Genomic DNA, 69,410 nt, shown 5'->3' on the forward strand with positions numbered 1-69,410 from the left:
AAGGACATAGAGCTCTGGACCAGGTCAGGACTTGTGGTCTTGGAGACTCTCACAGTTAAAACACCTCGTGCATGGGGTGCCTCGGAACCCCCACAAGAAAGAAGTTTGATGTCAACAGCGCAGAGGTGTATGTCCCACCAGAGGACTCGGAGCAAGGACAGGAGCCAGTCCAAAAACTATCTGGGGTAGATGCGGCCGCTAATTCTTTTGCGAGCCAGCTGGGACAGAGTCTGTCCATCACGCCGCCCTTCGCTGCTCTATGCTGCCAGATAGCCTTGCCATCGCCCCTTTAAGAAGGGGTCCCACGCCCCCTCTCCCCGGCCGCTTGAAGCCCCTAAGGCTTCTAGGACTCGGGATGTTTAAGTGTGGAGACAGACGCGGCGCAGCTGTTATGCAGAGCGGGAAAGATAGGGGGAGGGCGGGGTCTGACGAGCCGGTGGGCAGGGGCGGGATCTAAAAAAGGAGGGGGCGGCCAGGGCTGGGGTCTGCTAGGCTTCCCCGAGGCAAGCTAGGGCGGGATCTGTAAGCTGGAAGGAGGCGGTGTCTTCAGGGCCCAGCGGGCGGGGTGGTGGTGGATTAGGGGGTGGACAGAAGCTTTCGCCCGCGGCGGACTGTGGCCCACTCTGGCTGCAAAGGCTCTCGCAGCGTGAATACCATGGGCTCTTGCTCCGGCCGCTGCACGCTTCTTGCGCTCTGTGCTCTGCAGCTGGTGAGTCCGGGTGTCCTGAGTGGCTCTCCGGACCCGCAACAGCCTCAGGAGGCTTCTGGGATGACGGCTTAGACCTATTTGCTGTGGGGCTTGGACCTAGTTGCTGTGGCCGATTTTTCCGGCTGCCAGGCGAGCGAGGGGAGCTGCCACCGTGCGGGATCCCGGCTGTGTCCTGCTGCGTTTGCTCGGGGAGTGGCATCCTGGTTGGCAGGGACAGGTGCTGGGGAGCGTCTGGGCACCCCCCCCCCCGCCCCCGGCCCCAAGGAACAAAAGCCTTCGGGCGGGGCTGCCCCTGGAGTTGCGCTCAGGTCCAGAGTGCCTGGACAATGCTGCATATGATACCCACACGCTCCGAAGGCGCCTGTGGCCGGGAGAAGCAAGCGTGCGTGTCTTACCGCGGCGGCACGAGGGGCTGAGCCGGCCGGCAGCAAAGTTCATGTCTGAGTGTGAACATTAGAGTCGGATGTGCTGGAGAGTGTGATCGCCTGACGCACCTAGCTTGCGTGCAGGCACTGTCGACCTTGGTCTCCCAATCTCCCTGGCCTGTGGAGGGAAGAGGCTCTCAGGCAAGAATGTCTAGGGTTGAGCCCCCAGTCCCCACGTTGAAGAGCCTTGGTCAGAGAACTTGGAAGACACCGAGCAACTTTGCAGCTCTCCTTGAGCTTAGAGTCTGGAATGCGGGGATCTAGGACCCTTGGAGGAAGGGGCTAAAACAAAGGTCGCTGGGGAAACTCTTTTGCGTAGATGCTAATGAGCCCTGGCTATCTGGTCTTAAAAAGGAAATGTAGCTTTGTTGTCTCTGGGCTGGGTGTGGACCTGGGCCCAGCTAGACTGGCTGCCTCCTCCGCTGGTTGACGCTGGAGTTCACTGAGGAAGAAGTTGTTTCAAAGACGCTTTAAGGCAGTTTGGTGTCTTGTACACAGGTAGTGTCTTGTATCTCCAGGAGCTGTCAGGCATAATGTGAGGTTGCAGGGAGGTCCATGGTCCAAGCCTTCACTGGTCTGCAGGGTTTCTACTGGGCAGGTCAGACTTGAGAGGGCTGCCTCCGTCCTTTGAGCAGTGTGGAGTCTCTTTCTGTGAGCGACTCCCTCAAGGGGCTCCTGGAAAGAGAGAGAAAAGTCCTGCAGAATGACCAGGTAAAATACAGGGATGAACTCGCTGACTGAGGTTTGGAGTCTGCCCGATGTGGGAGCAGCGGCTTAGGGGGAGGGGAATGATTGGTTTCCTTGCACTGGGTTTGGTAGGAGAGCGTTCTCTGACCTGTGGCTGAGAAAAGCAGGTGCTTCTGCCACCTCCGGTTTCAGGGACTCGGTTTCAGGGACATGGTCCTGGGATACAAGAGGATAAGGTCAGCGCCTGTCCCTTCTTGTTTGACTTCTCCTGGATACTGGTGTAAGTTTGGGACAGACCTTTGGAAATTTGGATGCAAGTAAGAGGAGAGAGGTTTTGGGTTGTAAAGCTTCCCTGGACAGTGCTTCTCAAAGACTCAGTGTCAGCCAAGACAAGCCCAAGGACTTTGTGAAGCTGCACTGAGCCCTGTATCCTTGCTTTGTCCAGCAGGCCCCAGGGAGTTGTCAAGAGTCTTTTGTCCTGTACTGGCTGGCAGTTGGGGGCGGGCCACCCTCTTCAGCCTCTGGAAAGAACAGGCCCAATGCCACCCACTGCTCTGGTCTCTGAATTTGAGTAGGGAGCAGAGGAAGCTGGGAGTAGCATGGGGGTCCCAAGGCTTTCCCTTTTTTGACAAGCGTGAGAGTTTTCTTGTTACCAAGTTACTGGACAAAGGACCTAAACAACTCTCCCTGAAGAACAGCAGGAACTTTGCCGGCTCTGAGCCAGCACTATGCTGAGACTGTTCCCAGTTCTTGCCTTGCTGTGATGACAAGACAGAGGATCGGGGGGGCCAATGAAGGAGTCTGCAACTAGATTCCGCAGGGCCACTAGCTTTAACTTGCCTGTCTCCATGCAATGGGAGACGTATGTGTGGCCATAGAGCTTCTGGGCATGTTAGCTTGAAAATGAGAGAATGCAACAGTACTCTCACCTCTTACTTGGTTTTCATTCCTGAGGCAACCAGGACCTGGCTACTCTTCAGACTGAGGTCCTGTAGCCGCCTCCAGTTGGGGCCTCACAGGACAGTGCCTGGGGTTTCTTAGTGGACTAATAGGGCCATCTTCACCTCCCCTTCCTTTTTCTCCCTGGGAGGGATAAAGACCGGTTAGACCCAATCATTTATAAAGAGTCAGGCCTCTGTCCTCCTGTGCTGGTTTGTTTGTTTTTAGTTTGCCACAAATTTGTAATTTTATGTGTAGGTCTTCTCCAGGAACTAGAGGGCTGCTGGGATGGGGATATCTGGGCTCTGATACTTGATATCCATTCTGGATCATTTTCATGTCATGCGTACAAAGACTGTGGGTTCGGTCAGTGCCTCTAACAGCTGAATGGAACAAGCAAGCACATAGACCCCTGTGTGACTCCCTAGGGCAAGTTCATTGTGGGGGAGAGGAAATGCCTGGGCCCAGGGTTGGAGCTGCAAGTTGCCTCTGAGCATGCAGGGGTGTAGACCCTGAGTCCTGCTTAAAGGAGAGATGTTCCCATTCCAGAAGAGGAGAGGGCACACCGGTGTCTTAGCTGGTGAGTGGAGGCAGCAGGCAGGGGTGAAGGTGAAAGATCCCCTGAGTGAGAAGCTTGGTCCTCAAAGGCTGTGCACTGTTAGAGCAGTCTGTGGCTGGGGCTCCATCAACAGTCTCTGTCTTGAACATTCAAACAGGCCTCTGCTGTCATCCATTTTATGTCAACCATCTGGTGCCTCTCACTGTTAGTAGGGGTTCTGTAGGAGCAGTTCTGGTGAATAGAGATCAGTAGTAGAGGAAGTACCCATCCTGGGCTTGTCATGGCAGATCTGATGGTACTAAGAGCCCTGAGTGCCTTCCCAACAGCTATGTGCTCAGTTTCACTAGGAATTCAGCAGTGAGCTAGGGCTGCAGCTTAGTGGTCCAGCGAGTGCTTAGCATGTGCAAGGTCCTGGGCTTGATTCCAACTCTGGACACACACATGCATGTGCATACGCATGCATGCTCATGAACACACACACACACACACACACACACACACACACACACACACAGTTTGGAAGAGTTGGAAACATTCCATTCCTTACATCTCTTGACCATACTGACACTCAGAAACTGTCAGAGCTGTGTCACAGATGTGTGCTGCTTTCTGTGACCTTCTAGGAAGTTAAGGGTGTGCAAAATGAGAGCCTGCAATTCCCAGGCCATTTCTTACCCATAGAAATGTCCCAGGGTATCCTCTCCAAATCTAGACATGCCTTGGGACACAGCTCCAGAACCTAACAACTCTGGGGAACTCTGACAGAGGAAGTGGGGAGAGGTAGAAATTTCCAAAGTGGTGGAGAGTCAGACACCAGAGGTCTCCATAGGATTGCTAGAGTTGTTGATTTTCCAAGGTCACAGCAGCAATATAAGCTCCCTTGTGGTATAAGGTACTGGCTAGACAGCAGGCAGACAGCATATGTGAGGGCTAGCATGGTTGTGCTGGCAGGCATCAGTCATTCTGCAAGTTTATTGTGGCCTCAGTGTGCTGTGCTTGACTGTTATGCTTGGCTTGTGCTCCACCTCCAGACATTGTAGGGAGGGTCAGCAGGGGTTGGGCATGTGATAGAAAGGAGTTGTGATCTAGATGGCCAGCGAGAAGGATATTAATGAATTCTCAGATCAAACAAAAGGGAAGGGGGCCTGTCTGCCAGGCCAACTTTGGTTGGAAGACTTGGAGAAACAGGCAGTTGGGGTCAAGGCCATCCTAGCAGGATACTGGGTCAGGGCAACATGTCATCACCGGGAGAGTAAGTGCTAGTCTTAGATAACAAGGGAGAAGCTGGTAAAGGCTTAAGTGTGGCTGAGAATCCAGGTGGGTAATACAGGGTTTACTGGGCACAGGAGTTTCAGAGGTATGGGGTACAGATTTGCCTCCAACCATGGGCTCTGAGGCCTTAGACTCAACTGACCCATCTTGATGATGAGAGCCCATCTTGATGGCGGCAGGGCAGGCCTGAGTCTCTATCCTGGAGGCTTGAGCTACCCCCTGGGAAGGGCCTACAGTGTTTATTCTCCTACTGAGGGCAGGAGAATGGCATGCTGGGTAACTCCCCTCTTGAATACCCCTCCTCACTCCCTGCTCATGGAGCAGGCTGAGACTGACAGTCCTGGTATTGCCAAACACCCCGCCCCCTAGCCTGGATCAAGCTCACTGAGTCTCAGTGACCCCACATTCCAGGCCCAGAGCCATCAGGGTGCGTCTGAGCTGGAGGAGGGGCAGGTCCTGAAGGAATTTGACAAATCATAAAAAAGAATCTCCCTTTAAAGAAAAAGTTATAAAATCATCCCCACAGGACAGCAAGTCTGGAAATAGCAGGGCAGAAAGTGCCATGGGCTTTTGGTACTGACCGGGTCTGTCATTTGGCTTCTGCTGCACAATACACGTGTGTACACACAGACATGCAGTTATGTGTGTACACACACCTGTATGTGGACATGGGTACACACGACTCTGTATTTTATTTAGATATGGAACCCATGTGTGGCCCAACCTGCCTGCATCCCAGGCATTCTCTAGTTACTTCTGGGACTGGAGTATCTTTGAACAAATGGCCTGGACTGGAGCCTCAGAATCCAGAGATCTATTGAAATGGCTGTGGAGGGACTGCTTCTGCCATGTGTTACAAGTCCAGGCAGCCTGGGGAGATGGGGCCTCTTCCTTTCTATCTGCTGTGTATAGCTGTAGGCCTGACCATCCACTTGTCCTTACAGAGCATACCTTCTATGGGAGAAGAGGGGCTATGGACCCTTTGGGCAGCCACAGAGATTCTCCTAGATCCGAACTGGGAACAGAAGAAGCCTGGACCATCTCTAGAAGGGAAACAGAGGGCACAATCTCCACTCAAGGCCTCTGTAGTTGTGCAGCCAACCACAATGAGGTGTTCAAGGCCTGGCCAGGGTAGCTGCCACCACAGCTATAACTCCCTCCCCCCTGCCATTCAAATATGGTGCTCAGTGACTATTGGCAATTATTGACCCATGAGCTCCAACAGCTTTAGGGAAGTCAGTGTGGCTGTCCTGAGACTCTTCTTATTGGATTGTGTGCTACAATACTTTCTACTCTGGGCCTTACTGCTTAGTCAGGACCCATCTGTAGCTGATTCTCCTAGAAAAAGTCTTCTGGGCTGGTCGTGCCTTCTCTGTTGTTTCTCTGGTGGCCATGGGGTATACACTGGCTCTGGTGGCCCAAGGTATCTTGGGAAGATACAAGTATCCTGGGCAGTATGACCTCTTTAGATCTTTTCACCTTCTGCTCAAGTGGAATTAGTTTATGTTTGAAAGAGGTGTTTGGGGTGTTGCTCGTTTATTCTTTGGAGGGGACAGAAGCCCCACTTGCTTCTTCTGCCTGCCACTCCACTCCCTTATATTAGTGAGGGTTTCAGGAAGGATGCAGGCAGTTTGATTAGGAGGCTAGACCGTGGAGGGGCAGGCCAGGCCAGGCCTACCTTGATATGAGTCACTTTCCTAATTGCTGTGACTAAACACTTGACATGAACAACCTCAGGGAAGAAGAGCTTTATTTTAGTTCCCGGCTTCAGAGTTCCGTTCATAGCTGGTAAGTTACGGCACTCGAGTGGCTCCCCTTGGTGGTGAGAGCGTGTCACGGTGGCTGTTCATGTGGAAACAAAACACAGGTGGGAACCAGGGATGAGCACAGCCTTCAAAGACCTGCCACTGTTGACTCATTTGTACCAGTTAGGCCTGACTTCCTGAGGACATTCAGGGGGAGAGCCTTAAGAACACTGACTGCTAAAACTGTCACCGACTGGGGAGCAAACATTATAACATAAGCCTGTAAGGGATTTTCAGATTCATCCCTAGCACCTAGTTCACTGGATGTCTCTACTTGTGTTGATTTTCTGAATCATTTGAAAGTCACACAATTGGGTTTCTTTCACACCCCATCGTTCATTTCTCTGTATAGTCCCTGCACTGTTTCAACATTAAGACTGTCTTAAGCCTTACCACATGAGAAGGTGGATGCTCCTGAGCTGTCCTCTTGTCTTTGGCTGCTAACTGGCTACAGCATCTGACAAGCCTATGTGGGCACCTGCTGTACACACTGCATAGTTCAAGTAGCATCTGGCACCACTGTGGGTGTGGAAAACCCCCAGCTTATATTCATGGTCAGGAAAGGAAAAACCCCCAGCTTATATTCATGCTGTCCTCACCTCAGACAAAACCGTCAGAGAACCTGGAACCAGCCATCTTTATATCACCCCAACACTGGCCCATGCTTGCTGCCTGCAGGCAGAGCAGACTCTTAAACAACCCTGGAAGGATTCTTGGCATATTCCAATGAGAAGAGTGTCCTGACTGAGACACCGACTCCCAATTCCTTAGAGATGATGTAGCTAGAAGGCAGACAAATGATTCCTTGTAAAAATAAGCAAAGCTTTTGCAGAGCTCTCCAGTGATCCCTCCATGCATGGCTTCCATGTGAATGAAGAGGTGGGAGCAATTGGCTAGATCAGCTATGTCTGCCCATGGAGAGCTGGTGCTGGCCAATCCTCTTCCTTAGTGCAAACAGCCTGTCAGGCCTAACCAGGAGTCAAAGATTTGGTCAAGCATCCCTCTGGCCACACTGTGAAAGGACAGAGCTGAGAGCTGATCCTTGAGAACTGACCGATGTGAAATTTGCCCATAAGGAACTGCTCCAGTGTCCATGTGCGTCATTGAGGAGTTTACTCATGTATAGAGAGACACATTTCCAGGGGGCTAGCTTTAGGAAGGTTCTTTGGAGGTGGGAACTTGGTGAGCAGAACTTGGCTCATCAACAGCTGCAATCATGAGACATGGTACAGACCCACTAGGAGCCAGCAGGTCCGAGTGCTTTGTGACATGAGAGAAGACAGTATGTGTTAACACTTTGACAGAAAAGGGGCACTGAGTGTGAGTATTCTGTGACAGGAAGGGGGAACAGTGGGATCTGTGACATAAGAGGGATTTTTTTTTTTAGCATAAGTGTTCTGTGACAGGAGTAGGGGCAGTGGGCATAAACACTCTGACAGGAGTGGGGACAACTGGTGTGAGCACTCTGATAGAAGATGGGGCAGAGGGTATGAGCTCTCTGCATAGGAGGAGCGGATGGCTTTGGGAACTCTGTGATTGGTTGGGGGGAAGTGAATGTGAGCACTTTGTGGCTTTTGTGGGGCCCATCTTAAACTGATTCTGTTGGGCCATTCTTGGTGTTGATAGAAGGTCTGCCTTTACCTCTCCACTTAGCAGCCCAAGTCAGCCATCACCCAGAGAAACCTAGACTCCTGTAGAGCATGCTTGTTAACAGTCTTCTTTTGAGACTTCTTTGGACTACTCACCACTCCGGTCCACTCACAGCAGCCAGGGCAATGCCAAAGCATGCCCAATTGCAGATGTTTCCTGGATGTTGTCAGCAGACTTTGGGATCCGGTCCCATCATACAGACCCCAAGCAGCAGGGAGGAACCGGTACTTTCACTGAAGTCAGTGTCTCTGGCCGACCAACCTAGTGACCAAATTACTGAACTCAGACTTGACACATGGCATGAGGTCATGTGAGGATGGAGGTAGTTTTTACCCCCAGGCCAGGCCAGTCCAGTCAGCATTGCCTTTCTCTTGATCTTGGCTTATCCGGCCTTGGAGAGGGCCTTCACCACTGTGAGGAGTCTTGCCTTTGGGTTTCTATTGTTGATAGAACACCATGACTATAAACAACTTGCAGAGAAAAGAGTTTATTTCATATTACAACTCTCAGGTCACACTCTATCACTGAGGGAAGTCGGAGCAAGAAAGGAACCTGGAGGCCAGAGCAGGGGCAGAGGCCATGGAGGATTGTGGCTTACTAGCTTACTCCCCATGGCTTACTCACCCTGCTTTCTTACAGCTCCCAGAATGACCACCTACAATGAGCTAGGCCCTCTCACACCAATCATTAATTGAGAAAATGCACCACAGGCTTGCCCACAGGTCAATGTGGTGAAGTTGTTTCTTCTCAATAGACTCTGGCTTATGTCAAGTTGACATAAAACTAGCTAGCATGGATTTGTTTCTCACTCTCATACTAGAAGCCACTTTTTGTTTTGTTTTTCAAGACAGAGTCTCTCTATGTAGTCCTGGAACTCTGTAGACAAGGCTAGCCTTGAACTCAGAGATCTGCCTGCCTCTGCCTCCCGAGTGCTTGGGATTAAAGGCGTGTGCCACCATCAACCAGCCAAGAAGCCACTCTTGGTCAGCATTTCCAGTGCTGTCCTGGTTGCTGATACACGGGGGCCCAGTGAATGTCACAGGCTCAGATCCCCTGTGCTGCCCCTTTAACATTGCTTTTCTTCCAGAATGTAGCCCATCCGTTTTAGTCCTTCCTGGGCAAACTTTTGTCACCTTCAACACAGTGACTCCAGAGAAGGTATTAGAAAATAGTGGATTTAGCCCTACTTTCTCTCCTTCACCTATATCTGCACATGCAATGAAGCCCATTGAAGGCTGGATGGTGTCAAAAGAAGGATAGAGAGGTGGAGAAATAGATGGAAGCAGGAAGGAATGTGTAGGCAGATGAAGAAATGGGTAGATAGATGGATGACGGGTAAATGGATGGATGACAGATGATGAATGTACAGATAGTTAGGTGGGCGGATGCTTTAGAGTCTTGATTCTTCTTGTCATGAGTCTATTTTCCCTAAGTATAAAACACATTCCTTTATATCAGTTGTTCTTTCCCATTGATCTCTCTGCCTACCTGCATGGAGGACAGTGTCTTCAGAGCTACGGCATCTAATGAGTGTCCCCAGAAGAGAAATGTAGCCAGCTTGTGAGGATAAGAGCCATCATCTTATCCACAACTGGCCTCAGGAAAACCACAGAAAGATCACTTACCAGGAGACAGTGGATTCTCTGGGCTCTGTGTTCAGTACCCTGTGCAGACTCAGGTCTCATCTGCCACCAAAGCAGCTAGGCACTTGAGGATCTGTGCTTCTTGTTTATGTCCCCTCATCACCCCCAATTAAAACAGCCTTGGGTATGTGCCAGGCAGATGGTGCATGATCTTAGTCAGAGCACTTTGCGGGCAGAGGCAGGTGGATCTCTGTCATTGCAAGGCTAGTCTGGTCTACATGAGTTCTGAATGAAAAATAAATAAATAAAAAGGAAAGGACATGACTGGTCTAGGTATGGTGGAGGAAAAGTTTTATTGCAGATAAAGGGAAAGAATTGCCAGAGGCAGGGACATCTGGGAGAGTCCAGAATGGACATGACCCTGAGTCATGTGAGGAGAAGGGGGAGGAAAGAGGGGAGAGCCAGACCAAGAGGCCAGGTGGGTAAAGGGCAGACAAAAACACCAGGAAACCAAAATGGCTGGATTATATAAGGACTTCCAGATGAGGGAGGGTAGCCCAGCCCCTGGGCTGGATAGTTCAGGGTAGGGGTCAGAGTATGGTAGCCAGGAGGGCCTGTAACAGGTAGGGACTGAAGGATGCTGGGAGAACCTGTCTGATATGTTAATTAGGCACCTCGGCCAATTGTCAAGATTGAGGCCTAACACAGTCCAGGATAGCCAGGACTGTGTAGAGAGATTCTGTCTCAAACAAAAACAAAAGAGAGAGAAAAAAAAAAACAAACCTCTGGTGTTTTGGGTCTCCAGATGAGGGCCTGGGGACAAGGGAGCAGCCCAGCTCAAGGGAGGAAGGAACACTCTAGGGGTGACATTTGGGCTTGTCAGACTTGATGATTTTTGCTCGAAAGGCCACGTCACAGGCACACAATTCTGCTCATGGTTATGGCTAAGGAGGAGGTTGTGGCCCACTTAGTACAGATGTTAAGATAGATGTGAGGGGTACTTAGGAGGGAGGCAAATCTGGAGGTGGCCCATTAAGGTCCATTGCTCTTCATGGGCCACTTGTTCTTAGGTCACTGCTCTGGAACGGCAGGTGTTTGACTTCCTGGGCTACCAGTGGGCACCCATCCTTGCCAACTTCGTCCACATCGTCGTGGTCATCTTGGGACTCTTTGGCACCATTCAGTATCGGCCACGCTACATTGTGGTGGTAAGTCCACTGTGCTTGGCTGCCTCTATGCAAGGCGTAGGAGCCCCCACCACCCTTGGTAGCAGCTTGGGCAGAATGTCTTAGATTACCACCTGGCCAAGGTGGGTTTAGGGAGGCCTTTCCAAGCTCGGCATTGGGAAGGTCAGACTTAGGGAGTCCCGACTTTGCTGCAAGTTCAAGGGCTTTCTTCCAGGGGGTTGGAGAGAATCTGATATCCCCTCTCTGAAGCTGCTGGGTTCAACTTCTGCCCTGTCCTTTCTGGCCTCCCTAGTATGCTGTATGGGCAGCTGTCTGGGTTACCTGGAACGTCTTCATTATCTGCTTCTACCTGGAAGTGGGGGGCCTCTCAAAGGTGAGTAAAAATAGGAAGGGGTTCAGCCACTGGGTTTTGGCCAGATCACCATGTGACGCTCGATTCAACTCGTTGCATGTTTCTTAATGGTGGTGGGAACTTGAAATACAGTGCTGACGGCAGCACCAAGACTACTTTGGCTGTGATCAGTGCTGTAGTATTTTGGGAAGACTGGTTTGTGGGTGGTAACGTTTTTGGTAAGGCATCGTGGGTGTCAGTGGGCCAGGGCCTCAGGCTGTGTAGTACAGAGGGTGGGTCTCTTGGAAAAGGGTCTTGGAACCAGGCACTACCAGGGAGGAGTTGTTGGGAATGAGTAGACATCTGGCAGAGGTGTGTAGGTGTGTCCTTCTCAAAGAATGATGGGATTGGGGCACAAGCAGAGACCTTCCTTTTGTGGCCACATGAAGAATTCTGCCCTGGCCAACTGCCATGTGATGTCTGAGGAAGCTCTGGGATTGTGCATATTTGTTCTCCTAGTCTAGAGAGACACATAGTGGTGTGGGGGACTGAGTTAGCCCTGACTGGGGTTATGCCAGTCCCCAAAAGGAAATAACTGACATGAGACCCAAGACCCACTGTGGCAGCTTCAGCCAGGGACATGAATGAGGGTTTTGAGGAAACTGGATTCAATAATAGTGAGGCCTGAGGTCTTCCCCAGGCAGGGGACCTTCCTGTAGGAAGGGGTGTGAAGGCTGAGGGCCAAGAAAATCAGGCTTTCCTGTTGAGGAACAGTTTGGGAACATTTGTTCCTGTTTGATGCAGCTAAAGCCTAAGAGGAAAGGGTGGAGACTGGCTCCTTCATCTTTCCCTACGCCAAGCTGTGGTAGGTAGAGGCTGGCTGCCTCCTGATACTAACTTTTCCTGTTTCTTTGTCCCCAGGACAGTGATTTCTTGACCTTCAAGCTCTCCCGGCATCGCTCCTGGTGGGAAGAGCATGGGCCAGGCTGTCTTCATGAACAGGCAGCCACAGCTGGCCTAGGGACACTACATGGCCAGTCCTTGGTGATGGGTGCTGGCTGTGCCATGGCGCACACCTATGTGGAAGCTCTACACAGCGGCCTACAGATCCTGCTGGCGGTGAGTGTGGGGACACGTACCTAGGCTTGGGGCTTGTTCTACCTGGGGCAGAGTTGGAGCTTTTCTCTCACATAAGGGCACCAGCTTTCCTCCTTGTTAAGCGGGATTGCCTCCATATCCTGCAAGAAATAAAATCACACGTGGGCTTCTAACCTCAAGCCTATCTTAGTCACTGTTCTATGTTGTGAAGAGACACCATGACCAATGCAACTCATATGAAGAAAGCGCTGAATTGGAGATTTGTCCACATTTTCAGAGGTTTAGTCCATTATCATCATGCTGGAGAGTGAGGCAGCTTAGGGAGGCATGATGTTGGAGAAGTAGCTGTGAGCTATATCCTGATCCATAGAAAGAGACTAGGCCTCGCTTGGGTTTGGAACCCCAAAGCCCAGCCTCAGTGACACACTTCCTCCATCATACGGTTACACTTTCTAATTCTTATAATCCTTTGAAATAGTGCCATTCCCTGCTGAGCAGACATTCAAATACATGAGCCTATGAGGGTCATTCTTATTCAGACTACCACAGAGCTTCATTGTTCTTCTGGTAAGACAAGCTCAGAACCAGAATCAAACTTCAGCCTCTGGTGATGCTGTGGAGTACCAGGCAACCAGGAACAGCAACAGCAAAGGTGAAGATGGATGTCCCTGTATCTCCCTAGCAGATGAGTAGTACAGACAAGGAAGTAATCTAAAGACCCCAGTAGGGCAGTGAAAAGGAGCTAGAAGGCCCAGACCAGCTGGTAAGGCTGCAAGTGGGCACCACTGATGACATTTTTTAACCCCAGTAGGTCTGTTCATTTGGGTAGCACTTCAGTGCTTTCCCTGAGTCTCAGGGCCCTTGGGGGATATTTCACAAGTTCTCATCTCAGGTGTAAAATGAGAAGGCAGGGCAGAGGGCACACTTCCTGACACACAGTGGGCAAGTGGGCTGGCTGTGAGCCCACTGCTCTGAGAAGTCTGCCACAGAACAGATGCTGTGAGACAGGGAACAGTGTGAGGATCTGAATGATTTCCTAGCACTGTGAGATACTGCTGCTCTCCAGGAGTCCTGCTCTGAGAACAGCAGGCCAGTTCTGTGTCCAGGAAGCTCTTGTGTCGGATGTGGGACTGACTGTGTCTGGGTAACTATTGAGCATGTAGAAAAGTTTCTTAGCAGTGAATCACTAGCAAGTGTCAGGTGCCACTGTCCTGTTGGTGGTCACATCCTCCCTGGACTCTCAGGTTGTCTACATTGAGCCTCTAGGGAGATACAAGTCTCAGTATTGCAAGAAACTGAGACGTTACAGCTCTGATGGAGAAGGGTGGGAGGCAGAATTCAGGGGTGCAGGGCCATGAGGTACCAAATGACCTGAGGACCCCAAAGGCCTTTCCTCAGGACCTTAGCCCATTTAGCTGGCCAGGGAGCTATGGAGAGTGCAGAAAAGGCAGTAGGAGGAGAGGCCCAAGGAGGCACCTAAGGGGCTGGGACAGAGGTAGGCTTCTCTGCAGATCTGTCTTACTGCCATGGCAGCACAGTAGCTCAGGCTTCAGCCTCCTTGCAAGGCCCAAGGTTTGGACTTGGCATGGTCTACCAAGCACAGGAAGTTGTGGCATCTTTGGGGATGAGGGATATGTGGCCCGCGTGTTTGCTCTGAGACTTCACAGCTATTACAAGGACTGAGTCCAGGCTGGACTCTTCTTTAGCTATCTATAGAACAGAAGTATTAAGACAAACCCTCAACTCAGAAACAGCAGATGGCAAAGAGACTATGAGGTCCTCAGGCTACCTGTCAACAGCACCACCTGCTGAAGACAAGCCAACGGCACAGGAGCCTTTCTGAAGAACCCTTCATATCCAGAGTGGGCCTCAGGGACATACAAACTCCCATTATTGTCTCCAGCCCTCTCTTTGCTCTCAAGGCCTTTCACACCCTGCTCAGGTGGTCCAGGTGGACTATGTCCCTTTGCAGAACACTAATCCTCTGGATCCAGTGTTAAGTCTGGGCTCCTTCACTGCCAGTCACTGGACCTCTTACTGTGTCCCAAGCCCTATCATTCCAGGACAGAGCCCCGTGCGGTAGAACATCTTGTCCTGGTGCCCTCAGGGTGGGTCTAGACTTGGGTGCTTTACCTATGTGTCTGCATTTGGGTTGGTGCAGGGACTGGAGTCTTGGAAAGACCAAGCAGATGCTGACTCGTGAAGTCTCCCTGGCTGTCCACAGAGAAAGATGTCACCAGGAGTCTTTTTGAAGGCCAGTCAGGGCCTCATCCAGCCACACCAGGGTACCTTATCCTGTCTAGGAAAAGAAAGGGGCTGCAGAAGCTGCTATTAATGCCTTGCAGCCATTGAGCCTGGATCCCTATGCTAGGGGGCCTGCTACCTCAGCGTGGCTCAGGGTAGGGCCCCACATATTTGGGCCCTCATAGAGGCCAAATTCTGGCTTTATATCTGTATAAACAGGAGAAAGCTGGCATAGTGACACAAGCCTGCCATCCCGGCATATGAGAAATGGGGGGAGGAGGATTTCTAATTCAAGGCCAGCCTGGATATATAGCAAAACCCTTTCTGTAAAATAAAACGGGGCTGTGATAGAGCAGTTAGTAAAACACCTGTTTTGCAAGCACAGGACATGAGTTCAGTCCCCCAGAACCCATGTAAAACATGTCAGGCATCTGGTGAGCTGGCTCAGTGAGTAAGAGCACTTGTTTCACAAGCATCAGGCCTTGAATTCAGATCCCATCACCCTGTCTGAAGGCAATAGGTACAGAGTACTAGAGCAAGTCACTTGAAGTTCTCTGCTGGCCTCCACATGCACTCACAAGGACACAGACCTGAACAAACATGTACACACACCATAAAATATATATACACGCATAAAATGAATAATTGCAACAATTTTGAGATAAAAATCTCACGGTATAGTCCTGGCTATCCTGGAACTCTGTGTAAAATCAGGCGTGCCTCAAACTCATAAAGCTCTGCCTGCCTCTTCTACCTCCAAAATGTGGGGATTAAAGGAGTGCACCACCATACCTGTTTCATGAAACTAAAGAACAGCCCTATCTGGTAAACATGGAATTGACTCTTTAGACCTCTCTAGCACTGCTCAAATTGGTAAAGAACAGTGGTTAGGGAGACAGCTCCTGGGCCCAAGTAGTGTCACTTTTCTACTTGTGTGCCTTAGTGAACCCTTCGGCCTCTCTGTACCTCAGTTAATCACTTCTTAAAATGAAGGCCATTTTGATAGAAGGACTCAATGGGGTAGGAAGGAGGGGTTTAGGAAACTGTAGAACGGCAGCAGCAGCAGCACAGCCCATAGGATTGTGGGTGCCACACCTTAGGCACAACCAGGTTGGTCCATGGAGAAGCCTAGTCACATCTTGAGGCCCCCAACTTTCCCAGGCACACCATGCTTGGTAGAGGTCAAGTTCACAGGACAATCAGCAACTGATGGTAGGAATTGAATTCTACATCTGAAGACATCCAAGATGCAAGAAAGTGTGAGGCGGACAGTGCAGGTGGCCTTGTGGCCTGCACTACCCCTCCACTCCTGGCCTGGGCACCCTGATCAAGTTCAGCCTTCACTACAGAAGCTGCAGCTATGTTTCTCTCCCAGTGTAACTCATTCAGACACTGGGGAGGATCCCAGTTGCCCTCAAAACCATGAGGGAACCCAAGTATGGTCCTCAGAAGAGAAAGAACTGATCAGTCAAGAGTCTCTGTCAAGAGTTCTAAAATTGCAGACTCTGAAAAGACAGTAACTGGCAACTAGAAAGACAAATGAAGGTCTTGCTGTACAGAATTATTTTGGTGGGACGGATGCCGGAGGAAGGAAACTCTGTATGCCTGTGGGGAGATAGCCTTCAGCCATACTTTCTCAAATGGAATACCAGCTCACACATCTGGGCTGCTTGTTCTTGTTTTTCCTGTAGAAAAGGGCCCTCTCTGTTGTTCACTTTGGATAGTATAAGAAAGTGTCAGGCTTAGTTTTTGTCAGACCACTAGTACAAAAAGGCCAAGGGGAGAGAAAGCTTCCCGAAGAGGCAGAGTGGAATGGATGTTCATTCAGGGAAGATCTGGGTGAACAGGGTGGACAGGAGAAGTGGTGGGAAAAGAAGGCAAGAGTGTGCAGGTAGGATGACTTAAGGCAGAGTAGATGCCAGTTTGGACAGAGTCTCATCCCTACGAGAACCTGTCCATGTTTCAGCATTTTGACCAACTTTCCTTGGGGGGCCAATTCTGGGGTATGATCCTCCACTTCAGGCTGTCCCAGGGAATCACAAAAGACTGTGTGAGTGACATCTCAGGCCGCTCTCTTCACAGTGAGAAGGACTTGCAGGCTCAGTTCTGGACTCATTCCTAGAATTCTGGAGGCCCAGGGGGACCACGGCCTGCCCCTGAGCTAGGTAGCATCTCACAGGCACTGAGCTCACGCATTTCCAGCTTCCATCTGATGAAGTGCAGTCTTCTTTGCCAGGAGGGTATGGTGGCTTCTTGGAGGGCTGCTGGGCAGGTCAGTGTGGGTAAGTGAATCCCTCGAAGCTGCCTGTTGCTTCTGCAAAGGGACCTGCTGCATATCCAGAAGGTCCTGCTTCCTTCCAGTCACGCTCACAACACTGTATACCTTCCTGTCACCTCTATAGCAGCTTCCAGTGCTTTCACTTGTGAGGCCACTCCTAGCCGTAGTGTCCTGAAATGCCTTCTCTCTGGCTCTCTAAGAACTCACTAGAGTTCCTGATTAGCTGTACCTTTTGAAATATTTGGGCGCACCAAATCATCCAGGGTCCTAAAAAGACAGAGACAGTTCCCCTCAGGCAAAGCTGTTGTCAGGCAGGGAGGTGAGTGGACATGATACAGGTATTCTGTGGGGGCCCACAGGGGCAGTACACTCTCCTGAGATTCATGGCAGCATCTTGGGACCTGAAATAATAGACAAAGAATGACTTGCCAGCACCAGGGCAGGGAGGCAGCTTTGTAGGAAAGTGACCGACCAGTTATGGGGGCTGATTATTCCTTCTCTCGGATCTGCTGGGTTCCTCACTATCCAACCTAGTCCAATAACCATCCTGACCACATAGCCAGCCTTGCATGCCAGACACAGAGTCTAAATGTGGGGGGAGGGCTTGTACCCTGGACCTCTGCTGGAACTGAGGGGAAGGGGCTCACAGGACACTATGTGATGACATAGAGAATGCAGGCCTAAATGTCTCGGCTCAGAGGACACAGGGCACAGTCCTGCCCCCTCCGAACTATGTCTCAGGTGCTTACGTTCCATGGGAAAGTCCAGGTCTTTCTCCATGTCCAGTTCTCCAAGCCCTGAAAAGGGAAACGGATACCACCCTTCAGACTGGCTTGCTCACCTTCCTCGCTCACGTGCTGCTCACTGAGTAGTGGGTCAAGGGAGAACTGAGACATCCGGGAAGTGGAAGCTTGGGGAAGCAACTCAGGTCAGTGTCACAGTTTGGTTTTAAAGGGGAGGAAACTGAGGCTTGGGAGACGCAGGGCTTTTGTCAGGTACACGTTGGCTCATCTGCACAGTCCCTATGATGCTGCTGCAGGGAGATGGCTTGGCATGTCTGGCCTCTTGGTGTCTTTCAGCTCCTGGGTTTCGTCTATGGCTGCTACGTGGTCAGTGTGCTTACAGAAGAAGAGGACAGCTGTAAGTGTACAGTAGGGCCTGAAGGTGTCCCTTAGGGATGCCCCATGTCTGACCATAGTGGTGACGGCACAAAGATCTGAGAATTGGGGTGGGAGGGGCTGTTTATGGAGAGGAGAAGAGCAGCCCTCAGGTCCAAGGACACCTATCCTTATGACCCCACACTGGCCCCAGGAAAGTCTGAGTCTTCAGTAGCATGGCACCCATATTGATTGACACTTAGTACTAGGCGGGACCTATTTGGACAGATTGTCCATCTGCGTGAAGACCCCTTTCAACTTAACTGTTATTTGCAGCATAACACAGTAATGCTTCAAGCCATCCCTTTGGGGACCCCCAGCCCTGACATCTCCTCATGGAAAGTCCCTGCAGAAAAAGGATTGACAGGGTGGGAAGACAGTCAGGGCTCCTGTGGATAGACCCTTCCCCAGAGTCAGAATTGAAATTCAAAGCCATATGCCCCGGAGAGTTGGGTCATGGGGTCAGCTGTTCCCATGTTGAAGAGATTTGGGCTTGATTTTAGAGGCTGGTGAGGGATGGTCTCTGAGCCCGGGCTCAAGCCCCTGGTGCTGCCTGATCTCCCAGGCTACCGCTGGGCTGCTGGGGATGAAGCAGGAGCGCCACCTGCTGTTTGAATTCAGAACTGCAGCCAGCCCTGAGCTTCAGACGTACATTAATTTTGCCCAACCTAGTGTGGGGCAAGTGCTTGATGTTAGGGAAGTCCACAGGGATGATGGGGAGAGTCTGACAGGGTGGGATGAAGCCCTTGTTGGCCTCCCCACATGACACCCTTCTAGGAAGGTTCGCTCAGACCACAGAGCCAGAAAACTGTACACAGTGCCCCAGATAGATCCCAGCAAGGGTTTCAGATACAACAGGGGACTGATTTGGGGGTTGTGCCTGTACTCCTTCACAAGAACTGGCAGTGCCCCTCTTGTTGGGAATCTGCCACTGGGAATGTTTTCCATTCTGCCATCTTTTCCATCATTTGGGTTTTATTTTATTTGGGCTTGATTTCTTTCAGTTGATTTCATTGGTGGATTTGACCCATTCCCCCTGTACCATGTCAATGAAAAGCCGTCCAGCCTCTTGTCCAAGCAGGCATATTTGTAAGTATGGCCCACTCAGCCTGCATTAGAGTGCTCACAACACAAGGCTCTTCTCCTTGGAGACTTTATCAGGCATTTGTTTGTCAATCCATCTATCCATCCATCACCCCCCTAAGGTCATGTTCTGGTTAGGTGTTGGGATACAGTGGTTGTAGAACTCTTGTTGAATTCAGAGCTCAGCATGAGTACATTCTATGATAACTAGGTCCCAGAGTCTCAGGAATAGGAGGGATACCGACAGGCCACTCCCCAGGGACTTCAATGTTTCAGGAAGTATAGGGGATATTGGGTGGCTGCTGCCTATATTTGGCCGGTCACTTTTCCTTCTCTAGAGCAGCGCTGCAGCCTTGTACATCTCATGGCTGTGCCTGGGCTTCCTGGTGGTCCTGGGATTGAGGTCAGATAGGGCATAGGTCAGATTGAGGTCAGATAGGTTCTCTCAGTGAAGCTGCCTTCAGCTGACCTGATCCCGGAGATCCCTAACCCCTGACTTCAGAGAATCCTAGGCTATTATGGATAATGGGTATCAGAAGTAGCGTAGCGGGACTTCAGCTTCCAAGATGAATGATGGAGAAAATACAGACTGAGGAAGGGGAGGAGCCTCTTGCAGGCTGCCAGCTGCAAAGTCTTCAGTCCTGACTGATTAGCTCCTAAGCCAAGCATGGGCTCAATAGATCTCCATGAATAGGGGCAGCAGGCCTTGTGAGATTTCTCTTCAGTGAGGAGTTTGACCAGGGTGAAACCTTCACTCCACTTCCAGTTCCATAGGGATGGGCCAGGGTTATCAGAGTATAAGATTAGTAGCTGCCCTGGGCATGACGAAGCCTAGTGCCTAGCATATGCTTTGAGTAATTGTCCCTTCCTTGGTTTTGTGGTTTTCGGTTTTTTGTTTTGTTTTGTTGATTTGGAGGTCTCTAAGGGAAAGGATACTGTCCTCTCTCTTTTACGCTGCTCTGATCTCTGCCTTCTCCACAGGCCTGCATAAGTAAGGGAATGGCTGACCCTGCTCCTGCAACCCAGCTTCAACCATGAAAACAATGAGGAGACTTGAGGCCTGGAGTCACAGCCCTGCTTCCCTGCCTAGCATATTTTCAAGTTCACCTTGGATACCAGTGAGGGGCAGGGGATAATACAGGCCAGAGTGGCTACAACTGCAATTTGTGATTTCTTTTTTCTAAACAAACAAACAAACAAACAAACAAACAAGAAAATACATGAGAGAATATAGAAACAAAAAAATTTCATCCCTCGTCTTCTTGGGCAGCTGGCAGCAAACTTGGGTAATTTTCCCAAGAGTTCCCTGGGTGCTCTGTCCTGGGGTTACAAGATCTGCAAACCACAGACTGCTGCCAGGGAAATTGCCCATCAGAGGACAGTAAGAATGTTTAGTCCCCTCTCTGACATGAACTCAGTGGCTGGCTCTTTGATCATCTCCCCCTGAGGTGGGAGCAGCCTTACCAGGTCACTATGAAAGACAGTCCTGATGAGACCTGATAGGCTAGGGTCAGATGGATGGTGAGGAGGTCCTCCCCTATCAGTGAACAGGGGAAGGGGCATGAGAGGAGATGAAGAAGGGAGGGAGGGCGGGATTGGGAGGGAATGAAGGTGGGGCTACAACTGGGATGCAGAATGAATAAATTGTAATAAATAAAAATATATTAATAAAAAATTTCTATTAAATAAAAAAAAAAAAAGAATGTTCAGTCCCACCAGTAAGTCTCTACAAGCCACCAAGAGGCCTTGAATAAATACTGCAGTATCCCAACTGTAAGTCTTATTCAGACAAAGGCCTGGGCCCTGCTGAGGCAGTGCAGTCCCTGGAGCTGGACCAGAAGCCCTGCCATTCTCAAACAAGGAGAGAACCATGGGTGAAACATGGAGCCTGGAGCTACCACATAGAGTCTTCTTTGTAGAAAGTGGATAGCACCATTCAGAAAGAAAGACCCTGGGGACAGCCACCGAATTAGGAAATACACGAGGCTGGTGAGTAATTAGAAGTGCATTTTCAAGAGGCACCTGAGGCCAGTCTATTCTGGAAGTGTAGAATACAGTGCAAGGTCAGAAAGGGTGTTTTCTCCAAAGTGGGAAAGAACTTGTGAAGAGGGGACCGGACCCCTGACAGGTGCTGTTCTGTGGGTAAGAAGCAGCAGAGACCTGTCCAACATGGACTAAGAGACATGGCAGTGGGTGCCTGGGATAAAGCCTAGCTGAGCACGAAGGTGAGGCCTTCTACTTTATTATCTTCAAATAGACCCAAAAAGCTACAGCAGAATCACCCCTCACACCAGCCAGAAACTCTTTCTCCGGGCTGTACTATGTCTGTGGTGGACACTGAATGTCCTCAGGAGACCCACTGTCCGCTCTGAAACAGGTTGAGGTGGGCAGGGGGCCCACCTTGCGGTGTAGTGCCTGGAGGGAGAAGAGGAAGCATGTATGAGTTCCTTTCTCGTCAGACTTGTCTGAGCCAGGAGTCGTTGGCTTCAGGGACTTCCTTGACCTACCACCTTGTTCAGAGAATTCTCAGACACATCTTGGGGACACACTGACCTCAAAGAGCCCAAGAAGACCATGGCTCCTGTCTCTCAGCCAGGACATGGTAGAACACATTTATGTAAAAGTTGTTCCCCCCGCCAACCCACCCACTGCATGAGCACCAAGCCCAAATCCAGCCTGCATGTCTCTGAAGCTGGCCTCCAAAGCCTGACTTAAACACCTTGATGTCCAGTTAAATGAGAGGTGTCCCCCTAGACCTCTTTCCTCTGACTCTACCTATGAAGGATTCAAAATAGTGAGTGGAGCTGACGGGTGGAAGGAGGAAGGAGTGTGGCCTGGCCATCTCTAGAATGCTGCTGCTAGCCTTAGGAAGCAAGACACTCAGGTTGCATCCAGGCTTCGGGAAGGATGCTGGGGACACCCTGGGCCTCACCTGATTTTAGGACAGGAAGGTGCGTACACAGCTACAGATGGGCACCCTGCAGATCGGGCACAGCTGCAGGTTGGGGGCACACTCAGTACAGACCAAGTGGCCGCAGGGCACGAAGACCACAGATACGGCCCGGTCCAGGCACACCTTGCACGTCCGCTCCTCCCGCAGCTGTCGCAGCTGTTCCTGCACATCCCCAGCTCCTGGGGACTCAAGAATTCACCAGCACCCTCAGGGCCCAGGAGACTGATTCCTCAGGGGGCGGGGTAAGCTTGTTACACAGGCCCACCCTCTTATCCCTCATGTTCTTTCACACTTCCTCCCGTGAAAGAGCGTGGCCCATCCACCTCATTTGGGTCCTGGCTATACCTGGCTCACTGGCTTCTTCAGGCTGGGTCTCTCTTCTGGATGTGAGTAACTCAGGGCCTCCAAGGGCAGGAGCTGTAGACAGTTAATAGGAATGGGTTGAAGGCTTAGCTTCTGTGAGGGAAGGGAGGCCTAGTCCAAAGAAGGTCTAGCAGCCACCAAGATCCAGTTCTGTACTAGAGAGTGGAGGCTTTTGTATGGCACTCAGCTGCTCATAAGCTCAAGGCCAGAGGCTTCCTTGAGGCCACCAAGGACCCCGACTTCCACTTGGGTACTCTGCCTGCCCAGCCCCTTAGGTTAGATGGTCATAGATTATATATACACGCCACTTTGGAAAGGTCAGGAAACAAAGAGTGATGGATATCCAGAGGAGTGAGACATGGGGAGCCAGGCAGTGCCTAGAAAGGGGTAGAAGTATCTCTGGCTCTTGCCATGTGACCCTCCTCCTTCTGGAGCAAGACAGCCACCATTTGTGGCTGGGCACACCTGGGCTTTGGGTCCATGGTAACCATTGCCAGTTTCCGCTAGTGTCTTTAAGGCAGAGGGAGAGAGAGAGAGAGAGAGAGAGAGAGAGAGAGAGAGAGAGAGGGAGAACCCAAGGTCTCAGGGTTATAAAGAAAGACTGGTGGTCTGTGGCATGCTCCATCTATACACACATAGATCTGTGTTCCCAGAAGGCACAGGTAAAGGTCCAACCCTCTTACACTAAGGATGCTGTGTTTTCAGAGCCTCTATCTAGAGGTGCCACCATCACTGGGGACGACACTAGACAAAACCCTGTGAAGCACCAAAGTGTCCAACAGACTCATGTGCTTTTGAAATACGTTAGTGCTGTCATGTCACATATCATGTGCCTCATGTCACAATGAGGACTGGGGAGAAAAGCCACTTGCCTGTGGCCAAAATGTTGGCAAGCTGGTCATGTGGTCCCTGGAATCAGGAGTCCCCTTAGGGGTCCAGGAAGAACTCAGATCCCTGACCCACAGGGCTCAAGGAAGGGATTTGGAAAGCTGTATCCTCTGTGGCTCTGTTCAACAGGCTTCTGGTTGCAGCCCAGTTGGCTTTCAGAAGCTGTGGCTAGAGCCCAGCAGAACCAGCCCAGCATACAGCTACACCCCAAGTTTGGTTGGTGTCTTTAGCAGCCTTCTCACTAAGAGCGAGAGGATGCAGTGGTCTTAACTGTGCTCTGGACACATAACATGTGGACACAGTCCCCACCCTCCTTGCTGACTGGCAGGTGGGGATACACAGCAGCCCTACCCTCGTGCAGGTTGCCAATGCCAACTAAACAGCAGGGGCTCTGTGGAAGGCTCACCTGAGGGGCTGGCAGGGGCTGCCTCTTCTGGTTCTTCCCATTGGTCCTGTTAGAGAGCCATCAATGCCTTAAGTAAACAAAGCAGAGACTGCCAACCCACCTCAGTCCTGAGGATGGATGGACTTACCCAGGATCCAAGCAAGGGGGCGTATGTCTGGATTCGTTCCACAAAATCCCTTCCTTTTGACTGTAGCAGGAACTGACACCTGGAGAAGAGAGCTCAGGAGGCAGGACTGAACTCGTAGAGGCCCCCTGTCACATTCAAGCCCTATGAGCCTTTGAGATTCCCATGGAACCCACTATTCCCTTGACAGTTAGTCAGGGCTGTATCCCCCAGGGGTCCCTGCTGGTAAAGCTATTCTGGAGATGGGCTCTGAGCACCTATAAAAGGATAGCAACAGGAGAATGCCTACCCTAGCAGCCCTAGAGAGGGCTCCATGAAGATTGGGGTTATCTTCCACCAGAGAGAGATCTGTGGGAGATGGGGGATGCTGGATAGGGTTCGTTGGGGCCTTTCTCATTAACCAGAAGTCCACAGGGCCCTTACCTGGGAAACCATCGGGCATGCTCCGTCCAGGGATCATCCCCACGCTCCCAGCTCTGTAGACCCCCATAGCAGAAGAAACATCTCACCTTGTCCTGCTGGCCTAGGTATGGCAGAGACACATGGCTGGTAGCCCAATCTAGCTGGCAACCCCAGGGTATCCCTCTGTGACCACCAGAGCTCAGGTGGGCAGGCCAGCAGTTTAACAAGAAGGGATCAAGGCACACGGGCACCTCTCTTGTCTCAAAGACAAATAATGACAATGCCCGGGCCGTGTATCAGGAGGGCCCGAGAATATTCTGGAAAGGCTGAGCTAGCATTTGTGTTGTTCTCAGAGCATGTGGGTTGGGTAGAGACAAAAGCTTGAAGCATCTGTAGCCTGGGAGTTTTAGGGCCTGCAAGAAAGATTCCTAGTGACGGGATAAGGAGGTGACCCCCCCCCCCCCATAGCAGTTTATAGTCAGGCTTAGTTTCAGTGGCTCAGGCCTCTCTTGCCTCTACCCTCTGCCCCTCTCCAAACCATGGGAAGATGTGCCTTTCATGACCTCATGCAGAAGTTACAAACAGGATTGCTTGCAGGCATATCCCACACAGCAGACACCCCTGGTCCACAAATCCCCCTAACATCTGTTGGCCTCCAGGAGACTCATTTTCAAGGAGGCTCTAACTGCCCCAGCCACTGACCCTTCATAACCAGTCTCCAGTTGTCTTAAATCAGTTTGGAATCTTGACTGGCCAATACAAGGAAAATGGCTGATTCCTCTCCTTCTAGTCCCACTGGTGACAATTTCTCTGGCTGTGCTCATACCCACAACGCCACGTGGTGGGTCTCACTGACTCTTTTTTTTTTTTTTTTCTCAGCCAGGAAGAGATACAGCCAGAACCTGAACCATGAGTAAGGAAAGGTCCAAGCTAAAGGAGTGCTCTAGGTTTGTAACTGGAACTAGTACTCCAAGGATGCCTGGGGTTGGTCACTGTACTAGCCTGGCACTCGGGAAGCATGGAGGATTATTTACAAGATGGGCATGAATCAGAATGCTTAAGCTGACCACCGACTTCACAGGGTGCTTTTTTTTTTTTTTTTTTTTTTTTTTTTGTCTCTCTGGGTCCTAGAACCAAAGGGACTAATCACCTCTTTTCCAAGCCTGAAAGGCGCTGATGGCGGTAGGGATCCCTGAGAAAGCCTCAGAACCGTCTGAGCCGAGTGAAACCACCCAGCCAGCAGACCCCACCTCCTGAGGAGCCCTCAGAACAAGGCTGGCACAAGTTTAGGATCTCATAGTGACTTTGAGTGGGGTAGACCCCAAGCCCTAGCCAGGCAGGGATAACAAGACAACCTTTCATCAGCACCTCCCTCAGGGCAGGAATGGACAGAGCCTTTAGCCTGGAAGAGTGCTAAATAGCATCCAGACCACAGCAAAAAGACCCCAAGGTTTACCTGTGTGGAAGAAGCCTGCGGCAGCCAATGGCTCAGGCTGGATCCCCGCAGTGGACGGCCAGTTGTAGAAGGAAGCTAGGCGGAGGTCCTCTGAATCCATCTCAGGGAAGGCAGGCTCAAAGGAGTCTTCTTCTTCTGACCCTGGGCGCAATTGGCCCAAGATCTGCCCATCCAGGCAGTCCTGGCCCAGGACGTGGTTATGGGGACAGCGGGGTCCACCCTGCTCCTGTGTGGGGCCATTGCTGTCTTCCCTATGGCTTAGCTCTGGGCCACAGAACAAGTCCCTGTCCCTACCTTTAGGACCCACAGAAAGGACAGCAACTCTGAGAGAGTCTGAAGGAGAGAACATCACCGGCCCTGGAATGTGCCTGGTGACTTACCTTCAGCTCCTGTCTCTAGCCTTTCTAGAAGCTTGGTGGCTCCTGCTTCTAACTGCAGGCATAAACCACTAGATATTCAGATGTGCTGGTGTCCAGGGATGTGCCACTTTCTGAAAGAGGCCAGAGTGGCAGCCACGTGCTCTCTGCAGTGTGTCATGGGATCTCCTGGCAGGCGCATAACAAAGGCAGTACTCCACAGGGCAGAAAGTGCTCTCAATAGGGGGAGGGACAAAGCTTGGGGACCCCTCCAATGGCATCCCTTAAGCCTTAATAAGCAGGTCACGAACACTGACAAAATAGAGCAGGGGGCTTCCAGCCACTCTGGGTCCAGTTCTATCCAGGTAGAGATAGACCCAGACAGGGTCCTGCAAGGTAGAAAGCTAGGTTGTCCAGGGCAGTATGCAACCCCAACCACCATTCCTGTCATACCAAGCCTGTGCTGATGTCTAAGGATGACCAGGTCACCTGCTTATCTTGACCCTAGTACTTAGGAGATCCCTACTTGGCTCATCCCTGAGTCAGAGTTAGTCTACCTGTCTGGTCTCAGGTTGTTTTTTTTGTCTGGATAGTCTAGAGTTAAATCAAGGTGGAACATGCCTGGCCCTCATCTGAGAAGAGCTCAAGGTTTGGAGTGTGTTTGTCCCAGGCCAGACATTCCCATTTGCACGATCAGAGGGACTTGGCTCCACTAACCAGCCATAGAAAAATGGAACAAAGAGGGGGAGGTCATAACTCCAGAGAGGCTACAGGTTGGTAAAACATACCTCAGGACCCCTTGAAAGGACAGAGAAGAAGGCCAAGGGGCTAGTGTTACCTGGCTTTAAAATGCTCTGGGAAAACCATGCTTCACAGAACCCCTCACTGTCCTTTGAAATAGACCCAAGTACTGACTATATTTCCATCTGCGGCAATAGAACCTTCTGGGATACGTCCAAGATATCACAATCTCTGCCTTTTTCCACTTGCAAGCAGAAGGGAAGAATCACAGCTTTTGAACTTAGAGCCTCCTTCTCCAGGCCCCTTACTGGACTTGGTTCCCCTGGATTGAGGCCATAGGGGCTGCTATAGGAGAATAGGGGCAGCTGCACCAAGCATCTTCTCTGTGCAGGCCCAGGTTGGGTCCCTGTAGGTCTGAGCATTAGACTCTGGGTCTTCCACCTGTGCCTGGGGGTTTATGACAAGGGACAGTCTCTCCCAGTTATGACTACAAACATTTTTGTTGTCCTTGTCTAAAGCATCTGAGCCAGTCCCTCTTTCCTGTTAGGAGGTTTGAGAACCCTCCTGTCAGACAGGATCATCCTTTACCTGTGAGCACAGAATGGGGAGTTCAGCAGTGCACAAGGACCATGAGAGAGACCAGCGATAGCATGGTAGGTGCTGAAGGGACTGGGAACAAAGCATTCAGGGGGCTGTGCCAGTTGCTTTCATGCTCATACTTCATAGAAACAGCACTAGTCTCTACAATGCCTTGTCTGATGCCTACATCCCTGTCATGAGCTCACACTGCATGCTGAATCACTTGCTAACACAGAGTACCTAGGTGGTGACCAGTTGTAATTAACAAGGCCCTGTAGCTCAAAGAATAACCATGATGTGACTTTGGGTCAGACAAGGCCCAGCGTGGGAGTGTGGGAACTGTTGGTGTTATCCTCTGTGTGTTCGAAGCCTAGGGTGAGGCCTGAGGGTTCCTGGATGTGGTAAGGGAAGAGGTGAGAGAGAGGCAAGGAAGACAGAGAAAGTCCAATGCCACTACCCCCCTCTACAGACTGAGGGAATTTCCTTTCTGTGTGGTTTTATAGATCCTTTGTCCTACCCTGAGCTCTCCAGAGCAGATCCCAAACAGGGTGGAGCATGAGTGTCAGTGCCCAGTTTCGTGTTGGCAAGGGGTAATGTGTTAAAGTTAAACTTTCTCCTAAAGGTCACTCCCCTGGGCACTCCAGGGGTATTTCTTGGAGCCCAGAGACCTTGAGATGTCCAGCCAAGGAACATCTAAGCATCATGGGCTAGCTGAAATGACAACGGTCTTCTATTCCCAAAGTCCAGAGGAGTCCAAATGTCTCACAGGTCAACCCTTCAGCCTGTGTGCTTCTGGACCCAGACTCCAGAAAAGGAGGAATCCAGGGTAAAGTTAGGTTCAGCTTCAGGAAAGGCTGGATCAGGGAGCTCCTGGGCCCCAAGAAGGGCTGCAAAGAAGGAAGTGGGAACTATAGCCTGCAAGGGACAAGCTTGACACTATTTCCTCCAATTCAATTCAGAGTTGCTGGAGGGGACAGCGGATAACCAGGCTCACTAGAACTTTCAGCTCATCCATCTGTGAGCCAACTACACATGCAGGTCACCAACTTTTCCCAGGGACTTGGACTTTCTTTGAGTGCCCCATGCTCTGGACCCTAGCAAAGTGTGGACATTTTATTTTGTTAAAATGAAATAAAATGGAAGATACAGCCCTTCAGTTCAAGTACTCAATAGCTGCACAAGGTCAGTGGTTATGCTGTGGGACAGAACAGCCCAGTTCACCACTCACCCACTGCCCATGGGCTGAACACCAAGCTCCAAGAGTTGAGGAGTGAGCCCAAGGTCATTAACACCTGATTCAGAGCACACCCTACTGGCTATGATGGGAATGACAGCACGGGGTCAGAGACCAGGCCCTGGAAGAGTCATGGGAATTAGCCATACAACGATGGACCAAACCTTTCAGAAAGGCTGTGAGATGGATGAGTCCCCAGTGTCATTTGGTTCTGAGGAGACAAGAACAACAAAGGGCCAAACCCCCGGAAGATAGCTTAGGGACTTCGGGGACGGTCAGGGCAGGAGGAATATGTGGCAGTGTCTGGGAACTGCGAGAACATGAGGGAGTATGGAAACCCAGAAACCAGCCAGTGTGTGCTGGAGAAATGGGGTGGGTATCAGGGCAGATCTTCTCCCATGGAGCCCTGATTGGGTTACGATTGTATATTGCACATTGTCATAATTGTGACACAAATGAAATCCATTAACTTACATGATCAAAGTTCAGGGTGGACTGCCTCCAGCTTAGCTTGATTCATATGTTCAGATAATGCCATCGTTTGCACACTCTTCCCTCTCTGGGATAGCATCACTTCTTGTTAAAGATGGCCATGGAGAGCCTCTTTACTCACAACCCAGTGAAGTGAGGGAAAGGCATCTTGTTTACTCAAAAGCACAAGCTTAGGACTGATGAGGACTTCCAGCATTGACACCAGCAAGCAGTTACCAGATTGAAGGGTTGCTGGGCACCGTGGAGGGCCACACCCATAGTCAGAGAGTCTCCTGCAGCCTTCCCACTCCCTGGACAGCTCACTCTCATTCCTTGGGGAGGCTTGTCGGTTGCATGTCTGGTCAGGTTCTCACTGCAGCTTCAGCAGTGCTCAGCACTCCTCCAGCTACCACATGCATTTTAACACATTCTTTGTCCCAGCCAGGCCCTAAGCCCCTCCCCGTGGTTAGCCCTGCTCACTCTCTTTCCTGCCTTACCGTGCTGACCCTTGCCAACCCCACCTGGCTCCCTGATTTGATTCCTATGATGCCAGCTTTGTGTATCTCCAACAGGGCCTCGGAATCCTTGTGGTTCCCAGGACCTGCACAGGCACCTTTCATTTCAGGTGATTCTTACCTAGAATGTTGCTGTAGTTACTTTCTAGACAGTCTTTGAGACTGTTTTGTAAGTGCCACCTACTGAGATGATTGGGCCTGAGCAGGGCTTGGGGAGTCAGCCCAGCCCAGCCTTCATCTACCCCAGAATCAGTTCTTAAAGCAAAGACCTCTTCCACCCTTGTGCCAGCAAGAGCCTAGGTGTGGGCACAGTGTACTCAAGGTCCACAAATGGATGTGGCAGGGTGGCTTGGGTGACTGAGGATTAGCACCATTCTACCTAAGAGAGCTTAACATTAAATATCAAATCAGTCAACCCAACCAAACAAACAAAAATCCAATAAAAAGCCATCATGACAGGTCTAGAGGGAGCTGGTGAGGGCAGGAGGAGGAAACCTTTCTTGCCTTTTGAACCAGAGTTCTTGGTTTTCACCTTGCCCTGTGGGGACCCTGCTGAGAGCCAGACTTGGATGCCACATGAGTTGAATGAGGATGCCTGTTTCAGCAGCCTCTGTAGTTTCATGACTGAAAGTCAAGGCCTGAGGCTTACATGATCCTAGAGTACCACCTATCTTTCTTATTCTCCCTCATCTTCGAAACTGATATCCTGGAGATATCTGGATCCTGGGCCATCTGGTGCTGTTCTGGGGGACAGACAAGTACCACTACGGGAGTAGAAGCTAGCCACATCCTTGGAAACCCAGAGGTAGTCAATAGTCCACGGCCCCCTCAGTGGATAGCAGGTTTCTGGTCCAAGTTAGGCTGCTGGTCCTTGGGCGTGCTGTGTAGATGGAAAAGAGACAAGGGTTGGACAGAGGCCAAGGTTTATGAGTAGGTTGAAGTTCAGTTTGGTTGGCTGTGGTCTGGCATTTGCTCTAACTTCTTGGAGGCTTGCTTTCTGATCCAAGACCACAGAGCTGCTTGGCTTTTGAGAGCTGGGTTGCATGATGCATCTGCCAATGCTGGCCCAAACACCTGCACTCAACCCTGGATGCAAGAGTGGTCCCTGCTACAGGGAGCTAGACTTGGGGTAAGTGTCTGTGTTCTGGCTCCTGCTGTTCCTCTGTCCAGAGAACCCTGAGGCAGTCAGAATCCACTCACTTAGATTCTAGTTAAGAGATTTTCTTGAGACTAATGCAGAGACATTCTCTCTCACTCCTCCCTGTCCTGCCTGCCTGCCATATCACAGGCCTGATTTATGGTGACTTGCTTAAACCATTCTTTTTGTGTCTAGATCGAAGGACAGCACCTGCCTTATTTTCTGTCCCTGTGTCCGTGAATGTCTGGTGAGCAGTCAGTGTTCAGTAAGGCTGAGCAGGTTGAGGAACTTTCTAGGACTGTGTAAGCATCCCTCCACAGGATGCTTGCCGAGGGCAGGGACCACTGGCACTTCACTCTGGACATCCCAGGCTTGGAGTAGGTGCTCAACTAATGCTTTGAGATGAGTGACTAATGGATGTTTAGAAGGGGGAGTTATGACTCAAAGGAGCTTCTCAAGGTTGCTGCTAATGGGCAGAGGGTAGAAGGAGTCCCAAGATCACAAGCTGGTTTCCTGGAAGACAAGCTAGACACCTCAGAAGTTATGGAAGGAGAGGGTATCTGCTGCAGGGAGGAAGTTCATTCCTAAGAGGGCATTCACAGAGAAGAAAGAGGCTGTCACATTTGAGCACCTGTGGCTGTCTGGCACAGAAAGGTGTCCACACACAGCTGGCCTTCATAGAGCCAATGGTTGAGTGAGCTAAGCCCAGCACACAGCAAAGTCTTGTTCGAGCCAGATGTCATTTGAAAACAGGGCTTGTAGCCTCTGGCCCCAATCCTTCAGCTCTCCCAGCCTCCTTGAAGGGCATCTACCATCTTCAAAATGGCCAAGAGATGTGCCCTGCGAGCCAGTGATTGACCTGCAAGTGCCTCCCACTGGTGTCCTCCTATTGATGACATGTAGCAGAAACTAGGACATTTACTACAGCAAAGCCAGGGACCAAACACTCCCTGAGAGGGATGAATGAGCATTGGTACCTAGCAATATTTTTTCAGAAGACCCATGTTTGGTTCTCAGCAGTCACATGATGGCTCACAATTTTGCCTGTTACTCCAGTTTCAGGGAATCAGATACCTTTTCTGACCTTCACAGGCACCAGGCACACACATAGTGGACATATATACATGAAAGCAAAGCACTCATACACATACAATTAAAAAAATATTTTAAAGAGGCTGGAGAGATGGCTCGGGGTACAAGAGCATTTGCTGCTCTTTCAGAGGACCCAGGTTCAATTCTCGGCACCCATGTTGAAAGTCCGAACCATTTGTGACTCCAGTTCCGGTGCACCTGGCACCCTCCTCTAGCCTCCTTAAGCACCAGGCACACATGTGGTGCATAGACAAAACAGACAAAACACTCCTATACAGAAAATTTAAATTAATGAATATTTTATGAATTACATTTTAAAAATTTGTTTTATTTCATATGTATGTGTGCCGGCTTGTCTGTATATGTACCACGTGCATCCAATGCTAGAAGAGGCTTCTGGAATGTGAGTGTTGGGAACCAAGCCCTGGTCCTCTGTATGAACAAGTAGTTTTAAACACTGAGCCCCCAAATAAACCTTGAGTGAAAGTGTTATTTGCTGTGGGGGAACAGGTTCACTGAGCAAGAAGTCTGCCTGAAATAGCTAATGATGTGAGTTCTTTGTTGGGGATTCTTTAAGGGATGACCTGAGCTTTCCCCAAAGCGGGCTGTCTAGCTTTTCTCAAAGGCTTCTTGTCTTTTCCCTCTGGGTGATAGAACCGGGTTCAGAATCTAACACGAACTCTGGTCACATATTGGCACTCTCATCTCAGGCCCAGATTGTCGCGGGGCAGGCAAGGAGGCCTGCTTAGCACCCTCAAAACTTTGACAGATAGGTATATAAGTTAGCCACAGCCACCCACCTCCTCAATAGGCACCGCCCCAGTAGTTCCACGTGACTCCCGACTCGCTCCGCCCCATCCCGTCCGGCCCCGCCCCTCCAGCGCGAGACTGAGTCCCAAGCGCGAAATTCTGGGCGAGGAGCCACGGCGCGCAGGCGCGATGGTGGCGACTCGACGGCGCTCCCGGCCTGCCCCGCGCGCTGACGTCGCGCAGCTTCGTCCCAGCCGCCGCGGCCGCCATTGGAGTCGGCGCCCCATCAGCCTGTCCGCTACCTCCCGCTGCCTCCCGCTGTTTCAGCCCGCGCGCTTACAGCTGTCGCCGCGCCCGGCCGCACCCGCGGAGTTGGCGGCGGGGCCCGGGGCCGCGCGCGGCGTGACAGGCCCGGCCTCGTGGGAGGCCCGAGCCGGCGGCGCCCCGGTCCCGCGCCGCGCTGTTCATGAAGCATGTCGGCCACCAGCGTGGACCCCCAGGTAGGGACGTCTCCGGACCACGGTCGCGAGACCAGGCCGTGGACTGGGCAAGACAGATTGCAGTCTGGTCAGCGCCGGGGACCTGTAGGCTGGGCTGGGGTTGGGGGTACGGAGTCCGGGCTGGGAACCGGGCGGCCGGGTCAGGGCTTGAATCTCCGGGCCGAAGATTTGGATACCAGGCCGGGCCTGAGTTACGGGTTCAGATGACGGGGTCGCTGGGCTTGGCCGTGGTCAAAGTGTGGGAGATCTGGAGGCCAGGCCAGGGTCGCGTCGCCCTTCGTGGGGCATTCTCCGGATAGTAACTTTGTGTTTCCTTTCCCGGACTGGGTGGTGTCCACCCGCATATCCTGGCCTGCGGCGACGCAGAGAACAAAAGGACAAGATAATAAAGGTGAGGAGAGTTCCGGGAAGTCATACGGACTTTGGAGGAGAACGGGGTAATGACAGTGTGGACAAGAGAAAGTCTGCCAACCTGGCTTGGAATCCAATGAAACTTAGTTTCCTCCGTCAACTTGGAGGAGATGAAACTTTCCATTTCCGGGGTATTGACAGATTGGAAGGGGACTAGAAAATAAAGACGTACCCGGAGTAGTGCAGTCCTTCCCTCTTCACCTGCAAGAACAGTTACCTGGTGGGGGAAGGAAATAGTGATAAGGTGACAAGACGTCCTCGCAGAGGGTGGGGGGCGGGGTGGGGTGGGGGATGAGTGACTGGTCTTCTGTTAGGTAGTGGGTGGCTGTGGAGGAGAATCAGCCAGCCAGCTAGCCTGTGGGCCTCAGAGGCTGTGCCCTCCACCCTTAGTTACAGTCATAGTAAGTTTATTGCCATCTCCTGTGCTATTCTGGCTTGTAATAAGCTCCCAAAACTTGTGAGACCTCAAAAGTGACACTACATGTTTACTTGAAAGACTGTTCTTAGCCAGTGCGTGTTGTTACTTGGGTGTAACCAAATATGGTTCATCGTGTTTTAAGGTTGGAAAAGGCCCAACACTTTATTTACCATTCCTTTTCTTTCCTTTACTGGCTGTGCACTGTGTAAGTGGAGAATCAGATGATAGTGAGCTTCGATTACAGCCCTTTCCAGCTGAGCGTCCTGCCCTCAGATCTCCACACACAACTGGGCTCTTAAAAGGATGTGTTTAAAAGCAAAAGCTCTGTTTGCCTGGCGTAGATCTTCTGAGACCCTGTAGATTTCATCAGCGGGGGTGGGGGGGTCAGTACTAGAGCACTTGACTGGCATATGGCCTTGGTTCAGTCCCCCACCTCTAGAGTGGGGGAGGGGCCATCACATGACCCTCAAAGTCTGACTGTAATAAGTGTCTTGCCATTTATTTGCAACAAAATGACATCTAAACAAACTATAGTTATATTTTTATTTTAAAAGTAGTTTATGAAGAGTTGTACAGCAGCATTCTAACTAGGCATATAAACATCAGCTCTCGAGAGTTTACCCATTTTGAAATAGTTATCTAATAAAAATTGGTAAAAATAGACTTTACTAAGGTTTCCATGCTTCAAAGTAATTTTTTAAATCTTGAAGATAATATTTTGCAACTTCTTGTTCTAGTACAAAATGGTTCTTTACATCAGAAGGATACAGTCCATGACAATGACTTTGAGCCCTACCTTTCTGGACAATCCAATCCGGTGAGTTTATTTTATTAGCATATTTTTATTTTTTAAATAATTTTGCTTTTAACACATATATTATAAATATTTCTATTTTTTGTACCCCAAACAGGAGATAGCCTAGAAAGTATTAGAAATGATAGAGTGGGCGTGGAGATTTGGTTGGAGCAGGTCTTCCTGCTGGGCCTGGGGCCTGAATGGAAGATAGTCTTCTCCATGTGGAGCAGCATCCCATTGAGGTTGAGTATAGGCAGCCTTCTAATTTAGCCTCAGCATTTGTAGGCTTTTTAATGCTTTTTTATGGTGTATAGTAGTGTATGGTTCCCTGAAGCTTTGTGCTATGTTCACTTTGTCTCTGGAGAGTTGGTGTTATGATCCAGGAGAGTAGCTAAGCACTGGACAGTGAAGCAGACTCCTTGTCTGTGCTCGAACCTGCATCAGGTGACTTGCCTCCTCTGAATCCTAGTTTCTTTTTTTTTATGAAAAAATAATACTGCTGTTAGGACTCTTAGGAGATTGGCATTAGAGAGGTTATATAAAGCACAGAGAGAGTACCTGTATTGTCCAGTAAGCTCCAAGGGCTTTTTGTTCTCAGGTAATTCAGGATTTCTTATCTTTGCCAGCATGGACCCCTTCCATTTTCATGTGTAGGTATATATGTATGGGCACAAGTATGTGTGTGTAATGAGCCATGGGGACCGGGAGGTGGGGATCAAACACATATAGACCTGATGTTGATGTCATCTTCTATGATCCTTCTACCTTATTCAGTGATGCATGATCTGTTAAACGCAGAGCTTGCCAGTGTGGCTATGTCTCAGTTACTTTGGGAATCTCCCACCTTTACAAGTAGGCCACCAAACTCGTCTGGCATTTACATAGGTTTGAGGGGTTCCAAACTCTGGTCCTAAAGTTTGAGTGGCTTTAAACTGAGCCATCTCCCCAGTCAGTACTTTAATTTTTTTTTTGTTTTGTTTTGTTTTGTTTTTTTTAGTACTTTAATTTTTAAGTATGGGCATTTCCGTATATGCACAGGTGACCTCAAAGTCTAGAAGAGGGTGTTAAATCTTCTGGAACTGGAGTTCCAGGTGATTGTGAACTGCCTATATAGATCCTGGCAACTGAACTATAGTCCTCTGCAAGAATAGCAAGTACTCGATCTCTGGGCCAGCTCTCTAGAACTATATAATTAAACTTTTTTTTTAACCTTTTGAACATTTCATATGAACATACACTATATGTTGATCATAACAGCCTCATATTTCCCCAGTGTGCCCCTCCTACCTTCATGTCCTCTCTGTCCCCTAACCTGGAATCATGGGCATTTTGTGCCAAAGCATTGTTTTGGCTGTTCCCTGCACTAGAGAATCTCCAGTATCTCCCTGGCTCCCACCCACTAGATTCTCTGTGCAGGTTTTCATGAGAATTGGAGAATTGTCTGCAAGATGTTTTCTGATGACAAAATTGCCCTGATTAAAAACCAGAGACAATTTGGGTATGGTGGTACACAACTTTAATCCCAGGTACAGACAGGTGAGTTCAAGGCCAGCCAGGGCTCTGTATTAAAACCTATCTCAAAACAAACAAAAAGCCATAGACAATTTGAAATTTAGATTTTTACCATAGTGTCTGCCACTTTTAAATGCCTGCTGTGTGTTTAGAGTCAACCAAGGCTTTGCTGGCCCTTCTACCAGAAGGAAATGGATTATCTGCCGGGTTTTGTTTTTGTTTTCCTCATCTCCTCCTTCTAGGTCATCTTAGAGCATTTTACAACTTTTCTCCATCTTTCTTCCCACCACATTCAGCATATCAGAAGCCTAAGAGTGTGAGGGAGCCTTAACCTTAACCTATTGGGTTGCATGGTTGCCCTGAATATCTGGGCAGTATAGGGTTGCAGAACTGACTTGACTTTCATTAGGGGCTGTTGTCCATGATAAGAACAAAACATTAAACAAGTGTATTCTTTTTCCTCCTTTTTTTTTTTAAGGTTTCTCTGTGTAGAAGCCAAGGTCCGTGGCTGTTTTGGAACTCTGTAGATCAGGCTGGCCTCGAACTCACAGATCTGCCTACTTCTGCCTCTTGAGTGCTGGGATTAAAGGCATGTGCACCACTGCCCAGCTCCTGGGTTTCTTTTAGCAGTGGTGTGTATTAAATATTAAACAAAACAAGGAACTGGGGTTGCTTTACTACATTTGAAATGTGATTTTATTAAGCAGGGACTCATGGAATATTTAGAATATTTAGAATTATTTAGAATATTTAGAATATTTAGTTTCTTAAAAGTGGAATCGATTTTCCCCCTTACTGTCAATTGCATGGTACTGAACTCTTCTCTTGGGGAAGCCATGAAAAGGAATGTTATTCAGGGAATCACCCCAGTAAATAGCTCTAGTTCCTGATGTCTGTATGCTCAGATGTGTGCTTTTGGTAAAGTGCTTAACTAACTAGCATGTTTTTTGTTTGGTTTTGGTTGGTTGGTTGGTTTTGGTTTGTGGAGAGAGGGTTTCTCTGTGTAGCCTTGCTTTTCCTGGACTCGCTTTGTAGACCAGGCTGGCCTCAAACTCAGAGATTTGCCTACCTCTGTCTCTCTGAGTGCTGGAATTACAGGTGTGCACCACCGCATCTGCACCAGCACATTGCATAAGACTACATTTTCTAGAAATAACAAATTGTGTTAGGTAGGTAGAAAGTAGCAACACAGGAAGCTTTCAGGCTTTCACTTAAGGAAGCAGTTGAGGCCCAGCATGATAATGACCATTTACCTCTTTGGAGAAGCTGGAACCTCTATAGTCATTCAGCAAGTGCCTACTGTCTTTGTTGTTTGTTTCTTCATTCTATCACCCTACTTTTCTGTAGTACATCCTAGTGCCCAAAGATTGTTTAAAGTGCTTGATGGACACTGCCACTCATGTTACATGTGACCACACTGAAGTTTGTATCTCCATACTCATTTGTGAGGAACTGCTTGCTGGCCTTAGGAGCTTATCTTGAAAATTGAGCCTACCCAATCACCCAAGGCTTTTTATCAGGGTCTGTGTGGGTTTTTGTTTTGTTTTGTTTTTGTTTTTCCGCCTACAGCCCATAGTTAAAGAATGCTGTGCCTTGTTAGGGTATATGCAGCCTTTCTTATTTGTGAATATCTGAGAGAAACTTGACACTTGGGTTACTGCCATGTCCAGGCAGTTCTGGTAGGCTTGGAATTAGCATATACGTGCCTGGCTATCCAGCCTGTGTCTGGCTTAGATTTTTGTGGCTACAGGTATATAAGATTCTTTAAAAGGTCCAATGATGGTACCCAGTTGGAGGAGTTTGCTACCACTACAGCTTCCCAGGGGGCCGAGGAAAGCATGCAGTGGGTCTTTACTTGCTCCTTAGCAAGTTGCTTAAACAGATAGAGAAATTCCTTGTCAGGAGCTGCTGTCTCTGCATACCAGCCAGATAAGTGGCTGACATCACAGTCTCAGAAGGATCAGTCTTGAAGAAAGACCAAGAAAGTGCCTAGCCGAGTGAGTGTGCAGTGTTCAGATTTTTCTTTAACCTTTCCTCTGTCTGTAATCTCCTGAAACAAGTGTTGTCATGCTGATTGACTGAGCAGTTTCCAGGAGTCCTAGTTGCTTGGTCACTTTTCAACCTTGCCTCCAATGCTTTCCTTTCTCATAATTGATTAGATTTGATTAGTACTTGTGTTTCAGCATGCTCCAGAGATGATCTGAAGGGCTTGGAGGAGACTGTTGTACATCTCCTTCCAGTCTCAGTTACTCTGATGTTTAGTCACCTTATTGTTCAAATGGTCTTGGAATTCTTTCCTTCTCAGAAGAAGGACAGAGGAAATGTTCTAGTCATTTGGATCTTCCCCACCTTCCTTTTCACTTAAGGTGATTAAACTTGGTTTAATACAAAAACAAACAAACAAACAAAACCCTTTTTAATTCTAGAACAGATTTATGGCTTTATTATACTTTTCTATTTCCAAATGATCTAGGGATAACAGCTATGGTTATTCAAATTCTCTTTAATTCTTTGGAGTGTCTATTTTATTTATCTAATTTCCTAGTTATCCAGAGGAAAAGGCCTAAGAGCTCCAAGTTGTATTTTCACCTGTCAGTGTTCTCTGGCTTTGCCTGGAAGATTTATTTGCCTCCTTGTGTGGTCCTGTTTTACCCAGACTTTGATTAGAAATCTTAAATATGGGACTACCCAGTAGTCTGGTAAGAGCTGTGGGAACCCAAGTGCTCTACTTAGAGGTGTTCATGTGTGAAGAACAACTTTTGAGTTTGTTTGCATAACTTAGTTTACTCAGCTGTGTCTCTGATAAACCATTTCATATTGGTAACTACACTGTGGAGCCACAAAGCCAGAAGGCACTGTCTTGCCTGGGGCATTTATAAGTGAGTGTAAACCCTAAGCTTGTGCCTGGCTGTATGGAGGGAGGAGGAGGGCTTGGACAGGCTTTGCATGCTTTACCAGCAGCCCCAGTGTATTTATTTCCAGGGCACATTTGAAGTAAATTGTTGCACATCTAGACCAGAACAGGGAGCATGTACTGATGGGAACCACTTCCTTCCCAGGAAAGGTGTATATCATGGACTGGCATTCAGCCTGGCTTACAGAGTTGCGGGAGCAGCGGCTACAGGTTTCTTCTGCATAAAATGGCCTGGTTGAGATAGCTTCACAAAGTAGCCTGGTGCTTCACTTTCAGAGATTGAAAGAAAATACGATGGAGGTAATAGAAACCGGTCTGTTAGTGGGGTTGAGGTAAAAACTGGAATTGGGCTAAAGCACAGTTTCACAGTGCCTGTGGCCTCGCAGGATGGAAAGAATTAGGAGAGGTGGGGCTGCTGGTTCAGAGGCAAAGGGAGGGCATGGTTAGGTGTTTGGACAACCTCCTGGATGCCCACAGCACTTTTCAGGAGACCTTAGTAAACAATGGCCTTTTTATCTGGAATTTCACCTTTTCCATGGGGCTTGATTTTATTTTTACTTATTCCATCTTCCATTCTACAACTCAGAGCAGTGAGATCTCCCCAAGGCTATACCTTCCAGGCTGCTGACTGCTTCTCTTTTGTGATGCCTTACTGCCTTTGTCCTAAAAGTGTGTTTCTACATGTACATTTTTAGTTGAATCATCACACCCTTGACTTGAGGTGTGATGATTTTTGCAGAGAAAGTTAGCTGGGATCTTTGTGTTAGGATCTGAAAGAGACAATTTTAGGATTTGGGGCAGGGAGGTGTTGTGCTTGAATCTACCATATTCAGGTATCATTTGGGCAGGGCAAGGCTGAAGAATAAAGGGGGTCCCTGTTGTGTGGTGTTGAGTGCATGGCGGGCTGTTTGTACAGCTCTGTTTTTAACCTGTGTGCTATGTCTGTTCTTTGGACGGTGGGCCTTGAGAGCTGTACGTAATGTGATGGGTCATACCTCATAATCCTAAATTGTGTCAGTCTCAGTTATGGCCTAAGTGTAAGTCAGAATGACTTGAGCATCTTTTCTGAGTCCTTATTGCTGTTTTTCTGTTGGTTTGTGGCCCAGTGGGTTAGAATGGCATACCATCACTAGGGTCTTCCCTTCTATTTGCCTTTCTCATAATTAAAGTAGTTGCTGAGGAGAGGGCTGATCTTCCTTTGGAAGGACTATGCCCTCCATAGTCCTTTTAAATCCTTGAAGGCATCTGTATGCTTCTGCCCAGAGCTTATTGATTCTTCTTCCCCCTGGCCCTGTTGTTCAGGCTCCTTTGAGGGATTCTGGGAGGAAGTACGAGACAGGAAGTTGCAGTGGAGGAGCCAGAATCACTGAAATCCTTCCAGGAGAAGATACACAAAGTTTTTTGGTTTGGTTTTGTTTTGTTTTTTTCATGTTTATAGACTATTTATAATGACCTACTTGTAGATGCTAAAAGTTTTTATTACAGGAAGCAATTATTTCACGTTAAATGATCTGAAGTGGTCTGATGCCAAGTAAAACTTTATTAACCTTCACTAGACGTGTCCACCCCCAAGCACAAATTGCCATGCTATAGGAAGGTATCTTTATTTTTTTTTAAACCTCACTGATGAGATTGAAAAGAAATATAATGGGATAATAGAAACTAGTGTGTTGGTGGGGTTGAGGTGAAAACCAAAATTGAGCCCAAAGCACCTCTGTTATAATACCTGAGGGCCGTGTGTAGAGAACCTCAGCTGAGTGTCTCTCCAAAGAGATGTTATTTTAGAGCTGCCAACTCCAAAATTTACATCTGCAGCCTAGGAAACTCCTTAGAGGTATAGTAAGGCTATCAGGTCAAGATGGTGAAGCATTCCATCCTTTCTCTACAACATTTTGCCTTTAAAGCCCCTCTCACAAGCTCCTGATGCAGATAGGTGGGGCTTAAGAAGACCTAACTAAAGTGGGTCTTCCGCTATCAGATAGCAAGGTTCTTAAACTCCAGGGACTTGATATTGGTAAAGACCTGGAACCGATGAAAGACCTTGTTCTCCATGCTGAGCGCCCAGGAGTGTGCCCAGGAAACCATGGAATGTGAAAGGCAGAGCCTCAGAAGAACTCAGCCGGGGGACTATTGGGAATGTCGGGTAGAAGAGGGCCTTAAAGGGCGTTGAATACCAGTGCCCAGGTGTGTTAACAGGTCAGTGAGCTGGAGCTTGCTAGTTTTATTGACTGTCGGAGCCATCTCGGTGCATTGTGAAAGCTGTCCTCATGCTTTGCTGTGCTATTGGTGTTCGTTGTAAATTTTACTATTTCAAGACTGGGTTGGATTCCTCTGATTGGTGGAGGTGGAAGGGTGGTTTGGGTAGGTCATTTCATCCGAGTTCAGATCATTGCAAAGCTGGTTTTGTATTTTGAGGCAACAGCTTAGGTTGCATTTGTTACGAATTTCTCTAGATCCTGACTTTTATTTTGACATTGGTGGCCAAAGCTTTCATTTAGGAAGAAATAATCATGTGCCGTAGTAGACTTTTTTTCTGCTCTGCCTGTGTATGAAGTGGTCAGCATGGTGGGCTGTGTGACAGGAGTCTAATTCATCACCTGTTTGTTTTCACAGAGTAACAGTTACCCCTCGATGAGTGATCCTTACCTGTCCAGCTACTATCCACCATCCATTGGATTTCCTTACTCCCTCAGCGAGGCACCATGGTCCACTGCAGGGGACCCTCCCATCCCATATCTCACTACCTATGGACAACTTAGTAATGGAGACCATCACTTCATGCATGATGCTGTTTTTGGGCAGCCTGGAGGTCTGGGGAACAATATTTACCAGCACAGGTTTAATTTTTTTCCTGAAAACCCTGCATTCTCAGCATGGGGGACAAGTGGTTCTCAGGGGCAGCAGACTCAGAGCTCAGCCTATGGGAGCAGTTACACTTACCCACCAAGCTCCCTTGGTGGCACAGTTGTTGATGGGCAGACAGGTTTTCACAGTGACACCCTCAACAAGGCCCCTGGGATGAACAGTCTGGAACAGGGCATGGTTGGCCTGAAGATTGGGGATGTTACCACCTCTGCAGTTAAGACAGTGGGTTCAGTAGTCAACAGTGTGGCACTGACTGGTGTTCTTTCTGGTAATGGTGGGACAAATGTAAACATGCCAGTTTCAAAACCAACTTCATGGGCAGCCATTGCCAGCAAGCCTGCAAAACCACAGCCTAAGATGAAAACAAAGAGTGGGCCGATAGTAGGGGGTGCCCTGCCTCCCCCACCAATAAAGCATAACATGGACATTGGTACATGGGATAACAAGGGCCCTGTTCCAAAGGCCTCAGCTCCCCAGCAGACACCATCCCCCCAGGCTGCCCCACAGCCCCAGCAGGTAGCTCAGCCTCTCCCTGTTCAGCCCCCACCTTTGGTCCAGCCACAGTATCAGAGCCCTCAGCAGCCACTTCAACCCCGCTGGGTGGCTCCTCGAAACAGAAATGCAGCATTTGGGCAGAGTGGAGGGGCCAACAGTGACAGTAACTCTGTTGGAAATGCCCAGCCTGCTTCTACCCCAAGTGTAGAATCCCACCCAGTCCTGGAGAAACTGAAAGCTGCCCACAGCTACAACCCTAAAGAGTTCGACTGGAATCTTAAGAGTGGGCGGGTGTTCATCATCAAGAGCTATTCTGAGGACGACATCCACCGCTCTATCAAGTACTCCATCTGGTGTAGCACTGAGCATGGCAACAAGCGCCTGGATGGCGCCTTCCGCTCCATGAGCAGCAAGGGGCCTGTTTATCTGCTTTTCAGTGTCAATGGGAGTGGACATTTCTGTGGGGTGGCAGAGATGAAGTCCCCTGTGGACTACGGCACCAGTGCTGGGGTCTGGTCTCAGGACAAGTGGAAGGGGAAGTTTGATGTGAAGTGGATTTTTGTCAAGGATGTGCCCAATAACCAACTTCGGCACATCAGACTGGAGAATAACGACAACAAACCTGTCACAAACTCCCGTGATACACAGGAGGTGCCCTTAGAAAAAGCAAAACAAGTGCTGAAAATTATTGCATCCTATAAGCACACGACCTCCATCTTTGACGACTTTTCTCATTACGAGAAGCGCCAGGAGGAAGAGGAAGTGGTGCGCAAGGTGAGTTATCTTTAGGTACCTGTTACACGGGTGTCTGGCTGCATGCCAGGGGACCTGCACAATGGGCTGGAGTGTAATGCCCAGTGGGGGCAGGTTGATACAGTATGAGAGGCATCTCTTAACTTAGCTATTACATCACTGGGATGAGCCAGTAGTGTGATGTTTTGAGTGGATGTCAATAAAAATCTTACCACTTTCCTCTTACAAGACGTGGTAATCTGGACTACTATGTATATACTTAAGAACAGAGAATGCAGGAAAGCTGTTCTTTCTAGTGTCTGCCCAGTCAAGCACACTTAGAAACCAGTGTTCAAGGGGCTGGAGAGATGGCTCAGTTAGGACTACTGGTTTCTCCTCCAAAGGCCCTGAGTTCAATTCCCAGCAAACACAAGGAGGCTCGTAACCATGTGTAATGAGATCTGGTACCTCCTGGCATGCAGGCAGAATACTACATAAATAGTAAACCTTAAAAGAAAAAAACAAAACTGTTGATGTGGCACCAGGGAATCCAGTGAGACTGCCCATGGTATTGGCTGTGCCTTGGTATTCCACCTGCCCGAGGATCTATGCACTACCACACCATAATTGGAAGCTTTGGGTCTAAAGGTCAGTTCCTATTATCCTTTTAGGAACTCAGAAGGCCTACAGTTTGGGGGAACTTAAATCCACTTAAATCATTTAAGTACTAAGAATAGTGTGCTGGGGCCCCCTGATAGGGAGCTGGCTTGGGATCCAGGTATTTGGAATTAAAGATTATGGTTATATGGTTAGGTCCATTTGCCTGGAGATAGTCCTAACTGATTTGATGTCATTTGGTCTGCAGAACAGAAATGAAACAGGTCTTGGTGTATTGTGAAGTGTTTATTACCTAAGAACATTTGTCCTCAGATTCTTTTTTTTTTTTTTTTTTTTTTCATTAACTGTCAGTTAGCATGGGAGGTTGCTTGTTGGATGGCCTCCAGTCTTCTTGTCCTCTGCATTAGATGACTTGCTTATGTGAATAGTTAAACATTTTGAGCATGGAAGTATGGAAAAAGCCCTGTGGTAATGCTGCTGGTACCAGTAAGTTACTCTCATCACATGTAGTGATGATGAGAAAAAGCATTAAGAAAGGGATGGCATTTATTTCCAGTAACTGAAATTGTGTAGATTTAGCTTTTTAGGTATAAAAGAACAGATAGGCATTTCTTAACAGTGACATAGGTTCTTAAAAATAGGCTGTTAGTGATTTTGTTTCAGTAGCATTATCATATCTATACCAGTGTAAACCAAAAATGCCTAGAGCATCTATAGATCAAACCACTGTGTTAGCACAGTATTGTTAGTGTGGTGTCTGCCTGAGTTAGAACAGGGGCAGTAAATGAAACTTAGGTCCTTTTATCTAGTAGCTACCTATTTTGTTCCTTTTATCTGGTAGCTAGCTATTTGTGTGCGCATGTGTTAATGCTCAGTTTTCTTTTAAATAGTGAATCTTTAGAGTTCCATTAAAAATGCCCTGGGTGGGCCCGGAGAGATGGTTCAGCAATTAAGTGTAGGCTGCTATTCCTGTGGACCTGAATTTAATTCCCAGTACATATATGACAGCTAGCAGCTGTCTATAATGCCTGACCCACAGGATCTGACACCCTCTTCTGGCTTCTGAAGGCACTGTACTCTTGGTTACATGTTTAGGTAAAACAGTTAACACATAAAAATAAATAAAATCTCAGGAAACAGAACACTCAGTTCTTTTATGTAACACACACATATACATAAACACATACATACATACATACATACATACATACATACATACATACATACATACACTAAGTCTCAGAGATTGGTGATAGGCTTAGGGATAAAACTCTGCCCCTCGTTTGGTTGTGTATTAAAAATTATAACGTCTTTTTTGTTTAATTTTTATTTAGGTGTTTTTCTGAATATGTCTGTGTGAGGGTGTTGGAACCCCTGGAACTGGAGTTACAGACAGTGGTGAGCTGCTGTGTGGGTACTGGGAATTGAAGCCGGGTCCTCTGGGAGAGCAGCCAATGCTCTTAACCACTGAACCGTCTCTCCAGCCCCATAAAAACTTTTTGCTTTTTTCAAATCTTTTAAGTTTTTATCTATGCCTTCATGATTTTATATGCATCACGTGTGCATATGCTTACTGAAGTAAGACGAGGGTGTCAGATCCCATGGTATTAGAGTTACAGATAGTTGTGAACTTCCTGATTTGGATGTTGGGAACCAAAAGAGAACCAAGTCTTTGGCAAGAACAGTGTTAGTCCCTAATTCTGTCATCTTAAAACTTGAATTATAAACTTGATTCTTAGACAGATTGCTGTAAGGTCTCTGATTACTCTCTGGTCTTGTGGTAAGCCTTTTGAGTGACCTTCCGGAGTTACAAGTTACTGGCATATGGTCAGGATCCCTGGTAGTCCTTAGAGGTCTTGAAACATTATGGAGGTCAGCATAAAGAGCCTCTTAGGAAGGACAAGTGACTCTTTCCCAAACAATGACAGCCCCCAGCCATTAAGCTTTTTTTTTTTAATCCATGGATTTGAGTGTTAAATTGTATTGAAGAAGACAAATGAATACTCTGGCCTTTTTTTTTTTTTTTTTTTTTGTAATGGTTCTAGTGGAATTTCAAACATCTCTTTACCCACTGTGGGACAATCCTTAGGCGATTCATGCCTTTGCTGGGCTGTGTGCCAGCTACCCACCAGGTACTCCATTTTCCCTTCAAGGAGACTGGGCTGTTGGTTTATTTAGGAATTGGAATCCCAGGTGTTTGGGGATTGAGAGTCTAGGCTGCTGAGGAATGCCATTTCATCTTAGAGTGCAGTGGGAAGCTGGGAGTGGTACCACACACCTTTAATTCCAGCACGCAGGAGGCAGAGGCAGGTAGATCTCTGTTTAAAAAAAAAAGAACGAAGTCTGGAGGAGTGAAGAGCTGTGCCGCCTTCTAGGCTAAAATGTGCCTGCAAAATGCTTGAGGCTTTCGGAGACACCTAAGGTTCTTCTGACCTGAGGACAGACCTCACCACTTTTAAGTAGCATTTGTTTTTTAGAAAGCAAAACATAGCTAACATTTTCACAGTTGCTCTTTCAGATTTTTTTTTTTTTTTTTTTTTTTTTTGTCCAGCTATAAATAGGAAAATACGCTAATTTCTTTTCTTCCTTTTTCCTTTTTTTGGTTTTCCAAGACATGGTTTCTCTGTGTGACCATGGCTATTCTGGAACTCACTTCATAGTCCAGGCTGGCTTCAATTCCAAGTCCTAGTTTGATACCTTGTTATTATTTTGTTTTGTTTTGAGACAGTCTTCACTATATAGCTGTGGCTGGTCTTGATCCATAGGCCTCTGCCTGGTGGGCTCTGGGATTAAAGGCATACGCCTCTATAGCGGCCTTTGTTTTGTTTGTTGTTGTTTATTGTTTTTGAGACATAGTCTCAGATACCTTGCTTTTCAATTTAAATTTATTTTTACTCGTTACATTTTACACATTTATTTGTGTGTGTGTGTGGTGGGGTGTAAAAGGATATGGGGGAGGGTGTGGCTCACTCCTTTTGTCATATGAGTCCTGGGCATCAAATCCCAGATTGTCAGACTTGGGAGCATGTGTCCTAGTCTGCTGCGCCACCTTGCCATCCCTATGTAGTTGTTTTGTTCAATCTAATCTATTAGCGGGTCTTTGTTAGAGTATTTAAAACAATGACAGTTGAGTGTTCTGCACAATGCCTACTAGCTGGAGATTCCTACAATATTCTGACCCTAGTCAGACAGGCCTCTGGGGTGTGTCACATACACAAGGCCCTTTTAGGATGACCTGTATCCTCCTTCAGCACCCCCTTCCCCACAAAAAAAGTTTTATGAGCAATGTTACCTCTTTAAAGAGCAGGTGACAAACTTTGTAGCTGTTGCTAGAAAGCTATGGCTGAAGGAGCCAGACACTGTCTTCCTCTTCAAGGTGCTTTACTAGCAGCCATTTCACTCTGGGGAGACAGGCTTTTGGTTGAAGAGAATTTTCCTCTTTACACCGAAGTGGAGGGTTGTGAATTCTTAGTAATCCACCTACTCATTGATCTAGGTGCCTTGCCACCTCCTTAAGATTGGAGTTACGTGAAGATGTGAGAGGCTTTGGGTGGTGGTCATCTCTGTGCCTGGCACATGTTTGGTCCAGCTTATCCCCAAAGGAAAGTACACCTGTTGCTCAGATACACTAAATGTATTTAGAAGCAGTAGCACATACCTGTGATTCCAGTGCTTAAGAGGTATGTGTGGGCAGAAGGATCAGGAGTAGTTCAAGGCCAGCCTTAGGTACATGAACACTGTCTCAAAACAAACAAAACCCAAACTGAGCAATTACAAACTTCAGTAACTGTAGGAACTCTACTGGCAGTTTTCTCAGTTCATACCTAGGATGACTGCTGGGGATAGAACCTTTAACTCTGGGTATAATTTTTTATATTTATGCTCATTCTCCAATAGCATGACAGTACATGAGGGAGGAAGGAGGAGAGAGAGACAGTCTGTGTGTGTGCATACATACAAGAGAGGAGAGAAGGGGGAAGAGAAACAGACATAAGACTATACAGAGGGTCCTAAAAGGGTTAGGACACAACATGGTGCTTGATGTGTGTGTGATAGTACGTCTTCCTTGCCCCAGAGACACTCTGTTATGGGCTGAATTTAGATGGTGCAATGTTAGGAAAGACAAGGTGGCTTCTAAACCCACTGATCAGAAACCATGTAGGCACACATGAAGAAAGAATTGGATGTAAGTCCCAGATTGTTGTGATGCGCATGCTGGGGGTGGAGAGCTGTCTGTGGAAGTAAAAGTAAGTCAGCTCAGTTGAGGAGTTATCCCTCTGACTTAGTCGGTACTGGTGGAAGGCACGAGGAAACTTGAGGTGGTGGGAAGGGCTTCAACTAGATGGCTTGTCTTGTCTTCCTGTCCTACTTCGCCCTGACTTGGAGCTTGCTTTTTAGCATTAGACAGATTTTGGTGTTCTCTGAGTCATTGGTTTAATAGAATGAGAGAAAATTTAGAAAAGTTGTTCCTGTGTATCAGACATGCTAGAGTGCCCTTGGGTGCAGGTGCTTTTATAGATCTCCTATGTTTTATAGATCTCATGTAGCATGCTAATGGCATATGAGGGAGAGCTGGCTGGGTTGGGTGGGAGGAAGGCTGGGGTGATTGGTAGGAGACACTTGATGGGACACACGGCCCTATGACTTCTATTCAGAGGGTCTTCTTGAGAAAGGATAGGCCAACATGTGGTGCTTGAATGTAGGTGGTAGTTCAGAAGCAGGTCCACAGGGACTGCCTAGACCAGCACACATCCATATTTGGCTGCAGCCTAGGCTTCAGGCATCATTTATATGGGCCTTTACCTGCAAATCATAGTGCTTTATGAGCTAATAACTCTTCTCTTCTTCTTTTTACAGGAAAGGCAGAATCGAAACAAACAGTAAGGAAAGCCAGTTTGTTTTTGGTTAATGGTTGACTTTGAAAACAGTTATAAAGCTGTATGCTTGGTGCTGTCTCCGAGTCAGCTCCAGTGTCGTCCTCGTGCGGGGTTGATTGTTGCATCTTTATCTTTGTAGTTCATTTTTGCCAGATGGATCTGCATTCATTTGTATTTTTCTATGTATTATAATATTGTAGAACTCACTAATAAAGGAGTATTTTGTTTGTCAGCTTATCAGTCAGATTGACCTAATGCAAAATATAAATATTCTTCAAAACACCTAATACATCCCAAAGATATTTTTATTTTGGCAGAAATTATGTTCTTATTCTTATATCCAGTCATTTAATGTCCCTATAGGATACTTCATAGTTCTTACCCTCTACTGCTTTACAGGAAACAAAGAGCCCATTCAGCATGTGCTGTTGATGTCTTCTCACAGTACTGAAGTGGCTTGCCATTTTACTATCTGTGGTATCCATCAGAATGCTTACCTGCCCTTTTGAGTTTCCTTCTAGGCAGTTAACTTTTAGTTTTCAAGTGTGAGCACAGCTGTCTTTGGAGAAGCTGTCCATAGTTCAGTGCCCACGCAGAGTGGTGCTCCAGCTCTCCTTGCCACCATCTGCCACTGCATGAGGTTAGGCGCTGTGGCAAGGAACGAGAAGGTGTTCTAAGTCTGGTTCAGCATTGCAACATTCTTAGTTGTTCGCAGATCGTTTTTAGTTGCCCTCTTTTGAGAATCCTGATGCTGTCTTAAGTTTTTATATCAGTAACGCTAAGCTTTAAATGTAGGATCTGATAGTACAGGCAGTGTGATGGATGCTGCTGCCGACTGTAAATTTCACTGTGTGTCTCATTTTTTTTTCCTGTTGAATGGGTGAAAAAGTAAAAAAAACAAAAAAACAAAAAAAAATTCTTTAGAAAACACTTTGCTATCATGTTCCGTGGAATGAGGAGCCTCGGAGGAGCTCACTGCCACCTGGAGTTGGAGTTTAGCATGAAAGTGGTGCTCATGCCCGACGCCCTCGCATACTGAATCTGCACGCGCCCACTGTAGAGGATCCTTACTGTCTTAGAGAGCAGATATTTCTGAAACTATTTACTCCAAAAGACCCTCTGAGTTACCATTTAAGCTGTATTATTTAGACTTGTATTTAGAACGTGTCACTTCCTCGAGCTGTTACTACCTGTACGGAGTCGTGGACAACATCGGATACCTGTCCTCTAGGAGAATACAAGCCTTAATAAAACACCTGTTGAGCAAGCTTGTGTGTGTTCTTGTCTTCTCTGCTGTGTGTGCCTTGTTTCTCTTGTAGCAGCAAGTCTGTGGAGTCTGCTCTAAGCAGTAGAAGCAGAGTTTTGCTCTCCCCTGGGTAGTGAAAGGACAGAGGAACTTTTGTAGTTCCACCTTGGACTTAGGATTCAGTCCCCCAACCTTGTGAGTATTTGCAGATGCTAACAAAGGTGGGAGAACTCTGTTTATCAGTCATATATTGCCTAGCTTGCACAGCTGTCTCCAGGCTGGTACTTCTTGATCTCTGCCTTAACACCTTCATTCTTATATTTTTATGTTGCAGACAGCCAGTGTACTCCCCCTAGTAACTAAATCCCACGTAGTAAACACTTCTTAAAGACTGTATGTATAGGGATGTACACCAAGGCCTGTGTGTGAAGGTTGGAGGACAATTGTGGGCAAGCCCATTCATTCCTTGCTAGGCTCCAGGGATCGAACTCAGGTCATCAAGCAGCAAGCACCTTTACCCATTGAACCGTCTTTTTTTTTTTTTATTTAACTTTTATTAATTACACTTTATTCATTTTGTATCCCCCCATAAGTCCCTCCCTCCTCCCCTCCCGGTCCCACCCTCCCCCCTTTTCCATTGAACCGTCTTGCTGGCACCTTATTTTGATGTTTGTTCACATCATTTTTCTTTTCTTTTTTTTTTTTTAGATTTATTTATTTATTATGTATACAATGTTCTGCCTGAATGTGTGCTGGTGCACCAGATCTCATTATAGATGGTTGTTAGCCACCATGTGGTTGCTGGGAATTGAACTCAGGACCTCTGGAAGAGCAGACAGTGCTTTTAACCTCTGAGCCATCTCTCCAGTCCCCCACAGCATTTTTCTTGCAAGGGAAAATTTAAAATGAAATGTACAAATCCAAGCTGCAATACAGTTAAACACACACACCTTCCATTTTGGAAACGGACTCATGTAGCCCAGACTGGTGGTGAACTATTCCTATCTCTTGTCTCCCAGGTGCTGAGCTTGCAAGCTGTGTGTGCCTCCATGCCAGTCTATATCAGTACATTATGGCACGTGGGATTCAGATAAAGCTGAGAAACCTAAAGTATAGTCTCAAGCTTTCCCCAAATACTTTGTCTCTACCTGGAAGATAATGGTTGATAAGGAAACAAAATGAGCTCAGGAAAATTAGTCTCTTGCCTTAATCTCTGCGTTGCAACTCTAAAGCTCTTCCTGTATTTTAGGAAGTAGCTTTTAAAGCATGTGTGGTTTATATTCTCACTTGTGTGACCTGCATGTGTGTGGTCCTTGAGCTCTAAAGATAAGGAATTTCTAGCTTTGAAAGCTGTTGGCTGAGAAGCACACAGAACTACGGACTAAGAACAGGACATCTACCTTTGAGTGAGTACCTGGGATGACTGGAGGATGGATCCATGTTCCTCCCATGGATGAGAGGAACAGGATCAATGGTCACTACAGAGGTGACAGGGACTTTAGCTAATGCTGGTCGCTGACTGTTTTTGTGTCATAAGTGGACAAGTATCCTTATTCCCTTGCTCTCTTGTGTGGAGTTAGGAGATGTGGTAGGCCACTGGGGAAGGGAACCTGAAGGCCAGGTTTGTGCTGTAATTAATACTGTCACTTTGTGAAAGGCTGTGCTGGCATTACTAATGTCCGTACTATTACATTCCCAGATTTGTCTTTTAGAAGCCAAGCTTAACCCCTGAAAAGCTCACAAACCTTTAGCAAGATACGTTGGTTGAGGTCTATCTCTAGAAGTTGCTTAGAGGGCCTATGGCATTGGCAATCACACCAGCTGCCATGCTCTGGGTAATCTGGAGGGCATGTGATGACCATGCTTTACCTGAATGCATTTCTGGACCCAGGACTCTTAGTTGGCCATCTCTTATCCCTCTTGAGTTCTTGTGATCCAGAATTGGCGAGCTCTTTTTTCACTTAGGAAAACTTTATGGTCACACAAGAAAGGAATTACTTGTCACACTGCTATGATGTCATAGGTTACTAGACCTCGCTTAAAGAAACTAAAGAAATGGGTTGTCTTTGGCCTCCCTTTTTCCTGCAGGAAGTGATATGGATGTGGAAGAGTACTCCAAGATTCTGCAGCAATGTATGCAAATAAATAATGGGTTTTCTTCCTTCACTATGTGGCCCTATGACTGACAGTTTTCGATAGCTGGAATATATATAAATGTAAACTTTTAGAAAAGGCATTTTAACAGTTACTCTCATATTTAAAACATCATCCTGTGAATGACAATTAGGATAAATTTATTTGAGCTCAATCAATACCCAATTCAAAGTATCTCCAAAGTCACCAGGCTTCCTTTTTATATGGATCTTCCTTCAGCTCATAATCATTCACTGAAGACTATTACTAAGAAGAACCAGGGGGGCCTTCGAAGAGAGGCTACACTGGCCTGCAACTTTTTGCTTACATGGGACAGAGCAGTCTTAACTTACTTCCTAGGTGTGAGGCTAGGTACCTCACATAGGTACACATAAATTAGGAACACATAAATTTGTTTACCATGTCATATCTAGAACCTTAAGAAGTCATGCTTGCCAAATCACCAGGCTGCCCATTTCCATGGAAGGAATGAATCCAGAATTCCAGTGGCCACTCTAAAGAGCAGCTTGAAGTGAGTAGGTACCCACTTGGCCTGCTTGCTTCCTGTGGTGTAATCTCAGTGTTTGTGGTTATCCTTTCCTTTTCCCAAGTGTTCAGGACACCCTGAATCAAAGAATGACCAACAGACATCAATACCGCTGTGGTGGCTCTGATGCCAGGGGTGCTGTGCATAAAATATGTCTCAGCCACACCCCATCCTCTACAGCTCCAGGGCCTAGGGGAGGTTGATCCATATGAGCTCTGTTGTGTGGCAGGGTATGGAGAGGGCTGTGGAGTGCAAAGTGCTGGGGACACAGTACAAGGCTGGTCATCAGTGTCTGGACTTAAGGAAGAGTAAGAGCATGGGATCTGAGTGGAACTCTACAGTCTTCAAGGAGGCTCAGCACAGTGGGTCTTAAGCCCTGAGATGAGTGAAGGCCCATCTCTGTTCAGTGGGGCATCTTGGGTTAGTCCCCCTGTTAGGCTCATCCATGTCCCAATGTATCTCTTTCTCAGCTCTTTGAGAGCCAAAGATGTGCAGCCCAGCCTGCTGGAGGAGTTCCTGATGCTGCATAGGCATCAGGTGAACGTGAATGTTGCCCACAAGACAAGTTGCCCCACCAGCCTCCCTGGATTGATCTGTTTGGAGATGCCTTGCTCCAGGGTAGCATGGGGAATAGCCTTAGCTGCTGGCTACTCTGTGCTTCTCTATTACCCACAGCAGGTTATTGGAGCAGCAGCTTGCCCATCAAATGGGTGGGAGCACTGGGAGACTTGTGCTTTGTCCTCTCTCCATGTTTCTCTGCCCTTAGCTAGGGACGGCAAGAAGAGACCCTGTCTACTCAGGAATGATAGAGTGGTATAGTAGAGAGGCTAGACCACCGGAGACACTAGGTAAGGATCCTAGAGAAGCCTCTTCCTTTTGGTCACCACTCTTGATGGGCATATTTGGGGTGTGAAAACTTGGGAGTGAAGAAGCTCTGAAAAGAACCTCTGGTTAGACTATCAGTGTGGGCAAAGGCTGCCAGGAAGGAGTGTCACCTCCTAAGTCTGGAGTCTTCTTACCTTGAAGTTTCTCTGTGCACCACACAGACACACATGAGTCAAGGAGAAACCTGGAAATGGGCCTTTCCATGGGCTGTTAGGTCCTTAGGGGCTCTCGGGAGAGCTCCCATAGTTAGGCAGGAGGGCTGTGAGGGGCATCATCACTGCCCACTCTAAGCTAGGAAGAAAACTGCACCAGCTACTGGGTACTTCTCTAGATCTGGAGTGATTGCAAAAAGCCTTTGAAGGTCTTTCCTGACCTTTTGGAAGACTGAAGGGAAGGATTTGGAGACTGTCAGCAGTTATGTGAGTCAGGAGCTACTTGGACAGTACTGGCCAAGGGTGTCCTGGTATGAAGAGAGCTCTCCTGATGTGTGGCTGGGGCCTGTACCATGAGCCCACTCTACTGCTCAATTCTATGTTCTTAGCTGTACTCTCACGGTTCTTTTTGCCATCTAGGTTTATCAGCTTTCAGTTACTGTAACAAAATGCCTGAAATAATTAACTTATAAAGAACAAAGATTTATTTGGCTCACAGTTTGAGGGGTTGCAGTTCATGACTGGGTGGACCCCAGGATTTTCAGCTTCTTACAGAGGTGTGGATGGCCATGACTGGCCGTGCCTGGTAGAGCAAAACTTCTCATCTCATAACCAGGAGGCAAAAATGAGAAACAGGAAAGGCCCAAGACTCTACCATTCCTTTCATGGATACATCTCCAACGGCTCAAGTCCCTCCTACCTGAGTCTACCTCCTAAAGGTTGCCACCTTTCATGATACAACCCTGAAGACAAAGACTGTAGCATCTGGGAGACTTTGTCTGAAACATGGTGCCTTTCTATGAATGAAGGCCTTTTGGCCAGCTTTGGTTAGCCACAGTTTCTGTGCCACATCTTCATTCTGTTGCTCTGAAGAACTGAAAACAGGACCAGACAAAAAGAGTGTCAAAAGGCCCCACCCTAAAGTTTAGAGATGATGGTGGCAGCAACTGATAAAGTGGATGAGGGAGATGGTGATGGAAGAGGTAATAGTGATTATGACATGATGATGATAATGATGGTGGAAGTCTCGATGGTTGTCTGGCAGTGATAGTGATAATGATTGAGACAAATGATAATGAAGGTGACGAAGATGGTAAATGATCACGTTGATTATAGTTATGATAATTTCACATTTACTCACTGGACATGTCTGAATTTAACACCCAACCACAGATGGGGAAACTGAGGTGTAGTGGGGTGAAGGAACTGGGAAAATCCTGACCCCATTAGTGTGAAAACACATCTTTTTATCCTTGTGCTTTGTGGCTGAGTGAACCATCTTCCTGCTTACTGTCATTAGGGGCCCCTGCTTTTCCTGTCCCAGTTCTAGCAAGTGCCAGGTAGAATACATTTTGCTTCATCAGTGGGGTCCTGTCCCCTTCACACTTGCGTAGACCTTGGTGGCATTTATGGCCTGGTCCCTAGAAGAGACTCAGGAATACTTCAAGAAATGAATGAACAGAGAGCATATGGAATTTCAAGGGCCTCATCCTGTGTGCCTCCCCTATGGCGTATGTTGTGTTAAGACTGCTTTCCGGATGTGGATACTCCTGCCTCCACTGTCATTGTTCATGGTGATTAGCCATTGTCTGGACAAGGTCCAAGGTTACTCTGGGGCTGGTTATCTTCAGCATCATTCATCATCCCTGTCCAGGTAGAGAATCCTGAAGCATCTCTGAGGTTCCACTATGGCATAGGCACCTGCAGAGGATCTTGCCACACACACCCAGGTGGCCACAGCTGTGTGCTAGAGTATTCCGTGTGTGCCTCAAACAAGGTTTTATACTGCTTCATTGTACTTCAGACTGCCTGAGCTTGGTCTATGTACTTTGTACATAGTCACATTCTGTTCCAGCAGAGGCGTTGCCCCCTGGGGAGTGGTGGTTCTCAGTGCCATGTGGACCAGGTACAGACTGGGACTGAGAAACTTCCCAAACCTGGTCTTTTTAGTCAACCATTCATGTGGGCTCACACTGTGTTTACAGGGATGGGCTTTATTGGGGTAGTTCAAGAATCTCGATTCTTGTTATCTGGCTATCTGGACATATGCTAGTAATAGCCCAAGTCTTCTGAGTATCTGGAGCACCTTATAAACTTATAGTGGTATGGTCCAGGGAACAAACAGGCTAGAATACTCAGGCCTCCAGGCGCTAGGGTGTATCCTGCCTCTGCCACAGTCATCGGTAGTTTGAGTGGCAAGGCGGGGCAGAGAAGGACTACATAGGATCCAAAGACTGGGACAGGCTGGCAAGACCTGCTTCTTTGTTTGTTTATTTGTTTGTTTGTTTGCAAGACCTGTTTAAAGTGGCTGAGAACCAAAGATGAGGCCTAGCTCCTGAGAAAGTGTTGTCACATGTCAAAGAACAGTGTGCTCCTGTCCTCCTGTTTCTATGCACAATGCTCAAAAGGCCTGTCCCCTCCATCAGAGCCTCAGTGGAAAGGGTATGTGTATGGATTTTTAAGTCATGTCTGACTCCCATCCCCAGCACAGATAAAAACTCTATCTTATCTTACTGTTGGAGACTTTCTGTGTGGTGAGGACTGCCTTGCCATCAGGCTTTGGCAGCCAGAGGTGGAAAGTGTAGAGCTTGGAAGGGCAGGCATGTTGTTATTATTATTATTAACCTCTGTTATTATTACATTTTTGGCTGATGCTATGTATCTAAAAAGAGCTAGAGAAGTCTGTGTCTAAGCTCTAAAGGGATGAGAACAGCTGAGAGGGTATGAGTGACAGGAGAGGTGCCTGGCTGTGCATCCTCCCTTTGAAACAAGTTCTGCCCAACCAGCACTATCATGGTTTGGCTTCCAAGGGAGCCCGGCCTGCTCATTTGACCCACCAGGAAGTCTCAGGTAGCCATGGGGATACTGGTTTACCCTTCTGATCAAGGTGAGAAGAGAGCACGCTGTTCGGTGGAACCTGCTGCTAGGCAGCAGCCTCGGCATCTGTTCAAGGGTCCAGGAACCTCTGTTGGGTGGAGGCAGAATCCAGTCAAGGTTAAGGTAGGGGCAGGTGGGCCTGGGCCATCGAGGTAGAGGTGCCTCCATTCTGGACTCCCATAACTCTTTGATCGCACCTCTGGGAGATGCTGCAGATGAAGCTCCACTGTGGAAAGCTGGCTTTGTATGCCGTGTGGACTGGGCATAGTGTGAGGCTGGGAAACACTCCAAGCCTGGGAGGCTACATGTGTGTGTGCACTTGAGAAGATGGGGTCCCCGTGGTGAATCAGACCCTCTTTCCTCCTTCCTGACAATTGAAGTCCTTCCCATCTTTTCTTTCATCTCTAACAAGCTATGGCAGTAGCACTTCATTTTCATTTTCCTTCTGAAACATCTCTGCCCCCACCCCCTGCATCAGGAGTGAAGGTTGGTATGCTAAGGGGCAGAGAGTTTGGAGTCTGGACAGAGACTGTGAGAAGCCTGGACTGCAGGGAAAGAAGGACAGGGCTCCTGTCCACATAAGGTGCCATGTTTAGGAGATGAGATCAGGGAGAGCCCTGGGACTGGAAGTATGGAGAGAGGAAGCTGCATTCTGAAGCATCTCCAGTCTCAATAGGCCAAGAAGGTGAAAGGTAATTAGTATTTCCCAAGAAAGCTATGAGGTGGCTGCTCCAATACAGCAGCTCTGTGGGGCTTCATTTGGAGTGGAGATATGCTCATATTGGATGCTTGAGCCATCTATCTCCTTTCTCTGAAGAAGGCCCTGTACCCAGAAAGGGGTTGGAGGAATGTTCCGAGCTCTTTTCCCAAGCTTGCTGTTGACCAGGTTGGCACCCAACAAGCCATATGCTGAGCCCTGGCTTCTGAGTGGGCCAGGCAGTCTCTGTGTAGGGATGAGTGTGTTCTAGGCTAAACAGATGGACTTCCAAGCTAGCCCACAAAAGACTGGGTACAAAGCACAGCAGTAATAGGCTGGAGCCCTGGGCATCTCGGAGTGGTGCTGCCACTCAGCCCCCACGGGTAGTTCTGAGCTGAAGTCACTTGAGTGGGGCCTGCCCACACCTCAGCAGACAGTGATGCACCCCTGGGTACAGTGGAGCCTGAAAGAAGGCCTTCCTACTGACTGTCTCATGTCTGCTAGCCATGCCCACTTCAGTCCTGTGCTCCTGAACGGGGGCCCCTGGTCTCCACTGAAGGGGGTGCAATGAAGGTGATGCTTCTCCGGGGAAGCTTGTGTCAGTGCTCAGGGCAGCTTGCCATGTGCTTTACCATCGAGTCACTGTTCAGCCTACCTCCTTCACCCTCCTCCCCAGCCCAATCTCTGCTCACAGCCCAGAAGGTTACCGTGGTCAGGAGCCAAGTCTCCAGGAAGGGCAGTGGCACAAGAATGGAGATCCAGCTCCAGGGAAGAGGCAGGGGAAATCTTTTCTCTGAGAAAATAGTGAGACTGCACGGTTTAGAGAAGCCCCAATAGAGCTCAGGTGGAACAAGGGACACATTCCTGTGCCCACCAGGAATGTGTGGTTATGCACGTGGGAATAATCATTATTAACCTCTGTTATTATTACATTTTTGGCTGATGCTATGTATCTAAAAAGAGCTAGAGAAGTCTGTGTCTAAGCTCTAAAGGGATAGGAACAGCTCTAAAGGGAAGGGAACATCCTTTCCAAGCTCTACACATTCCTGGTGGGCACAGGAATGTGTCCCTTGTTCGGCCTGAGCTCTGTTGGGGCTTCTCTAAACCGTGCATTCCCACGTGCATAATAATCCCACGTGCATTCTACACTAGGGGACTGCGGCCTCTACCAATTCCTTCAGTATTGCCTTACATTCACCTTGGGGCCCTTCTCCTCTGGGGCCACAGGTGACCAATTCTCCACCCAATTCTGAGGGAAGAAGGGGAAAAAGAGACACCAAGCTCAAGGTCAGTGCCGTAGACAGGCCAAAGCTTGCTTAGGCCCCTTCTCCACCCTCCAAGGGGCAGGGGCTCTGCAGAAGCTCTGCTTTGGGGTGGGATGCAGAGGCACTAGCCGTCCATGATTGTGTGACAGTACGCATCTCTCCACGGAGTACCGAGGAAGGCTCTCTGTGCATCTCTTTGTGTCCTCATGTGGGCTCCTTTGTCCTGCTTTTCTGCTACCTGCACAGGACTTGGGGCTAGGAGAATTTGGGGCGACCCAATCTGTCTCAGGGTTAGAGCCAGCAAAGGGGCTCATACTCACCCCTTTGAAATGAAAAGCAGGTCTGGAACTGGCCTGAGGGGATGGGGGTCAGAGGTGCAGACCCCCTTCACTGACAGCAGTTCCCGGCTGTACATCAGGACACCTCTGGCAAACGCTATCTCTAAAAATATTTCCATGACGATTCATAACTCACGGAATCACAGTTACGAAGTAGCAACAAAACATGAAGTAGCAAGGAAAATAATTTTATGGTTAGGGGTCACCACAACACGAGGAACTGTATTAAAGGGTAGCAGCATTCTGGAATGTGGAGAACCACTGCCCTAGGTAATAGGGCCTGTAACCTTGGGGACTGGGACCGGTGCTGGGAGGAGACATGCCAGAGCAGAGTCTCAAACAAGGACGCCAGCAGGTGGCGCTGGCTTCCGAGGACAGAAAAAAAAAAATGCCTGCAGCAGACCTGAGTGGGTGTCACTGCGGCTGCAGATGGTGGTGGGGGGAGGGAGGAGGAGGATTTGTCATTTTCTCCCTGGGCTGCAGAGCCTCACGTGCCTCGCGTCCCGCATAGCTGGAGAGATGTTTGGGGGCGGGATGCGGTCCGGTGTATCCACCCAGATTTAGACCTTGGGTGCAGATGCAGGTCCCCCACTTCCACAGCTCGAACCTCAGCCCAAGACGCAGAGGTTTCTTCAGAATCTCAGTGAACACCGCCTCCACTCCGCGTCCCCCAACCAGAGTGGCCAGGGGACAGACTGCAGTGACCTCAGACCCTACCCCACTTCCCCGGGGTTACCGCGGCAACTGTCCAGGGCCCGCTGGGTGGGAACAGTGATACTCAGGACATCCCTTTGCCCCACGCGCATTAGCGCCGGGTCTCCCTGGGTGACTCCACCGCCAGCACCGAGGACAGCGCCCAGGACTGCCCGTGGGTAGCCGGGTGCGCCAACCCAACCCGGGAGCCAGCACACTTCCCTCCCGCGCCCCTCAGCCCGCCGCTTCCCCGGCCCCTCCCTTTGTCTTCTGGCCCTCGTCCCCCTGTTCGGGATCTCGAGCACTCAGAGCTGCGGACACACGTGGTCAGGGGCCGGGTGGCCACAGTCTCCCCCGCGGCCGCCCCCACCCTCCTCGTGACGTCCTAGGCATGCGGGCCCCTTTGTGTCCCGCGGCCAGATCCGCGGGCCCGGCAGCTGGGCCGCCCTCTGGGCGGGCGCATTGTTCGCCGGATTTGTCCGCGGAGCGAGGGGCCACCGGGGGCCGGGGCTCGCCTTTTTTTCCCCGCGGGAGGGGCACCGCGACGGCCGGGCTCCCGGGCCATTTCCATGAGAAAGGAGCGGCGGAGGCGCCTCTCTTGGCATTCACCGCGTGCCTTAATTGTATAGACATTAAATCAAGGTCCGCTGTGAACACGCAGAGGGGCCCTCAGGGCTGCGGCGGGCGGCGAGCGGCTAGACCGGGTCGGGGCCCCTGTGCTGCGGCTTGCGTGGGGTCCTACAGCCCGAGGGGCGCGAACGCTTCTTGGCGGCGGGGCGGGGCGGGGCTCGGCGCTAAGCTTGGCAGTGCAGCCCCGGTCCGCCCCCAACTCCGAGGAGCCCGCTCTCCTTCCCCTCCCCGAGGTAGAGAAGGGCCCGGGCATCCCTCGGGGGGCTGGGGGCGGGGGAGGGACGTTCCCGCAGCAGGGACCCCTGCAAACGGCGGCGAGGGGAGACGCAGGAGCCGGCCGGGGTGAGGGCGCGCGTGCTCCGGGCCTGCTGCTGCAGTCTTCTGACGGGCGCCGAGCCCGCTCCGCCCCGGCGGCGCAACCTTCTCCGCGGCTCGTCTTCCCGGCTCCTCCGCCGGGAGCGCAGCGCGCGCGACGCGGTGAAAAGAAAGAACCTCGATGTTCGGAGACGAGAAGCGGTCTCTCTCTGTCTCTCTCTTTTTTTAACAACCCGCCGAGAGCTCTCTTCTCTCACCGCTCAGGCCGGCGAGAAGCTGCTCGAGGAGAGAAAGACGGGGTGACCCGAGAGGCCGCTTGCCGGCTCGCCCCGGCCCGGGCCACCGGCGCAGTTACCCGTCCGGGCGCGAGCCGCCGCCGCCGCCCGCTGCTCCTCGGCTGCCGCCGCCTCCGCTCCGCAGCACCGCCCGCGCTGTCGCCCGCTCCCGCCTCCGCCTCCTCCTTGGCGCCCGCGGTGCCCGCACGCCACGGCCCCCGGGGTGGAGGAGAGCGCGGGGACGTGGCCGAGGAAGCCGGGCGAATTCCTGAGCGCCTCCCGGGGGCCCGGAGTCCGGGAGGGTCGGCACTGCGGGAGCCCGGGGCTCCGGCTCTCCTTTGCCCAGCCCGTGTGCGACCGACCCCGCGCTCGCCGCCGCCGCCGCCGCCGCCGCCGCCGCCGCCGCTGCCTCCGCTCGTATCCGCGCTCGGCTCCGGCACGGAGCGATTATCACTGGGGCGCGCGGTGACGTCACCCGGACACCGGCCCCGCCGCCTCCTCTCGGAGGTGTCCTTGAGAACGGAGGGGCGCGCGCCCCGCGTACACGCGCACTCACGCACCGCGCGGCCCGGCGCCTCCCGCGCGCCCGCTCGCCGTCCCGCTCCGCGCGCCCCCTCGGCTCACGCGGACGCAGCCCTCGAAAGCCTTCGATTGTGCCCGGCGCCCCGCGGTCACGCGTATGCGGAGGAACCGCCTCTTTGACACTCTCCGAACTGCTCCTTCTGTCCTGCCCGCACCCCCCACCCACGCGAGAGCTTCTCCCGCGGCCCACCCACCGACCGCGGCTCCTCGACACCCACCGGCCACACCCCGCCGTGCAGCGAACGCACGGTGCCTCCTCGCACCGGCGGCCGCTCCTTCCAGAATAACGACTCCCGGCACGGTGGCTCTCCGCGCCCCCCCTCTCTCCCGGGGGAAAGAAAGGGGTCCCAGCCTCCTGCGGACCGCCCTGTTAGGAGGAGAGGGTTAGATGTCTCCTCCAGCCCCCAGCAGACCTCTCCCCTCTTTTACCCTTTCCTTGCTTACAGGGATGGGGCGGGGGGGGGGGGAGCACGGTCCACAGTTCACAGCTGACTGCAGGGTGGGTCTACTCTTTGCAGCCTATCGAGGGAGGGTTAGCTACCCTGATATGTTCCTTTAGGGCTAGGGATCAGCGGCTTTCCCAAAACGCCACTCCGGGCCTCCCCAGAGGGCCTTTGTTCCTGGTGCAGGCTAGAGGAACCGTACGGAAGCGGACAGGCCTGGGCCAAGCCAGCCCTTGAGCCACCTGCCCTGTAGCAGAAGCTAAGTGACCCAGGATACAGACTCCCCCCGCCTCTTTTCCAACCTTCTCCAGCCCTGTGAAAGCCCCCGAAGACACTGGGAAGGAGGTCATCTCCGAAGATCTCAGCCCACTCCCGGAAGGTCCTCGGAGGTCAGGACACTTCTCTCCTTTCAACACACAATCCTGCCCTTGGCAGGTGTCAGTCGCAACTGACGTTGGAGAATCCCCAGCCAGCTAAGCCCACCTTTGCTTACGCCCAACCCAAAGCCAAGGAAGCCACCCACGGCCTGCCAGCACCTCCAGCCCCAGGGGGCCGAGGTTGCTTCTTCCCGTTAGAGCCAGCTTCCCTCTGCCTGGCTAGCGGTCCCGTGCCCCAGGGGGCCCCGGCACCGTCTGGGACGCCGAAGCTTCAGGGTCTGCTGTCCATGGTGTTGAAGGCAAAGCCTGCGGGAACCGCTTCCCGTCCGCGGAGCCTCGACCCTCGCCCACCTAGGGGCTCCAAGGACAGCAGACCCTTTACCTTCCCTCGGCCCCACCCTCGGCTTTTGCAGTGGTCTAAGACATCTCCGCTTCTAGCCTGCCCGGAGCTCGTTTCTATTCGGAGGGCGCGCGGGGGTGGGGGTGGCACTCCCAAGAGCCTCGGGTTTAGGAGCGCGCTTGCTACGGGGCCGGCTCCGCACCGCGACTCCTTAAAGACCAGTTCCCTTCCCAGGCCAAGGACCTCCCTTCGGGCCTCCCCTTACTATTTGTGGGAGATATTTACACCAAGTCAGAGCGTGGTGCTTGGGGAGTCTGGGCTGCACCCCTTCCAGGGGTCAGACCAAGTTTATTTATTTTTTCGCATCTCCGCCGAAGCATGCCAGCGCGTTTCCTCCTGGTACATCTATGCGTTCAGTCCGGAGCACCGGTTAGAATCCCTTGCTGTCTATTTCCAATTCCCTGCGTCCTGCCGCCAGGCCCTCATGGGCTGGGGGAAGGGCTGTCCTGGGCGTGGGGGTGGAGCTGCCTGTGCGCCGAGAGAAGGGGAGCCCACCCCAAGCATTCCTCTGCCTGTTTCTTTGAGGCCGCCCGGTAGGGACCTTTTTGATGACCCCGGAACCTTCAGAGGTTCCATAAGAGTCAACTTACTGATGCTAGGCCTTGGCTCAGGTTTGCTCTCCCCTGGACTCCTCACGGCCCAGCCTCACCTCTCCACGCTCCTTCTTCCCGGCGCAGCCGCCTCTCCCCGGCACACTGCGAATTTGTATTTGTGGAGTTATTTATTTGTTAGCTCCTGGGTACGTGGGGGAGAGGAAGGGGCACGAAGGTGGGGCGACACAGTCCAGTTGGCTCAGGCTCCAGGTTCCAGGCCGCTGCTCCGCTCGCACAAAGGCCATGCGCGCCGCAGCCGGGCAACTTTGAGACGGGTCAGGTGGCTCAGGCAGGGTGGGGGCGGGAGGAGGAAGGGAAGGATGCGGACTGGACCCCCTCCTTTTCCCTCTTGCCCTCCATCCGCGAAAGCCTGCAATAGCGTGGGATTAAACAGATCAACAGAAACCCGTGGAGAACCCCCTCCCTTTCCGCCCTTTCTTCTTCGTCACACCACCGCCCCCTCCTCCGCAGGAGGCTTGTCATTCCTCCAGAAAGGGGAGGGGCCTTGATCCACATCTGGGAACAGCTGGCCCACAGTCTCTTGACCCTTGATCCTACCCTGGCTGCGAAGAGAGAAGGAAGTGGGGAAAGAGAGCCCTCAGGCTGCTGCAGCACCCACAGCGCCCCTCCGCATGCGTGGCCTGGGGAGAGCATGGTAGGACAGATGCAGGGCCGCAGCACAGATGTGGTCAGTAGAGGGAAGAGGGATCAGCTTTGCAGGGCTGGGTGCAGGGACTCTAGGCCCAGCTGCAGCCCCAAGTCCTTCTGCAGGCTTTAAATGGTACGTAGCGTCTCAGATGTAGCTTGGGTGGTCAAAGCAGCTTGAAGGCCTCTACACGGGAATGTCACAGGCCTCAGCCTCTTCGTACCCAGTCTAGGGAGCCGTAAACCCCTCTTCTGAGGGCAGCTTGTCTCCTGATGCAGCTGGGGTTGAGACTGAAGCTCTCAAGGCAGGGCATGTACTTGATGCCCAAGGGGAGAGGCCTTTGAAGCACCCCCCCCCCAAAAAAAAAAGGTATACCTGGGAAGACTTCACTTTCTGCTCTATCCCACGGTGAGAGCATAAAGATGAGTGGCTCCCACCCAACACTCAGAGGGTATGCTTTTCACCTGGAGAAGCAATTAACCCTGGCTACCCCTAGGCTATGGCCTGGGTGGGCCCAATAGGGAAGGAAAGATCTTCTTCTGGCCTTGCTCCTCCTCGTCCTTTGTAGAGGTGGGGGGTGGGACCCCCACCACGACTGAGGGCTGAGGGCGGAGCCAGCCACCACAAAGACTGCAATTGTGAGTGAGGCCCGGTGCACAATGGGGCAGGGGGGCTAGCGGGAGCCTGGGCCCTCCACATGGAAATGAGGCCAAAGCCCCTTTTTCTCCCTCCTGTGCCTGGCTTCTTCCTCCTTTTCCTTCTCCTTCTTGACTAGAGTGAGCACCGTGGACAGAGCTCAGATGACCGCCCTGGAAGGGAAACTCATCTTGGTCCAGGGTCCCTCAGAAACTCCACCAGGGCCTTCTACACTGCTTAGACTTGCAAAAGCCAGGTAACAGCAGGCTGGGGTGGGGGTGGGGAGGGAAGGAGGAGTGCAAACAGGAGGCAGTGTTGCATCCTTAAGGACTGACCAGGGCAGACAAAGAACAAGGAATTCAGGCTGATCTTCTGGCCTGTGGCCGCGGGAACAGGCCTTTTGTTCCTCAGGGTCCAACCTTTTGGCTAGTGGAATATTTGGCTAGGATCTGGTGCTCCTGTGAGTCCTGTGTTTCCATCCACCAGGGCAGACATGGCAAAAGCTGCCCCTTCGGTTCCATCCCTTTCACGGAGTAGACTTTGACTCTTACGAAGAAACTTCTCTTTACCTCTAGGGTAAGCTTGAGACCTCAGGCAGAATGCTGTTGGGAGGCTGGCTCTTACCCTATGGATCTTTAAAAAAAAATTTTTTTTTTAAATAAAAGTTGCTTTTTTATTTGTTTGTTTGTTTTGTGTGTGTACATGTATTGAGGGAATGTACCAGTGTGCTTGTGGAGGTCAAAGGTGGAACATTGTTGATTCCTTCTCCTTTTTGGGGGGTGGGGGGGTGGGGAAGAGTAGGGTGTTTTGAGACAAAGTTTCTCTGTGTAGCCTTGGCTCTCCTGGACTTGTTTTGTGGACCAGGCTGGCCTCTAATTCACAGAAATTTGCCTGCCTCTTCCTCCTTGAGTGCTGGGATTAAAGGTGTGTGCCACCATGCCTGGCTGTTGACTCTTTTCTTACGTTATGTAGGATCAAACTCAGGCTCTGCAGCAAGTGTCCTCACCTGGTGAACCATCTTACTTCCACCTAGAAACCTTGATGTCAATAAAATCACCAGGAAGCTAGGATCCAGTGCTGCTCCATACTGACCAGAAGACTGAGTCAAACATCAAAGCAAGAACTTGGGGAGGATTCTTCCTGGTCTCCTTGGAGTTCCTCCAAGAGCTGCAGAATCTTCTGATGGGTTTCACAGGCCCACTGCAGGCACTGAGAACTTCTGGCAGGGTTACCCCTTAGAGGCTCTGTCTTTTCGAACTTAGGCCTCAGAGCAGCGAGAATAGGCCGCTGAAGAGCAGAGGCAAGGAATTCCTGGGAGTCTCTCTCAGTAAGACCCCACCTTCACCTGACTGCTCATCCTAGAGCAGGACAGAGGAAAGATGGAATAAAGACATCCTAGGCCCAGTGTCCTTTGCTCCCTTTTCCTCTTGCCAAATATGTATAGGGCAGAGTGCTCCATGCCCCTGCTACCTCCACAGTTTATAGCCTGATTTCTGAGTCCCTAATTCAGCTGGGAGTGCTCCTCCTGTGCAGCCCTCCTCAGCTAAACACCCTCCCAAGTGATAGCTGGAGCTTATGCTGTGCACAAGAAATGTTCTGCATTATGCTGGCTCCTTGGCTCAGAACGCCTTAGGCTCTCCAAGGCCCCCCCGACCTCAGGGCCCCACCAGGGGGAGCCCCATCACATGATACCCACAATACTGAGCAGGCTTGATCTGGAGCTTCAGACTGAAGTTTCTGAGGAGTGGCTTACCTCAGGAGTAGCGAGGAGACAACAATAAGAAGCCCTGGCCTGGGCTATAGGGCTGTCTTGTCAAGGTGTGCTGTGAAGAGGCTTTCTCTGGCTGGTGCTTGTGTTGTGTTCCCTCTCCCAGACAGCCTGCCATTCTCCCAAGGGTGCCTGTCCCCGTTGGTCTCTATGCACCCGCACAGGCTCAGCCAGCTGTGCTGTGCTGCTGTCCAGTTTGCAAAGGGCTTCTGGGAAGGTCCAGAGATTGCTGTCTGTTGGTAGGACGGCAGCCTTTCTGCCCTCTCTTTGGGTATGCCAACCCTGTTCTGGGCTACCACAGTTCCTTGAGTCTCTCTGGACCTGGATAGCAGGATTGGCTTTGAAGTGAACAAAAGCCTTGACCCTTCCTTCTCTGGTTATGAGGAAGCAGTTCAAGAGTCCTGGTCAATGGTGCAGAGGCATGTGTCACATGCTACAATCACTGACCTTAGGGAAGAAAACGGGACCAGTCTGTAATCAGTGCTCAGTCCTCTTATGTGGGAAGTCTGGAAAGGCCAGGCTTGCTTAGTTTAGGCGGAGATGCATAAAGTCTGTACCCTGGCCAGGTGTATGCGGAGAAGGGCCTTCATCACGTTTCACATGCACAGATGCTCTTTGGCATCCCACTGTCAGGCTGAAATGTGGGTAGAAGCAGTTTTGCCTATTTGTACATAACTGTGTTCATTTCAAGGTATTGTTCATTTGAGGCAAGCAGTAGGTAGTGATAGTTCACTAATCACAGAGAAAAATAAACTCTGTTTAAACACAGCTACTTAAGTGAAAAGAGTGGGTGGAAGAGATATGATGTCAGTAGAGCAGGAGATGGGTATCTGTGGTCCAGAGGCCCAGGGGTGTGGGAACAGCTTGCAGAGGCTTCTGTGTCCCTGGAGGGTCACAGAAAGGCTCTACACAAAGGCTCCTGCCAGCTGTAGTACCTCACTCTCTGCTTTGTGACTTTTACATTTTTCCCCCCTGGAGGGTACTTGGAGGGCTCTTCTGGACCTGGCCTGGTGCATCTGGAATAGCTGTAGAAGGGTGGGGGTTGACCCTGGAGTTCCCCCAGGGCACTGGCCTTGTTATTGGAGGCTCCTCCGGCTGGACATGGGAGGATGCACAGAAGATGCTGTTCCTGGTGGGAGACCTCTGGGAGAGTCTAAGATTCATAGAGGCTGGCTTCTAGGGACTCAAGGACAAAAACCATTGTAGGATTGCTGGTGGGCTAAATGACTCCCCAAGGACCTAGAACCTGCAGGAGAGACTACCTTGAGAAGAACAGGCAGACAGAGGTTTGGCAGCTGTGCAGCTGCTCAACTTATAGGGCATACTGAAAGCAGGCCTGATCCCTGGGCTTTATGAGACCCATCTAGACACAGGGAGGCAGGTGACACACACAGATCTCTCTAGACTGAAAGGCATCGTTTATTGCCTTAGCCCAGGAAAGGGAGAAGCGTGCTTACGGAGAATAGCCTAGAGGAATGTGGTGCCTGGCTTTGCTCTGCAATCCCTGAAAGAGAGATGCTGCAAGAGAGTGGATGATGCCTGGCCAAGTCCTAGACTGCTGGGAGCCTCCCTTGCCAGAAGCCCAGGGGATACTTCCTCCCTTTGCTCTTTTCTGAGTGTCAGCTTTGGTCCCCCGAGAACAGGAAAGGAACCAGTCCACCTGTCCATTCTGTGCTTGGAATCTACTCTCTCTGTCCTTGGGAACAGATGTGACCCCACATGGTGAGCAGGCATATCTGCACAAGGTTTTCCTGCTGCTCAGCCTGGAATATGGGGACTCTCAATCCCATCTGCCTCCAGGGGCCCTGCCCTTGAACCCCAGAGATACATCTTGTACCAGGCCAGCCTCGGTCCTGGGTTGTGCAGCAAGGGAGTCTGGAAGCTCTGAGTGCAGTAGAACTCCACCTTCAGCAGGTGGCAGACACCACCCTCCTCCTCTAGAAATGCATGTCAGTGACTCGGAAGAGGGAATGGGGTTGTTATTGAAGGGTGCAGAAGTTAGAGTGGGAGAGGGAGGCTCTAGGTACCGAGTGTGCCAGATCTCTGGCACACATCTGGCACATACTATTCTCAGTCCTCTACTGGAGTCTACCTAGATCTGGGGTGGGGAGAGCATCTCTTCCAAGGCTCTGCCCAGCAGCTTCCGGTTTTCCCTGATGACTTTCTGCTCTCCCTGCCAGACCCCAGCCCTCTCCATGGGCAGATGGTTGCTAGTTCAGACATCCACAGGTGGGAGCCTTCTCTGAGTACTGTGGGTCTAATAAGACTGCAGTAGGAAGTGTTGCCTGGGAGTTGGCGTGGCCCCTTCCTGCCACTAAGGGTTCCCACAGTATCACTGTCTTCCTCTAGCAGTCATACCTTATAGAGGACAAGTAATGGCTCTCTGTACATGGCTGGGAAATGAAGATACACCCTTCTTCATCTCTCAGGAGGCCCATATAGATGGGACCTTCAAGGGCTCTTTCTGGACTTTTAAACCTTCCTCTAGTCCCATCTCTACCCCCACACACTCTCCCCTGCCCTCTTGTCTCCTCTGCCCCTCCATGCCTCCTCTGCCCCTGAATCTCTATATCCTTACTCTCTTCAACACCCATTACTATTCAAAGGCCCACACTACAGGAACTGGGCATTAGTCTGCAGTATTCTCCTCAGCCTCTTGGAGGGATATGTCTGTTCCCCCAGGTCGGTCAGCATGCTGCTGACTGTCCCCTGGTGTAATGTAATGTCAGTTGTTCAGAATCAGACAGACCGGGAATGTTTCTATCTTATCATCATCAGCTGTTCTGACCCACAGTGTACTCCTCTGAGAAGTGGAGACATTAAGATCTGCCTCCTGGGGCTTTCCAGCGAATTTTAGGAGACACAGAGGCAGAACCTGTTCCAGGGACAGCTGTCCCACATCTGTGAAAGGAGATAAGAGCACACACTTACGACACTGTTCCGAGGAGCTTGACTTGTGAAGAACCCATCTCTCACGTACTAAGGGGTTAGGCCTTCTAGAGAGAGAGCACTGGTTTTCACCGGGTTTAGAAGAGGAGACTCCAAAGTGAGCTGGTGGCAGATTCTCAAATCTAGATGGCAGAGGCCCCACAGTTCCAGGAAAAGGGGCCAAGGCAGTGAAAGCCAAGGAAGGGACAGTTTTTTCCTTTGGCCTAGCCACTCCTGAGGCTGCTGAGCGAACAGGGCTCCTCCCTTGTGGAAATGAGCTGCTTCAGCTGGCCAGGTGCTGTCCAAGGTACTGTTCAGCCTAGAGGATCCTGTACTTGCCTGAAGAAGGTGGGTAGTTCTCAGGCAAGACA

At 49.9% G+C, this 69,410-nt stretch overlaps 3 protein-coding genes across 4 annotated transcripts; 2 read left to right on the top strand and 1 right to left on the bottom strand.

Moving 5' to 3' along the window:
* Nucleotides 1-538: 538 nt before the first annotated feature.
* Nkain4 (sodium/potassium transporting ATPase interacting 4) lies at nucleotides 539-20,615 on the top strand. 2 transcript variants are annotated; one of them, XM_055596087.1, is made up of 7 exons: nucleotides 541-709; nucleotides 10,700-10,837; nucleotides 11,109-11,189; nucleotides 12,069-12,266; nucleotides 17,847-17,907; nucleotides 18,929-19,013; nucleotides 19,989-20,614. In XM_055596087.1, exons 1-7 carry the CDS (start codon nucleotides 656-658, stop codon nucleotides 19,996-19,998), a joined length of 627 nt encoding a protein of 208 aa, XP_055452062.1. In that variant the 5' UTR covers nucleotides 541-655; the 3' UTR covers nucleotides 19,999-20,614. The 2 variants fall into 2 exon arrangements, with proteins under 2 accessions (XP_055452063.1, XP_055452062.1); XM_055596088.1 differs by lacking the exon at nucleotides 11,109-11,189 and having other exon boundaries at nucleotides 539-709; nucleotides 19,989-20,615.
* Nucleotides 20,616-21,362: 747 nt separating this feature from the next.
* Birc7 (baculoviral IAP repeat containing 7) lies at nucleotides 21,363-25,948 on the bottom strand. Its single transcript, XM_055596297.1, has 7 exons — nucleotides 25,600-25,948; nucleotides 24,165-24,264; nucleotides 23,745-23,823; nucleotides 23,618-23,663; nucleotides 22,306-22,377; nucleotides 21,940-22,139; nucleotides 21,363-21,422 (listed from the first exon to the last, which is right to left on the bottom strand). The coding sequence occupies exons 1-6, from the start codon at nucleotides 25,946-25,948 to the stop codon at nucleotides 21,946-21,948; spliced, it is 840 nt and encodes a 279-aa protein (XP_055452272.1). The 3' UTR covers nucleotides 21,363-21,422; nucleotides 21,940-21,945.
* A 6,763-nt stretch (nucleotides 25,949-32,711) lies between these two features.
* Nucleotides 32,712-48,845, top strand: Ythdf1 (YTH N6-methyladenosine RNA binding protein F1). Its single transcript, XM_055596133.1, has 5 exons — nucleotides 32,712-32,975; nucleotides 33,342-33,366; nucleotides 34,542-34,621; nucleotides 41,640-43,160; nucleotides 48,594-48,845. The coding sequence occupies exons 1-5, from the start codon at nucleotides 32,949-32,951 to the stop codon at nucleotides 48,618-48,620; spliced, it is 1,680 nt and encodes a 559-aa protein (XP_055452108.1). The 5' UTR covers nucleotides 32,712-32,948; the 3' UTR covers nucleotides 48,621-48,845.
* The last annotated feature ends 20,565 nt before the right edge of the window (nucleotides 48,846-69,410 follow it).

Source organism: Psammomys obesus, unplaced genomic scaffold (assembly GCF_907164565.1).
Source record: "Psammomys obesus unplaced genomic scaffold, mPsaObe1.curated_primary_1811, whole genome shotgun sequence".
Taxonomy (NCBI): Eukaryota; Metazoa; Chordata; class Mammalia; order Rodentia; family Muridae; genus Psammomys; species Psammomys obesus.

Bases quoted from the DNA above. Each gene is read 5' to 3' on its own strand.
- Nkain4 (XM_055596087.1), top strand. From the start codon at position 656: ATGGGCTCTTGCTCCGGCCGCTGCACGCTTCTTGCGCTCTGTGCTCTG. The intron at 710-10,699 runs GTGAGTCCGGGT...ACTTGTTCTTAG, and splicing joins CGCTCTGTGCTCTGCAGCTG to GTCACTGCTCTGGAACGGCA. The intron at 12,267-17,846 runs GTGAGTGTGGGG...GGTGTCTTTCAG, and splicing joins GCCTACAGATCCTGCTGGCG to CTCCTGGGTTTCGTCTATGG.
- Birc7 (XM_055596297.1), bottom strand. From the start codon at position 25,948: ATGTTCTCTCCTTCAGACTCTCTCAGAGTTGCTGTCCTTTCTGTGGGT. The intron at 23,824-24,164 runs GTAAGGGCCCTG...TCTCTTCTCCAG, and splicing joins CATGCCCGATGGTTTCCCAG to GTGTCAGTTCCTGCTACAGT. The intron at 22,140-22,305 runs GTATAGCCAGGA...TTGAGTCCCCAG, and splicing joins TGAAGAAGCCAGTGAGCCAG to GAGCTGGGGATGTGCAGGAA.
- Ythdf1 (XM_055596133.1), top strand. From the start codon at position 32,949: ATGTCGGCCACCAGCGTGGACCCCCAG. The intron at 32,976-33,341 runs GTAGGGACGTCT...GCGGCGACGCAG, and splicing joins CCACCAGCGTGGACCCCCAG to AGAACAAAAGGACAAGATAA. The intron at 33,367-34,541 runs GTGAGGAGAGTT...TTCTTGTTCTAG, and splicing joins AAAAGGACAAGATAATAAAG to TACAAAATGGTTCTTTACAT.